This window comes from Protopterus annectens, chromosome 10.part0 (genome assembly GCF_019279795.1).
Source record: "Protopterus annectens isolate FY-2018-M chromosome 10.part0, PAN1.0, whole genome shotgun sequence".
Classification (NCBI taxonomy): domain Eukaryota; kingdom Metazoa; phylum Chordata; order Ceratodontiformes; family Protopteridae; genus Protopterus; species Protopterus annectens.
In genome coordinates this window covers 1,648,973,047-1,649,045,135 of record NC_056744.1, presented here as the reverse complement: position 1 = coordinate 1,649,045,135, position 72,089 = coordinate 1,648,973,047, and the positions used below count along the sequence as shown (strand labels likewise).

At 38.4% G+C, this 72,089-nt stretch overlaps 1 protein-coding gene across 1 annotated transcript; it reads left to right on the top strand.

The window, feature by feature from the left end:
- Positions 1–21,466: 21,466 nt before the first annotated feature.
- Positions 21,467–60,699, top strand: LOC122813846 (gastrula zinc finger protein XlCGF26.1-like). The gene is made up of 4 exons (XM_044086382.1): positions 21,467–21,888; positions 27,925–28,051; positions 51,492–51,614; positions 59,350–60,699. The coding sequence occupies exons 1-4, from the start codon at positions 21,646–21,648 to the stop codon at positions 60,654–60,656; spliced, it is 1,800 nt and encodes a 599-aa protein (XP_043942317.1). The 5' UTR covers positions 21,467–21,645; the 3' UTR covers positions 60,657–60,699.
- Positions 60,700–72,089: the final 11,390 nt, after the last annotated feature.

Genomic DNA, 72,089 nt, shown 5'->3' with positions numbered 1-72,089 from the left:
GCAGTGAATTGTGAATGACATGGAAGGAAATTTGAGTTAATGAATGTCAGAGATATTTAAATCCCGATGCCCTGATATGCAGCAAATTTTTGATCTTTGGATCTGCAGTGGTACCTATAGATGGAGTTATGTATACCAGAAGGAGGGGAATCCAGGGGTATCCTTCTGAGGAAAGGGTGCTAAACCCTTTTGAGGAGAAGCTGCTAGCTTTATTCATGTCTGTGTGAAAGGGGAAGATATTTTGGTTTATCCTGATGTTAGGTCCATGTAAGTGCTGTTCATTTATTTTCCCCACTTCCATAAGGGACTACAGCATCCAAAAGTAAAGCAATATTACTTTTGACTTGAACTATGAAAAGCCTGCAGAGCAGGAAGCCGAGAAGTAAGTATATTTAGACTGCAGACTAAACTGTTCGTATGAAAACTGCAATTTTTCTCTTTTATGGGCTTTCTTTATTATTTATAAACACGATTTTCAAACAAGAAATATAGCTCTAGCGACTACTTTTTTTTACAAATTAAACAATATCTTACGTTGGTCTTTTCAGCTGGCAAAAACTGGAATTTATTTATATTACTTTCCCAAAAGCTGCCTGCTTTTCCCGAGCCCTGTTTCCCTACAGGACTCAGTCTGCAGAGTATCAAATTACAGATGATATCGGCACTGTGTTAAAGGGACAATCGTAGTGCTCTAATTTTGGTCCAAGCACTACTGTGTACTGGGAGGTGCACTGTTTCCATCTGCAACACCCACTGTGCTGAGTTATCATCTATCTACTCCATCCCCTATCATTTACTCTGAAGTATCCTTTTCCATCTATGTTTATGTTGCCTTTAGGAAATAGTTATTTCCAATTTGCTCCACAAATTCTGCTTTGCAATTTTTAGTAACAGTTGTCATTTAAAAATTACATTATTTGAAATGTAAAGAGGTATGCATAACAGAAGTGAGTGCTGATGATAACTATGTAACCTTGGGCACTGTGGTATAAGATGTTTTAGTCTGTTTTTTGTTTAACAGCACTGGTGAATTGTTTTCAGCACAAATCTGAAGATTCATCCTCTGCATAAGAACTTTGAACAGCTCATTAGAGAAAAGAGACACCGTTATGTTTCTGAGATGTACTTTAGGTTATATTGTGGTGAATTAATCCCCGAGATGCACAATTGCAAACCCATCCCACTGCCATCCCATGTATACATTTATCACTCCCGCGTATTTGAAGATAGAACTAGGGCAGCACCATTTTGTACCATACAGGCATACCTCTCAATCCCTTAGAACAGAAATTTTGGACAAAGACAAACATAATGGTAGGATCATGGCCCAAAATCAGGAACAGATTTTAAATATTGCTTTATTAACGTAAGAACGTTGCTAAAATAACTATGTTTGCATTACTTTGCAATTTCTGAAAGATATGAAGTCTGAAACTCAAATATCTATGATTATTTGGTGATTTCAGTCCTCAATGATTTGCAGGAAAACTGCACATTTTATGAGAAAAAAAATAAGAGGCAAAAATCTTGACATTCTGCAAAATTCTGTGCAGCTGAGAGAGATGCATACATGACGCTTTTTGTAAAGGGAGGGCTGCCACCCCCTTAACACCATGCTGTGTACAATTTCAAATATTGCATGCAAAGCAGAAACAAAACATTTTTATAAATGCAGTTTTTATGGAGGTTTGGAGTAATATGCTTTAACAAAAAACAGAAATGTGATAATTAACATGTATACATGCTGTGTTTATTTGTGTAGCATTTTTTATGTGTGCATTATGTTACTTAACAGCATTATTATTATTTTATTTTGTAAATAATTTTTCCTCCTTTAACTTTTCTGTAGCAGACAATGTCAGTACAGCTTTTATATGTTGTCTGTCAAGCAAAACATGTTCTCTCCAGTATGTCAGTTACCTTGGGAATGCCCAAATGTATGCAAGCTTGAATAGGGATCAATACACTACAATATAAACATAGTTTATGTCCTGTATGTACGGTATGTGTGGTGCTACGGTAGCGTTGTCGCCTCACAATAAGACGTTATCCTGTTCGATTCTCAGCTAGAGTGTCTTCTGTGTGGAGACATGCGTGAATGGGCATACCTTCATTGAAGGTTGTGCATCAGGGCCGGCACCTCGGCACGTAAAAATCTACTGCCAATCATTAGCAGACCAGAATTCCACTGTGGCGTCCCCTCACTGGGAAAAGCCACAAGACACAACATGTCCGGTAAGTATTTTTCAATGAAACCCAGACACTCAAACCTAGTCAAGCAGGCAATCAGTAATCTATTCATTTGTTGATTTATTTATTTTTTCTAAAAACCCACCCAACACAGACACAGGTATATTTCCATGCAGCAATCCCTAAAACAGTATAAGCAGTATAAACAACTCCAAATTTTTTTTTGATAACCTGTTCAAATGGATGGTTCAATTGCTTATATAAACCTCCCAAATATAAACAAAACGATTCAACTTTTACAAAAATGACGAGGGTCACAATTATCCTTATTCAGGTCCCAATGCATTCTTGAATACTGCCACTATTTTTGTCCCTAGTCTCTCTTTAGGAGAAAAAAAAAACATGATATCTGTGAGTAGTCCAAGATACCAGAATAATACATTTCACTGCCCTCTCAGTGAAATAATTCTTTCTTGTTAACACCTCCACCCTCAAATGCATGTTATATATCATCAGACTGTGTCCAGTTATTCTCATACGTACTTTTTATATGCTGCCTATTTCTATTATTTAGCTTTCATTAAGTTATTAGGTAATGTGTCCTACCCTCTCAACCGCCTCCATCAGTACTATACATATTAACTAATTTTAGACTATAGTCTACCTTTATTTTGATTTCTCATACAAGCTATGCATTGTTATTTTCCTCCTATATCATGACTACACATTATTCATTTATAATATTAAGAAGATGCTTGCAAAAGAGCACACATTACTGGAATGGGGTGTGATGGGGTCTGCGGTGATGATACTTGCCTACTCTTGATATACTAAAGACACTAGCAGATGCATAGCTAGGACAGGACGAAGGGGTGGCTGTCCTTGGTATAAGGTGATTAGCAGATGTCAGTGCAGTATTGGCATTCAGAAAGGAATGCTAGTACTGTGTTTCCAGTCAAGGATGAAGTGCTAAAAAGCTTTGTGTGTGGTGTCCTAACTGCAGCAAGCTGCTGTTACATTTGTAGCAAGCGGTTAGCTAATGTTTTCGGTCAGAAGAGTTTTTTGTTCGTTTTATTCTCAATGTAAAGAGGACATTCCTCAACTTCAAAAGGGCATTTTTTTGGTCCTCAACTAAGAGTTGAGGAAGGAGTCAGTTAATGTAGCTAAGATTCTGGACATGACAGTGACTATTTCCAGTCAAACCAATGCAGTAAAAGCAGTTGAGTGGTAAAATCAGTACAATCAGTAACCAATCACTCCTATAACATGTTTCTACTTAATGACATCCTGCTTTGGCTTGTGTTTGTGTGAAAGTACCTGGATTTTAATCTGAGGTAAAACTACTAAGTTGTACTTTTGGATGAATATCTGATGTATGTCCTAATTTGCCTTTTTTTTTTATCTAAGTGGTCTTTCTTTAATAGGTATGACAAGTTTCTCAATGTAGGCTTATGTTCAGTGACAGTGAAATTGTATGTTAGCAATGGTTTTAACTCTTGAGTGTTGCTAAAATTTTGATTTATTACTTGATAGAAATTTTTACTCAAGTGAAACAGTATTAGGTAGGGATGCATAGCTGACTGTGTACAGTCAAAGCAGTGCGTGTGTGAGTTGGTATGTATACGTATATATGCAAGAGGGTGTCAGTGATACCACGACACATGGGCTGATAAGGAGAACACTAATGTAGGCAGGTCTCAGAGCTCAATTGAGAGCCAATAATGTGTTTTTCTGTGCAGATTTACCATGACTCTGAAATGAAGATTCTGCCTGTTGCAGTAATTGATCAACCCATATCAGTTAGCATGGGTGGAGAAAATGTCTCTGAATCTGTCATAGACTGAACATATGCCTGTCCAGACAACAAGAGGTTACATTGAGCAATGAAACAACAAACACGAGCACTACAGTTTCAGCTATCAATTAATGATCCAGTCATGAGTGTCCACCACCCTGGCAGTGCACATGATGTATGCATGACAGTTACAAGTTGCCTATTATAACTGTGTTGTGGGTGAGCACTTATGTACATGTTGGTGGAGTTTTCCATCTTTTATTTGGTTTATTTTCATTTCAGTAATGTTTGTAATACATTGAAAATATGCATATTATAATTTAAAGGTTGCACACTTTCAGAAAGAAGGACCTACTTAATTGGATGACCAGTTGCACTTGCTTGATGAAGCCCACCACTAATCAGAGGCTTGGTGTGTCATGTGTGCCCCAAGTTGTAGGAATACCTATTTACTACTACAACCTGTACCAGATCTGCCCCTCTGCCCCCCAGCATGTGCACACCCATCCTTCCTGCAAATTCTATTAAGCTCCTGAGCTACTAATCATACTTGGGTCACATGAGCCATAATCTGGGCTTTATCCCTCTGTGCCAGCAGAGGTATCTGTGATATACCAACTTTGAGCAGCAGTACTGTCTCCAGTCTGCACACATGAAAGTACACAACACTTGAATGCATTTAGTGCAAGTTCATCAGTCTGGAAAGCATTCATTTGTAATGCTCTGAGTAACCTTCCCACAACAGCAGCAGAACTATTGGGCTACAGGCATGAGATAGCATTGATGCATTCATCTCCTTGTAACCTATGTAAATAGTCTCTCCCTCGGGTCCACAGTTCTTCTGCAGCTCTGCACAGTTAGATATTCTACATACAGTGCTCTGATTAGTGACACTGACAGGGAGAAGGTCTTATTTTCAGCAGCAGTGTTCACCGTTAGTAGGCAGTTTGAGTACGTTGTGGGTTTTGATCAGCCAGTTCATGTTTTAATATAGTGGGATCACACCATGGAAAATAATGAAAAATACAAGAAAGACATGCCCTGCATGTTTATTTCCTTCTAGTTTTAGACTGTCATTGCCAGCTGAAGATCTGAATTTCAGATGGAGAACTACCCAAGACATCAAGAGGTGAGTTTCTTGCAGGAGTTCACACTAATAACAAAACCAGTGGAGTTAAATCCTTTTCATAAAGACACCTTGACACTGTCAATGCCACCTGTCTCTCTGAATTTTATTTTACCTTATTGGGTTCATAATATCATAGAATCATAGAAAATGTAAGGTAACTGGGCCCTGTGGATATTTTCACCTTGCCAATACCTACCCTAAGGACTAACAGGCCAGTTATGCCAGGGGTGAGTTTGTGGATACCCATTTAGTTATCCAACTCCTTTTTATAGGAAGAAAGTCTATTGCGTTGCTTAATTTGGAGTGAAAGCTTGTCCCAAAGAAGGGGTGGGCTACATATGATGAATCTGTCTCTCCACCATGTTTTGTTTAACTGCTGAAGCAGGTCAAAATCCATGGTTCTATAGTTAGGCTGCTCAATTTGTGGAGATATAAGAGGTCTTGTACTACTGGATCCCTGGTGGCCCAAAAGGCAAGGCACAGATCACTCCTAAGGAGTCTGTAGTGCACTTAATACAGGGCAGTGCTTCCAGCCTCTTTTGGCATCTCCTGTCTTTTAAGCCTGTGATCTTTTTAGTTAGGAACTTTCCAAATCTTTATAGCTGCCTGATCTAACTAGTAACTAGAGAGCAGTGGATTTAATGATAGGTCTGATCAATGTGGAGTACAACAGGATAAGAACTTCTTTGGATCGAGGTGAAATACCCCTTGCAATCAGCTGCATAAGGTAAAAGGATTTCCTGACCACTGTAGTAATATTTATTTTTTATTTATTTTATTTAACAGTTGTTAACTGGGAAAGTCCGACTTGGAACAAAGGCAATTTTCAGCAAAGACCCAGGGAGAAATGCTCCAGGCACATGTCTTTGTAATGTGGGAGGAAACCAGAGCACCCGGAGGAAACCCACACGAACGCATGGAGGACATGCAGACTCTGCAGAGAAGGCACTCCAGCCGAAAATCAAAACTGAGAACCTCTTGCTGTGAGGCGACAATGCTACAGCTGCACCACTTGTGCCATCCTACATGATGGTTAAAGGCAAAGGAATTATCTACCCATGTTCCAAGGACTCCCATAACACTTTCATTCGGAATATTCGTTCTGGAATGGGAACGAAAGTGCTCAATACTTGTATTAAAAATTGTAAACTTTTAACTGGCGTCCTGATGTCTTTCTTGATGGTGTTTGGCTTATCACCCACACACCGCTTGGCTGATGTCTCTTGTGATTTTCTGTACAGTTGTTGGGTTATTTGTTCTTGCCGCAAGGTTTCGTATTGTTTTTGGTAGTATGCTATAAGATGGTTTGAGGGATTGTTTGCCCAGTGCGACAATAATGCAATTTTATAGAGTTTTAACCCATTTTTTTTTTTGAGAAACAGTTCTTAATGTGTGAGTTCAAGTTGGCACATCTGTGTCTTGATGGAAATTTGAGGATCACACCTAGTTTACAGACAGCTGCAACTTGGCTACACAGAGATCCCCATTTGTAATTTGGAAATCTGTAGCGTAGATACAAAATAGTACGGGGCCAGCATGGAGCTCTGAGCAACAGCACTAGTCACCTTCATATCCTTTGCATACACACCTGACATTCTCAGCATGCAGGTTCTAGCCTTCATTTATTTTATTTTTTATTTATTTACAGTTTGATTACCAGGGAAGTCCACTGGGCCCAGAGAGCCCGTTTTCAGTGGAGGCCCTGGGAGAAATGCTCCATGAAACAGATAGATAGCAGTCCAATAAAAGTACAAGTACAAACACATATCAAATAATACAAAGCGTGAGCAATATTGCCCATAGTGGAAAAATATTGCGCAGATACATTTTAACAAATTCACACAGTTAAAGTCAAAAGCTATTTACAGAGTGTGAGAGATCATATGGGAATTAGCTATAGAAGGTTATAGCCAGCTATGAGGTGCTTAGGAACTCAGGCGGATATCCAACCAGGGCTTTTGTTAAAGAGTTCTAGGTAGGGACAATGCAGCTACATTTCCATTTGGAGGAGAGGTAGGTGTAAAGCTGAGTTTTGAAGTTGCTTGTGTTTGACATTGTCCGTGGTGTGGAAGGGAGAGAGTTCCATTTCTTACCTAAGGAGAAGGAGAGGAGTAGTTGTCCAGCATGACGTTTAGGTTTGTGGACAGTAATTACGTTTTGGTGTTCAGATCTGAGTGTTCTATTTGGAGTGTAAGGGGGAAGGATGTTAGAGCGGTGCATTTGGTTGGATTAAATATTAGTCTATGTGCTGTAGTGAGCTGGAGGAAGTCCAGGTATTTGTGAATTCTAACCACTTGAGGGATTGGAGGGTAACACAGTGATGAGTGGAATGTTTGGCTTTGGTGGCAAATTTAGAAATTTTGTTATAACGGCTTTCAGGTTTGGAAGTGATGGAAGAGGATAGGTTAGGTAGTAGCGGGGCGCCATACAGAAGGGAGGGAAGGAGGTAAGAGGAGGCCAGAGTATGCCTGGTAGTAGTAGAGAGGAAGTGGTTGTTCCTATATAGCATACCTAGTTTTTGGTGGATTTTCTTTATATTTTGCTGAATATGGATGTCGAACTTGAGGTGTTCATCTATAGTTACACCGAGTAGTTTGGCAAAGGGAACAGCTTTGATAGGAGAGTTGCTTTGACTACGGACTTGGAAGGAGTTTTTATCAAAAGAGAAAGATTTTGAGGGTGTGAATAGTAGTATTTTAGATTTGTTAGCATTGAGAGGAAGGTGATTTTGGTGCATCCAGATCTCAGTAGTTAGGAAGGCAGTATGAGTTTTAGATAGGAGTTCAGTGAGGTTAGAGGCAGAGGAGACAAGTGTAGAGTCACCTGCATATTGGATGACTTTGGCATTAAGAATAGCATAGTGAAAGTTACTGCTAAAGATATTAAACAGCACTGGTCCGAGGATGGACCCCTGTGGTACTCCAGTAGGGGTGGGTAAGAAAGGTGAGGTGCCTTTTTTCCATTTCACAGCCTGAGATCTATCTGACAGATAGCTTGAGAACCAGGAAAGAGTGTTTTGGGAGAGATTTAGATTTGAGAGGTGACTTAGAAGGTGCTTATGGGAAACTATTGAATGCTTTAGAGAGATCTAGGAACACGGTGGATAATAAGTTCCCAGAATCTCAGGCTTGATTGACAGTTTCTAAGAATTAGAGTAGAGCTTTTATGGTGCTATGTCCTGGTTGGAAGCCATGTTGGGTAGGGGTAAGAAGTTGGCTTTTAGTCAGAAAAGGCAGAAGTTGGAGGTGGATGCATTTTTCCTAGGATTTTGGAGATTGGAGAGAGAAGAGCTATAGGGTAGAAGTTTGAAATGTTAGTGTTTTGCCTCCCTTGTGGAAAGGAAGAATAAAGACATGTAACCATATCTTGATCGGTTTGGACCATATTTAGCTGCAGCTGCTGCTTATATTAAAATCTGGCACGGTATGTTTTCAAATACTTTAACTAGGTTGAGGCATGCTATGTGAACTGTCCACTGCTTGTGTTACTCTCTCAAAGAAGTTTTACCAGATATTTACCTTATAAGAGTTTTGATGTCATAATTAATTAGGTCAGTTATGACACATTCCATGGCTTTGCAGATCAGATTCTTCAAAATAATGGACATGTTGTCTCTGGGGTCAGTGGTGCGTCCACCCTTGTGAAGTAGCTTGACAACAGCTGTGCATCATACCTTTGAGACAAAACTAGTGGCTAAACTCTGGCCAAATAGCTGTAGGAGCAGGTCCACTACTGTGTGTTTTGCACTGTTTAACAGACAGATGAGTATATTATTATGTCCTATGAAGGATATATTTTTTGTTTTTGGATAGTACCTTTATCATATGTTCTTTAGTTGTGATGGGGGAGGGTATGAGATTTTCTAGGATACACAGGGCATTGTGCAGCTGGATTGGGGGTAAAATTTGCACAGAATTTGTTAGCTAGTAAGCTGGAAATGTCCACTTGAAAGTACTTTGTAGTGCTGCTTTGAACAGGTTCCACACAATGTTGGAAGTTATTCCTTTGTGTCTTAATGTAACTAAAGATGGATTTGCAATTGTCATTAGCTTCTGTCTATGTCTAAATCCTTGGGATGCCTTCATTTTCCCAACAGCGTTTTTCAGTTCCCTCAATAACTTATTAATGTTGACCTTGATTTGGGGACGTTTTGTTTTATTATACAGTTTAAGAAGCTCTTCTCCTTTTTCTTTTGTTGTATTTTTATTTATACAGGTGGACTACCAGACTGGTTTACTGTTAAACTTCTCATTATGTTTGGATCTGGTGAGGACTGCCAAGTCAATGCATTTATCCATGAGAGCATAGAATTTGCTTGTGTAACTACATGTGTCTTGTGTCAATGTTATGAGTAATACAGTTAAACTCAAATTTTGTGACTTCATCATAGAACTGAAGAAGACTTGTACATTTGAAGTCTTTGGATATTGTGATATTTACATCTGATATTTTTGGGAATTTGAAGGAAAATGTTAACAGTTTGTGAATGGATCAAACTATGGAGGGAAGTGATTATAGATACTGATGCCATATTTGAAAGGACCAGGTCAAGAATATTTTGTCCCTTTGTAGGTTCTTAGGTAGTTTGGTCTAGGTATTTTTTGTTTACGAAATCAAGGAATTATTTGACGTAACCTACAGTTAAGGTACATGTATCAAAGTTTATAGTCAAAGTCTCCTAGGATAATGGAACTCCTGTTAATTGGAAGTACATCTGGTGTATTTAGGAACCTAACATGGTTTTTTGGGAATACACATGAGATCCTGCAATATGCTGTGATCTAACATTTGGTTCTATTTAGCGTGATGTGGATCTCAGTCAGTAGTTCTATTTCTGGGTCTCTGAGGATCAGTCTCAAGGTAATGTGGTCTCTAACAAGTATGGGTTTTCCACCACAGTAACTATCATACCTAAAGGCATGATAGACAGAGAACTAGAGTGAAGAAGAAGTGCTTTCTGCATTTTAAACCAAACTTCTGTAATAACACATATGTGCTCCCAACTGCTAGGACCTCAAGATCAGACATTCAGCAGAGCCACTTCGATGGGTTCTAGTGCTTGACGTAAGGTTGGGTGATTGAGTAGCTGGACTATGTCTAAAAAGTACCATGAGGCCAACAAGAGTAAAAGCTACTATGCAGAAGCCCTGGAAAGAGAGGGGCAAGTTATCCCTGACAAAGCAAGTACGACAGTCTAGCACCTCCTCCCATGCTGATACATGCTGGATCCCCCTAGAATGACTTCAATTACATATCCAGTTCTTAAACCAATTATCATTTCCCTGTATTGTAGCAGAATTCATGGAGAAGGAAGAATTCTGCTCAAAATCAGTATCTTACCTGCATTTGTGACATGCATGGAAAGCTCTGTCTTGTTTCTCTGCATATCACTTGGTGTTTTATGTGCCAGGTTGTTTACACTCACTTGGATCACCACTGTGTCATAATCATATTTGTTTGGCTTAAGGGTCTTTAGGGCTGTAGATATGTCAGAGATCTTGGCTCCTGAAAGATGATTCATGGTCATCTTGTCTTTGTTCAGTCTCGTGACAGTGGAGTCAGTGTGTCTGACAATTGAGTCACCTTGCTGCTGTTAGAAGGACGTACAAGTCCGGTAGAATTGGAGGATTTAATACCTGGTGATCTTTAACTGTGATAGTGCTAATAGATGTTGTATTGTTTAATTTACACTGACCTATGTTTTTTATGGGTCTTGGAAGCTTTGACAGAGACTTTTTTTTTTTTACAGCATCAGCATACGACAGTTTGCCTGTGTGTTTGTGTAGAATGGTGTGGTAGTACATTTTGCTCCCAGGTTGTATTTGTGTGTGAGAGGGAAAACTCCAATTTAGCTACATACTTGCACTGCTGTCATGCAGATAGTGACGAGTGGCCAACAGGCAGTTGTTACATGGCCTGAGTAAAACAAGTGCTATGACACTGGCAAATGATGGTGGACAAGCTGGCTGGCTTTCCATTTTAGTCCAAGAAACAAGTAAAAAAAATTAAATATTTGATTTTTAAGAAAAATATTTAAATATTTAGTAATTTGATGGAATAATATATTTCTGATATTACGGGAATGTGACTTAAACGAGTTATAAATAGGGGAACCATATCAGTAGTGTAAAATGGATAAAAGTACTAAAGATATGATGAAAAAATACAGCTTACAGTTATCTAAGATAATACTGGGTAGGAATCTAATTTAATAAACACTGTGGGAATACAGCTTCAGTCTTTTATTGAATATGAGAATGACTGACTTGGGTTGTTTGCAGAAAATTTGAAACTGTGAGTCTGCTTCTGTCTAGTACAAGTTTGGAAGGTCCAGTACTATGTGGAATGGAACTCAGCTCTGTTTATCCAAACAGAGGTAATGAAAGAACCAATAGAAAATTAGCTAGAGCTTCAGGTAATAATACCTACTTTAATAATATAGTACTAATTAATTCTCTGCCACAGAACTACCACCACTGGCTCTGGGAAACAAATACTTGACCGAAACTATAACACCAAATCAGATATCAGAAACACTTTACCAATGCAGTAACAGCCAGACAGCTGTATAACCACAACAAAACCAGTTATTTATGAGGGAGGGGAATGAAGCTGGTAATAGGCTGCATCAATCCCTTGGAGGAAGGAGCCGTGTGTGGTGCACCAAGCCACAGATTGGTGTTAGGTTGAGGAGGCTAAATGATTTACTACTGTATTGTATTCCTGAGAAGAAGTATAGCTAAGATGGGGTGAAAAGGGCAGCCTCCGCAGGTGCAAGGTGTTGGCATTTCAGTGCAGATTGTTGTTGTCTTTTAGCTTTTCCTGGTTAGGGGTCACCACAGCAGAACTCTGGTCCGCTAATGATTGGCAGTAGATTTTCACGAATGCCGAAGTGCCAGCTCGACGTTCAACCGTCAACGAAGGCATGCCCATTTACGCATGTCTTTCGAACGCCCACCCAACAGCGGGGAGGACATGCAGACTCCACACAGAAGGCACTCCCCGCACTCCAGTTGAGAATCGAACGGGAGAACCTCTTGCTGTGAGGCAAAAATGGTACCGCTGCACCACTGTGGAAGTCATGTATGGAAGTAAATTTTGAGACTGCTGCACTGCTTGTAGCAAGCCGCAAGTATTTTGCTACATAAAACTGGGAACACTTTTTTTTTTTTTGCTCAACTTGGTCCAGAGTTGAGAGGTAGCACAGCACAGAGGACTTGGCATTCCTTAAGAGAGAGCTGAGAATGGACCTTTTTTTTTTAACTCACCAATTATGACTGTATCTGAGGAAACCAAAAAGTTGTTTGCTGCCAATCAGGATGCTTCCAGTGTAACTCGGCACAGAGGAAATACTGAAGTATGGATGTATTCATGTTACTGAGTTACACATAAGACTAAGGCAATATTCACAGGTTCAAGCGGTTTACTATTGAAATGTCGAACGGCACTACGTCGACTGTACTATAGTCGAACACGGAAGTTGTAATGTCGACGTCAGAAAAACAATCTAGGAATGGTTTTAACATGGGTCGAGGCAGGTGTTCAGTATTATTCAGATCTACAAACATCTCCCCTACCTCGACCCATGTTAAAACACAGTCCTAGATTGTTTTTTTGTCGTCGACATTATTATTTTCGAACTTCCGTGTTCAGCTATAGTTCAGTCGATGTAATGCCGTTCGACATATTAATAGTAAACCGGTTCAAGCACTAGGTCTCTGAGTGGAAGTCTGGATAATTTGCTCTACTGTCTAACATCACTTGTCATTTGTATATTTTCTCTGCTTCTACCGCCTTCTCTGTGTCCTTGGTGGGAATTCTAAATCATCTGTTTCACCGTTTTTGACTGGATACATAGACAATAAAATGTTTTTCTACTGAAAGATTTCTACCAAGTTTTGGCATGAATGTCCCAAAGTTCAGTCCTTGGCCACATTTTTTCCCCCCATTGTTTTCAGTGATGCAAGGAAACAGTGCATCATTTGTTCTTGGATCCTTAAGCACATAGGTTTGCCATATAAGGCCTTATGCTGTTATTTAAAACACTTAACAAGAACTGGAAAACAGATTTGCTACCCTGGAAACATAGTGCACACATAGCAAGCTGATGCTAAATGCCACCAAAAGCAAGACTGTTCAGTTTAGAGAAAAGAAAAACACACGTCAGTCATAAAACTGATGGCTGTCTGGCTGAACCACTGGCCAGCCATATCATTGCTGTGGTGTATAAGATATACAGGAAGCATTGATTGTTTTAAGGATTCAGAGATATTCTATTCCTCAGGCCAGTATCCACAGTCCTGACATTACTACTAATTCATGCAGTGGATGTTCTCACCTTCCTACTTCATTTTACCTTCCACCATTCCTAAGGAAAATGTTATTGAACAGCATGTTTGTCCCTGTCCGAACTAAATTGTCTCTCACTGTTGTGGTTTGTGTTCCACTCCAGAATTTTAACAAGTTGAGTGGTATGCTCAGGACTGACCTTAGGTCAGTTGGCCCCCTAATGCACACAACCTCACACAAACACACACATATCACCCAGCACCCCCCATCCTGGCCTGCTCACATCATCTAGATTACTTTTTCCTTCCTTTTTCTCACAGTTTGCCTTACTCTTATTTGTTATGCATTTATTCTAGACATTTTAGCACTACACAACAGTCATTTATAGTTGATCTATTACAGTTACTTGCTACAGTGCGCTTTTATCAGGTATAAGGTTCCCTGCAGAAATATTGCTTCTGACATATGATTTTCACATGCGCAGCGTATGCTGAAGTACTAGGATATGGGAGGTGTATACTTCCGCAGTGGTGCAGCGGTAGTGTTGTTGCCTCACAGCAAGGGGTTATCCCATTCGATTCTCAGCTGGAGTGCGGGGAGTGCCTTCTGTGTGGTGTCTGCATGCCCTCCCCGCAGTTTGGTGGGCATTTGAAAGACATGCATAAAAAGGTGCGCCTTCGTTGAAGGTTGAACTTCGAGCTGGCACCTCGGCGTTCGTGAAAATCAACTGCCAATCATTAGTGGACCGGAGTTTCGCTGTGGCGACCCCTAACCAGGAAAAGCCGAAAGACAACAACATGGAGTAAAGTTATTCCACCATCTTTCAGGCTGTGTATAACAGGTATCACTTATAGTAGGGAGACGGCTAGTGAGGGCAAGCTGATAACAAGAACCACAACTGTGCACTTTTAAAGTGACCTTTGCACAGATTCCTGCAGTCTTTATGGAACTGTGTACATTAAGAGGGAAATCAGAGTTAAGAAAAATAATAACAAAAGAAAAACTTTCAAAAGCTATAAATAAAAATTTGTATTTATTAATACAACCGATTCATGAAATACATTACATAGATGAAGAAACTTTGGGCCACCTAAATAAAGAAGTGACAAAGGAAATGCAAAAACATAAAGAGGAAACCTAGAGATTTCTGACGCATGGGAAAGAAAAAGAGATCTGGTATGGTGTAATATTTATGCAAAGGAGAAAGACAGGCTAATCAATACAAAAACGCTGATCCAACGATATTTGAAGAAAACCACAGTCAAAGCATCTGGATATGGAAAATTTCGCAATACAAAAAAAAAAAAGAAGAAGAAAATTTAGGAAGAGCATAGAAAAACAGGATTACTAAAGTAGAAGTTAAATAGAAACTGAAGTTATGGATTGTTTGCGAAGTGAAAGATTTAGTTTGGTGACTCAGATACAGGCAATGTCACAGCATGAAGGAATAATGGGTTCCCAGATTAAGGAGCAGCAGGTGGAGCAGGGAGCATCTGAAGAAGAGCTGCCCCATGGAAATGTTCTGGAGTTTTCTGTAGGAGACAGATACAAAAGTACAGCTGAAGTTGCACAGCAAGGAAAACATCAGGAAACTGGGGCAATTCTGATGCAGGTAATTTTGTGGAGTGATGGGCTAATGGGTTCCCCTATGAAGTAGCAGCAGACGAAACAATACATCTGAACAGAATATGTCACAAGAGGATCTTCTGAAACTTTCTCTAGAAAACTCACTCTCTCACCCACACCTCTGTTTCAGAAAATGTATGCTAACACAAATCCTAATAATTAAGAAAATGTGTTCCTACTTTGAGCGAATACAATTGGTATTATCTGAGATAAAAACTTAACGTCCATTCTCCTTGTAAACAGACTATTCCAGTAAAAAAGTCAGCATAGCTTGTAAAATATATGCAATATGCAAAGTACACTTTTTGGAGTTGCCTTGATGAAACATTTGCGATGGGATGAATCCAAAAACATTTATACTGTCACTTCCCAGCTGCCTTTAACACATGCATTTAATTCTACAGCAACCAACTCTTGAATAAATAGGTCCCAGTATCAGAAAAAACTGTCTCCGTTTTAATTTCAGACAGAAATCAGCTACTATCAAAGTTTCATTCTGAGTCTAGCCAAAGAATGTAATAAATATCAAGTCATAAGATATAGTTAATCAGCACAGAACAATTTTATTACAAGGAATGGCTGTGCAGCATTTCAAACACGGTCAGTAGGGAGAACACAGACAGTCTTGATCATTTTTAAAGGGAGTAACGTAAATGTTTCTCCAAACAAGTTATATAAATCATGCATGAAAACCAATACTACCTTCCCTGGACATACTAACATGCCAGTGTTTTTTGAACCCAATATAAAATAAATAGGTTCAAGCATGAAAATTGCACACCTGCCCAGAATACTGGAGGTGATCCAAGATTAAAAGCTATAATGTTATACTTATCCGAGAAGAAAGCTCATGCTGTATGGCATTTTAATCGATGAAAAGATCAAATACCAAGATACAGATGGATCCAAGCTCTTAACACCAGGGAAGACATTTTTTCAGTTAATCTTGTGATTTCATTTGCAAGTGTTTTTTTTTTATGTTTCCCTTAGTCAAGTTTATAAGAACAATATTTAAATTCTGTCCTTATTTTTGGTCGTCTGTAACCAATTATTTGCGGCTCTGTCCAGATTTCTTGTGGTGAGAGGTTGAGAGGTATAAGGTATACAAACCTCTTCTAACTAATGCTGCTGCCAGGGATCACTCTCACTCTTCATTCACACACACACACACACACACACACACACACACACACACACACACACACATAGTATCTTCTGCTTTCATGCACACATTCACTCACACACGCAGACAGAAACACACACACACACACACACACACACACACACACACATAGTATCTTCTGCTTTCATGCACACATTCACTCACACACGCAGACAGAAACACACACACACACACATAGTATCTTCTGCTTTCATGCACACATTCACTCATGCATGCAGACATAAACACACACACACACACAATCTCTTCTGCTTTCATGCACACATTCACTTACACACACAGACAGAAACACACACACTTTTTTCAGTTTCCTTTAATTTTATTTTACACTCGCTAAACAGCAAAAGTGCTGCATAGTGAGTGTTAAATAATGGCTCAATCAATCTCACTATTCACTCTCTCTCATACACACATGCAGTGCCCTGTTTTCACACACACATAATGGCTCGATCGCTCTCACTAGTCACTCTGTAATACACACATAGTGTCTTCTGTTTTCGCATACACACACTGGCTCGATCAGTCTCAGTATTCACTTTCTCTCATACACACACATTCTGCTTTCATGCACGCATTCAGTCACACACGCAGAAACATAAACACACTCATACACATACATACATACACACACACACATACACTTTACAGCAGCCTGTCAGACACGCTCCCAGTGACAGTGCGCAGCACGGAGTGACTTGAGGCTTTAAGAGTTTTTTTAAACCAAATTGGAATTACAAACTGACAAAAGCATCATTCATACCTACTAGTGCTACTGTTGTTACATCTCTCGCCTCTTAACAGCTGTGTCAGCATCTGTATGGCATTTCAAACAGGGCGCCAGCGAGAGGCAGCAGACAGTGGCTGTGCTAGGCAACTGAGATAGGAATTGCGAGCCCTCGGAGTATCAGGGATCTGAAAAGGTTTACTAATATTTTAAAAAATCTTGTGGCACACCTGTCAACCACTTGCGGTACACCAGTTGAAAATCGCTGCCCTAGATGACATAACACTGTCTGAGGTACCTTTAGCTGCTGTCATGCCCATAAGCAAGTGAGTCAGATGAAATAGGTTCATAGGTAGGTACTAGGCTATCTGCCCGAGGGCATTTATAAGCCTAGCCAGTGTGTGTTGGCTTTCGCTGCCCCATTGATTAATTAACTGAGCCTCTGTCAAGCAGAGCCAATGAAGTGATCCCAAGGGTGTACTTTCTGTTACCCATCCACTCGTCAAGACTTCTCTTGAAGAGTGTTAGTGAGGGGCTCTGCCTAATGTAGTTAGGAATTTTGTTCCAAAGCATGGGGAATCTCTGTGACAGGAATCTATCCCTCTAGCATGTTCTATGTATTGTTGTGGCGAGGTTTAGCTCACTAGAGCGCGTGGCTCGCAGTGACTTGGATTTCTTTAGGTGGAGCATGTCCATCATCTCTCACAATTAACATCAGAGACATGCAAGGTCTTATCTGCCCAGCAGATATGCTGTGACACAGATCAGGTCCAGTATACTATCACTGAGAGTCAAGTACAGGTGGTTATAGTGCTACAGGGTGTGTGTGAAGAAATTCACTAGTAAATAAGAGTGGTCGGGGCCAAAGACAATGCCATGATGATTCTTAGGTCTAGAATGGTTGCATCCATGTCAGCCTGTATCTGCATACTAGTGAGGACTTACCCGACACACACTGGGGACAGTAATGCATATGAATGAGGAAGTTTCTGCATACATGGTCGATATGTAGACCAGGCATTAGATATGTCTCAGCAAAGTGCTGCAGTTGAGCATGTAAATTCCCCCAAGAAGAAGGTAGTTAGGCCTTGTCAGACTTCCACATTACATAATAGAACCTCTCAGTCAAGGTTTTGGTCTTTCAGCACTATTAGGTCAATATCAAGAGTTTTCCTGCATCCAGTACATCTCATCATCACAGCAATTCAACATCAAGCTCATATGCTAGCTTTGCTCTTGATGTCTGGATTCGTGCCCAACACAATCTTTGGGAGACACTGCATATGGCACCTTTCGAATGTAACTCAAGTTTTGAACTGCAGTAACAGAATTTACTCACCATGAAAGCAATTTAAAAAATGGTATAGGTGACATCGCATCACATTTGTTTCCAGACATGAAATGCTGTTCACATATTCCTTGCTTCTGAAAAATGACAGAGGAAAAAAAAAAGATAGCTGCACAAATGACACATTTCATGATGGAAAACAAACTATATTTCCTTTACTAAGTAAATGTAGCTCCAGTAACGCATCAGTTAATTACTCAGACTACAGCCCTGCACTTTTCTCATAACAGCTGCTACTTTACAGTTCCTACAAGATCTGCCAGTATAAGTAGCACTTGTGCCACTGGCTAGTGACCACCATGAAAGTGATGATGGCTATTACCATTTGAGCCCCGTATGATATGAGGAGAAATATCTGATGTACAACGTGAGATGACCACGTACCATTTAGCATTTCCCATAAGTAACACTGCTTGCACCAGCTATTACCTTTGTAACTTTACACCACCAGATAGTGAATGTCGTGGCCCATAGTTGTGGACTTGATGCTGCCACTTTGCCCGCACAGTTGTGTATTGTGCACAAGCCTACTGGAGGGGTTGCTGGGCTGTCACTGGCAGCTGACACTATAGCTATTGTCACTAGTGGGACAAACAGTACAGAGATCTGCATGGCCACTTTAGGTTACTGGCTGTGGCAGTTGTAGTGATGCATGATTATTTTATCAGAATGCAGTAGGCTGTAAATGTTGTGCATACAGTACCAGGCTCATACTGAAGTGCCCCCAACCCATCTAGGTAACTGAAACAGGCTTTGAGCAGGCCATCCATTTGTTCAGTAGCTATTCCTTTCTGGAACAGTGTGGTGTTAAAGCACTCATCAGCAGTTCCTTGGGGGTTATTGAGTAGTGTCATTAGTGTAAGTCTGCGTGAGTACCCTGCAGCTTATGGAAAACAAGAGGGAGAACACATTACAAAAAATGAGTCACTAATATGTATAATACTATATAGATATTTAAAGAAATAGCTATGCTTAATAACGTTACAGTACTCTGTACTTAGCAGCTCGGTGACCATGGTGAGTCCTACCACGGAAGAAGTGGCAGTGTAATGTGGCAAATGTGAGAATCATGGGGACCAGTAGGATGCTGGGCTGATACATTTCTAATGCACCCCCTACATCACACACTATCTGACAGATGATGGAGTGGTAGCCCTTCCTGTTGTTGCACCTCTTCTTACATGGTGCATATGGGGCCTTAAAGCAACATGGGTTCAGTTTACAACACCAGGTAAGTCAGGTGAATATGCCATTCCATAGAAGGCTTGCATGCTACTGGATCTGTCCTTTGGTGACACTGGCAAATAGATATGCTCATCCATATGTGCCAAGAGTATATATTATGTGGAGGAACTACTCCAGTATCCCACAGAAGCAGCCTGTGAGATACTCAAAGTATCCCCAGTCTGTCTCTGAAAGGTCCCCATGGCAGGTATAGTGAAGACTATACATAACTCAATATCCACATGCACAGGAAGCGCACACATTCCCCAGTTCCCATTTGTGAGCCATACTAGCTCACACAAGCTCTTATTTTATCCCCGTCCACTCCAAACCTATCTAATAACCCCTGGTCAGCAAACTTCAGCTAAGGTATTCTATGCCTATGACTTTGTCTCCTAGACCAATGCGTGCCACTCAGTGCACTGGGTTACAGTATGGCAGAGACAAACAACTCAAAGATCGAAACAGCAAAGTTTCCAGCAAAACTAACCATCTTCACTGATTGCTAAGTGATTGGAAAACTGGCTGAACTGGTTTTCATACCCAATCAAAAACAATGAATCACAAATGGTTGGAATAGAGCCTCATTTCCATACATAATTTTCAGTTTTTCTCTAATTTCTCATTTGCATCGACCTCCAAAATCAGTTTTGAACTGCTGCACTTAAGCTGCAGTTTATGTCTCTAAATTATGCCATGTTTCCACTTGTATCTGACCAGCAGACATACCCACTGCACCTAAGAGCAACAACTGTGAATTCTACACCGAGTATTTGATATTAGAAGTTGAGAAGTAAGCAACACACTGGTCTGTAGGTCTTGTGGATTTCCATAACATATGACGGCGGCTGCTGTGACCTCAGCATACTTTTGTGGCATACATTACTAATGTGTTATTCACTTGACAACATTTTGGTGTTAAGCTGAGGAAGGGGGGGGGGTCATCATCTGCTGGGGAAATAGTGATACAAAATTAAAGTTTAACCTAATAGGCAAACATTCTCAAAATGTATGTGTACACAACAGAATATGAGTTATGACTCCATAAAAGTAAACTGCAACAGAAGTACATGCTCAGTATTTATATGTACACCAGTAGCATATGCAGTAATTTAATAATAAGCATATTTTGTATGTTTAGTACTTTTTTGTGCATTATTTGTTTAGTACATTATGCGGTATTAAATAATAGCAGTCATTAATTAGGTTTATACTGTCCAATTGCAGCCTTTTGTTACACTTAAAGTTTCAGGTTATCTTTTCTAACAGGAGCCCTAGCCATACCTTTCATCCTCTGAGCACAAGAAATCTGGACAAAGCCTAAAATAATGGGGGGGGGGGGACAAAGGACCGAAAAGAGGGACAGATTTTAAGTATTGCTCTTATAAATCTAGAAAGTTACTAGCTGGATCTGTGTTAACATGCATTTTTTTAAAGGATATGAAGTCTGAAACTTAAATCTGTTATTATTTAGTGACTTAAGTGTTCAGTGATTTGCCTGAAAATCACAATTTTTTTGAGGAACAGACCAAAACTATGAGACTAAAATCTGGACATTCTGTGAAAATCTGAACAGTTAAGAGGTATGTTGTATAATCCTATACTGTGAAAAAACAAAATGCTGAGTGCACATTTTTTTTATAACAGACCTTTCTTATCAGTGCCTCAGATGAGAACACATGGTGGGAGTATACAAAAGAAATACGACAAAAAGTTTGACATTATGCTGCACTAGAGTTGATTTGTTTACATATACTTCAGTTTCATGAACATGTCTATTTTAACTGATTTCTAACTGAACATTTGATGGGAATTTCTGCAATAGGTATCTGAATTATACTGTTTTAAATGGGCCAGGTATTATGTATGGGATAATTTCTAACATGTCAGAATATTGCCCCTTTAAACAGAGGTGGTCCTTCACATATTTTACTTCCTGTACTTTGAAAAAGCAACTGAAAAGGCCTGCAGTTCTGCAGTAGACAGAGGCTAATAATTGCACATATGCATAGTGGATTATTTCTTTGTTTTGCTTGAAAATCTAGTTATTCTGGATTGTGGGCTTTAGTACTGTGAAAACAGGATGTGATCCAAAAGAACCAAACCCTCCTGAGTGTAGACAGAACTGCCTCTTAATATGGTTCGGAGATCCCAGAGACTGAAACTGAGACAAACAAAGCAGGAAACTGACAGCAGAGAAAAAACAGTGACAAAAACTGTGTGTGTTACAAATGGGAGAACAGAACAGTGTTGTGAGGAGCACAGACAGAAAATGGATTTGTTCTGCCAAGAGGACAAGACTTTTATCTGTTTCCTGTGTGTCCCCAGACATTCCAGCCACAGTTTTGTGTTTCTGCACGAGGCAGCATGTGTGTATAAGGTAAGGGATGCTGTCTAATAACTCACATTAACACCCTTCCTCTATCAGATGTGCTAAATGTTCAGCTTTGGAGGTATTAAAAAAAATAGGAATTATAGTACAAACTGTCTGGCAGCTAAAAGGTTTATGCCTTTATATGCAGGTATAATATTTCCAAATGGTAAGAAAATATGTGTGTGTATGCTCATATATATACAAATTGAAAGCACATTTGGTTTAATCATATTTCAAAGAAAATTGTAGAGGGCTACATGCAGTCTCTTCTAGTGTAGTTTAGTATCTTAGGATCATAAGAATAACAAAGCAAATTAGTCTAGAACACAGATTTGCACCTTGCCAATGCCTACCTTCATGTTGTACCCCTGTCTCTAGTGATTCACTCTGTGTTGTGTTTTCTGTTTCCTTCTTGGTTCTTTGTGGTATTAGTATAGTTAAGTAAGAGGATGGGGAGTTGGGGATTACAGGGGGCTTGCCTCTTGCAAAAAATAAATCAAATTGAAGGAATATTTGTTTAATTTCATTGACTAATTTCTTGATGACACAATTCATCAAGTAGTAAGATGACCAAAGACCACTTTTGTCAAAGTGGTAAATGTGGAGTGTAAGGTCATCGCTCTTGGTTAGTAATGCCAAAACTTTCATGGCATTAGGGTTGAATGTTTGTATGCACATTTTTGCAGGTTAGGGAAACAGTAAAGTCTTGGGAAGGAAACAGATGTGTTTAGTGTGTGTGTGTGTGTGTGTGTGTGTGTGCGCGTGCGCACGCACTCTGTTGTCTTGTTTAGCGATACTGTCTGTGTGTGTGTATGTATGTGCTTTTGTCTTGTTTATTGGTACTGCTAGGGTAAGCTTGTTTAGTATTTTAATGTGTAGGGTTGGGACTACAGGTAGGGGTGGGAGTAGGGCTAAAGGTAGGGGTAGAACTAGGGATAGGGGTGGGAATAGGGGTAGGATTAGAGGTAGGGGTACAGGTAGGAGTAGGGGTGGCATAGGGGTAGGGGTATGGTTAGCAAACATGAGTAACATAGCACAGGGAGCAAAGCCACAATACTAACAGGAAACAATTTGTGTGACCAAATAAATTGTACCCATGGATCACAAAACACTTTCCCGAATAGCAGCACTGCACTAGACAAAAGGACAACCTACTCAGACACAACAAACATGCACAATACTAAATCTATCCCAGCACCCTGTCTACGCTCTAATCCTAACCCACACCCACTCACAGAGACAGTGTCCTCTTTGGATCTGGAAGACATCTCCTTGGCAATAAGCTGTGCTAAGTGGAATGACTTCCTGTCATTGTGCGATGATCCAAGGTGAGGCAATTATCAACCCAAGTACGAAGGTCTTTACTAATATCTTCATTGTGGAGTGTGATGTCATCTTTGTCATATAATGGGGAGGAGGGATGATTTAACAAATACAACTATATTATACTTCTTAGCATTTAATTTAAGCACTTTGTTTGCACAGCAGAGCAAGTTCTTATTGCAGGGCTTGGGTGTCAGAGAGTGACTCTGCAATGACTTCAAGTTTGCAGTCATCTGCAAACTTGGTTAGCCAGATGTCTTAAGTTTGTGGTTTGGAGGTTGGAAAGGTAAATGCCAGACTAAAGGGGCTCCGGCGCAAAGCCTCACAGAACATGACTGGTTACCTTCATACTCTTTGAGGCACTGCACTGTTATGGGTTCAGTCTTTTAGCCAGTTTGCTATCCCTCTTACCACATAAGGATCTATTTGTAATGCATTTAACTTTACCCTTAACAAAGCCAAACTAATGTCAGTCTTGGTAGATGAGATTTGTAATGTCATAGGTAATTGGCTCAGTTATAATGTGTTCCATGGCTTTGCATATGAGCTTCATTAAGTTGATGGGTCTGTAATTCCTGGGGGAAGTGAAGGGTCCACCATTGTGGAATGGCATTACCATTGCTATGCTTCAGACTTCAGCGATAAAGCCTGGGGTAAACCCTGGTTAAACACTTTAAGGAGTGGCTGTACAAGGGCCTGCTTGGTACTGCTTTTTAAACAGCTGGATGTATGATCAGGGACCATGGTAGAAGTATTGTAATCTTGGACAGCACTTTTAGGACACGATCTTGTTGTCTGGATGGATGTCTTTGATTATGCTGGAATAAGTGACTCTTGAAACTTAATCACAGGATTTAATGAGGTTTGTACATTGAAATCTTTGAATTCTGTGATACTGGTTTCTTCAAGTTTAGAGGTTTTAATAGACAAGGTCACTATTTTATGATCTAACTTAACCTGGGAAGGCTATATCGTAGTTATATCCCAGGCACACTGTGACACTGCCATTTAGCATTTGGTAAATATTCTTCCTCTACAGAATATATACTAAACAGCCTTAGCAGATGGTTTTCAGTTGAACTACCACAAGGCATTCTATAGCTATGTCAAGAATCTAAATGGCAATGCTCAGATCTGCTCTGAGCTACAACAGAATGGTATTAAATATACTGATCCCATGGACATTGCCAATATCCTGGCAGATCAATTCAGTGCCAACTTCAGCCCCCTCTCACCCCCTAAAGGGCCCATCTCAATACTGAAAGATTGCCAAATTCTGGTAATCCCAGCCACACAGGTAAAAACTGCACACTCCAAAGCTAAGAATACAGCATCCATGGGATCAGATGACATCCCGGGCTGTGTACTACAAAATGAACTGGCACCTCACCTAAGTGTCATGTTTAATCATAGTCTCACCTCAGGCTTCGTGCCCACTGAGTGGCGCACAGCTGTAGTTATCCCACTCCACAAGGGGGGATCCACCTTGGATCCTGGGAACTACTGTCCCATCAGTCTGACGAGCCTAATCTGCAAGGCCATGGAATATATTATCATGGAACTTATGAACAAAGACATTGGCAACCTTCACACATTGGACCCCACCCAGTTTGGGTTCGTGAAGGGCCGATCGTGTTTCCTGAACCTGATTGACTTCTTCGAATCAGTCTCCAGAGCTGTGATCTGGACCTCACCAAGGCCTTCAACACCATCCCCCACTCTTTAATCATAGATAAACTTACTAAGCTGGGCATAAATCCCTATGTCACTTGATGGGTTGCCAACTGGCTTACTGACAGAATCCACACTGTAAAAGTAGCCGACTCCAAATCCAGCTCCAGACAAGTGGAGTACCTCAGGGTTCAGTCCTGGGACTGCTCTTGTTTGGCCTAGATGCCAACACTAAGGGACTCTGGCTAACAAAGTTCGCAGATGGAGCCATGGGCTCAAGCTCAATGCCAAGAAGTTTGTAGTTATCCCCTTTGGGATAAAACCATGTACCCGTGAATTACCACATAGGTGGATGTACACTGAACACCGAAAGTGTGATAAGAGACTTAGGAACACAGGTGGACAGTCGTCTCACCTTCGATAACCACATCACCACAACAGTCTCAGGAAATCCTTCTATGTGGCACACCTCATCACTAAGGGCTTTTCATCCAGAAAAAAAGAGGTCATTGTCCCACTGTACTCATCCCTCATTAGACCCATCATAGAGTACAATGCCCCATTTAGTATGTACCTCACAAGACATCTGCAACAACTGGAAAGGCCGCAGAAACACCTCACTTAAAGAATCACAGGCCTAAAGCAGATGCCCTATGTTGACCGACTAAAAAAACTCCAGCTATACTCTGTCGCATATTGTCTACTTAGAGGCGATCTCTGCTTAACATACAAGGCCATGTCAAACCCAGAGCTGTTGGACATGCTACACTTAAAGAAATCCCAATCCATCATAGCCACATGCTCCAGGGACCTGAACCTTATCACAATGAACAAAACATGCTGGAGGGATAGGTTCCTGACCCAGAGACTGCCCATACTCTGGAATAGACTGCCCATACATGTCCAGCAGAGCGCCTCCTTGGCCCTCTTCAGAAGGAACCTTGACGACTGGATGGGAGATAAGAAATTTACCCCGGGGGTCACGTCAGTTGCCCTGCTAGACAGGGGTCCAAGGAAGTAAATATTGTGGGAAGAAATAGCCAGGGAATTGTTATGGCTAGGCTTGTATAGGCCCTAGGGCCGATAGCCTAGTACCAACCTATGAACTATCTCCATAGCTAACTACTGAACTAAAAAAAGCTTTGCTGTCAAGGATAGGATATGGAAAAATTCAAAAATTGAAATCTGAAACTGCTGGGGAACAATAATGATCAAAGCAAAAGTCAATTTCCTAAATCTAAGGCAAGCTTCATGACTTGAAATTTTTAAACACAGTGCCATAATTATTAGTGTAGTGTCATTTGTGACATATAGCAGCTGATTAAGTTAGCAATGCCATACGAAGAGTGTGATGAATGTAGCAACCACCCTGGGCACCCCATCTTGTAGGGGTGCTGAAACAATGTATATAAAAAAAAAAACAAACAAAAAAATTGACATCTTAAAAAGGGTCTATATTAAAAGACCAAAGAGGTGTTACAGCGAACACCTCTTGGTCGATAGTAATGAGCAAATGCACTAAAGTGCGAATGCTCAAAACAGTGGTTTCTTTCCCTGGGAAAGAAACCGCTAGCACAAACACACACTTTAAAACATAACGTGGGAGGCTTGCCCCCCCCCCCTCACATCCCCTAACTAAATATACCAACTCTGAGATCGCACTACAGTGAGGAAAGGGGCAAACACACGTGGATGCCCAAGAGATTTCTTTCCCAGGGAATGAAATCGCTATTTTGAGCATTCGCGGTTTAGTACGTTCGCCCATTATGTGTCGACCAAGAGGTGTTCGCTGAAACACCTCTTCGGTCTTTTAATATAGACCCCTTAAAAGCTGTCTTTAAATCATTTAGATTGCCATATAGTTACTCACTAAAGAGAGATACATTGTTTGCCTAGCAGTACTAATTAAAAAAAAAGGACCAATGGGCTGTTAGTTTTTAAGCTGTTTGTTACATTGTTTAGCTTTGAACAGGGGGATAAGTAGTCCTACTGCTTTCAAAAGTCTTTTAAACTGGGAACTCGCTTGTTTCCCCGAGAGGTTTTCTTCCAACTCCTCAGATGAGTATTACACATAAAGACATGTAGCCACTCTGTTTCCATACAACCTCATACACAAGCATATATGCACAATCTGAAGCACTGATCCACAACCCTTGCTATATAATAGCTTGAGGTATCTCTATGCAGATCGACTTTTTCTGTCTTTGAGATTAAGAATTTGACATTTGTATACATATGCTTGCTGCCTTCTGGGGATGTCCCCAGTGCAGCAGGCCTGCTGCTTATTTCCTTGCTTCTACGGCACAGATCAGAGTCGCTCTACACTGAAACTGAATAGATCTTGTTAAGGCATTTAACTTTACAACTCTGCCACAGCTACACAGTGGTACTGACATAACACATTAAGAAGCAGAGGTGTGATTGGCAGCAGCCCTGTGTAACATTTAATTGGAGCCTGGAGGGCAAGCAAGATTGTCATGATGTTGAAATGATGTATATCTGTTGTTAATGTAAAAAGAGGCAACAAATTAGGCATTTATGGCAGTTCCTGTCTTTTAAAAAAAATTTTAAATTCTTGAGTTGTTTTTAAACAATTAAATTTGCAGTATTTTATAAACAGCAGGGAGCAGTTAAAGGATTGACTGCTAAGGGTGCTGCGTTGCCTTGCTACAGTTCTGCTGGAAAGTATTTGTTCCTCTAATCTGTGCTGTTAAGCCACACCTGACTCGTAGTGTTCCCATGAACAACCATTATCTGTAATTAGTTTGTTCTAAATACCAAGAAAGCAACATATTGTTACGACTTGTGCATTTCATATGTATTTATAAGTATACAGAGCTACATAATAGTATTGTCTACTAGACATGTACTGTATTACCCAATGTTTGATATTATTCTGTTGTTTAAAAAGGCTGAGTCTTTAATGGGGCTGTTACAGTCCACTCAATCTACTAGTAAAATGACAAAAATATTGATGGCTTCTACTGAAAACTGCATATTTTATGTTAAATTAAATAAAAAATAATGCATGCTGTGTGTCCTTTTCAGTTACCAGAAACCTTTGATGATGTTGCTATCACTTTTTCCAAAGAAGAGTGGAAGATCTTAACAAAACAAGATAAAGAGCTTTACAGGGAAGTTATGGTGCAGAACTATGAAACATTGGTTTCATTAGGTAAGTACAGTCCAGTTTTTGGAAGTTGGATCATTTTTCTGAAAGTTATAAGTGTAATATGAAAATGATCTGATAGGATACTTCAGAAGTGTGTACTGCAGTTGGTAGGGGCAAGGTATGTCTTCCTTTTTTAATATCAAATTTTATTGCTATGTCTGACATCTCTCTCCCCTGTCTTCCTTTTTTAATTTCAAATGGTACTGACATAGCTGACCTATTTCTCTCTCTGTCTTCCCCTTTTCTCCCCTCTCCTCTCTCTCTCCCCACAACTCTCGTCCCCATGTTCCCTCTCCTGTTTCTCCCTCTTTCCTCTCTCCTATCCCTCTCCCCTCATCTCCTGCCTCTCCCCTCCTTTCCTCTCTCCCCCTCCTTTCCTCTCTCCCCTCCTTTCCACTCTCTCCTCCTATCCTCTCTCTCCCCCTATCCTCTCTCTCCCTCTATTATCTCCCCTCCTGTCCTCTCTTTCTGTCTTCCCCTCCTATCCTCTCTCTGCCTCCTACCCTGTCTCCTCCTCTCCTCTCTCTCTCACTTTCTCCCTCTCTCCTCTCCTCTCTCACTTTCTCCCTCTCTCCTCTTCCTCTCCCCACTCGCTATCTCACTCCTCCTCTCCTCTGATCTCTGTCCCACATCTCTCTCCTCTCTCTCCACCTATCACCTCTCCCTCTCTCTCCTCTCTTTATGTGTCACGCACGCTGTGGGTTACTATCTCTCTCTTTGTCATGCATGCTCTGTCTCATGTTGTTGTATTCTGTCTCTTGCTCTCTCTTTCTCTGTCACTCTCACTCTGTGTGTACCACTTGCTCTTGGTCTGTGTGGCACATACTCTGTATGACGTGCTCAATTTCTCTCTGTATGGCATGTGGGCAGTGTCTGTGTGTCGTGCGTGTATTGCATGTGCTTTCTCTCTGTCTGCAGCATGTGTGCTCTCTGGGTGCATGTGTCACGTATGCAGTGTGTGTGTGTGTGTGTGTGTGTGTGTGTGTGTGTGTGTGTGTGTGTGTGTGTGTGTGTGTGTGTGTGTGTGTGTGTGTGTGTGTGTGTGTGTGTGTGTGTGTGTGTGTGTGTGTGTGTGTGTGTGACAGAGTGTATGTGTGTGTGTGTGAGAGAGTGTGTGTGTGTGTATTTGAGTGAGTGAGTGTGTGTATTTGAGTGAGTGTGTGTGTGTGTGTGTGTGTGTGGTGTGTGCTCTTTCTGTGTGACCCATCCTGTGTTGCTCTCGCACTTGCTCTCTCACTCTTTGTCACTTTCTCTCACTGTCTTGCTCTCTCTCTCTGTGTTCTCTCTCTATTTCTCTCTGTGTCACACTTTCACTCTGTGTCTCTCTCTGTCTCTCACTGTCTCATGTTGCACACTCTGTGTCACATTATTTATTTATTTATTTATATTTATTGACATTTGTTAACCGGGTTTGTCCAACTGGGCTTGTGGCCCATTTTCAGTGGAGACCCGAGTAGAAAAGCTCCAGTAATACATTTTAAAACAAGTACAATTTTAAACAATATTGCTATAACAGAAGTTATAGCAAAATGATTCACATATGTTGGGATACATGCATAAAGTTAAAGTTGCATTAAAAAGAAGCTAAGTAACAATTTTACATTGATATAGTTCAATAGCTCAACAATGAACATTTTTTGTTTGTATAAAATTGTGCAAATGCATAGTAGACACATTGGAGAGAGAGGTGTAATGAGGTACTAAGTATGGTCCTTTTGAGGGTACATAAAGGGAAGGAAGACTAGGCAGGGTCATGGCAAGGGCAGGTTCTGGAATTGAGAAAATAAGCTTTTAGTTCATTTTTAAAGTGTGAGGTGTGGGAGATTGAACGTAAGTCAAGGGGAAGTTTGTTCCAAGCATGGGCAAGGGAGTGTTTGTAGAGTAGTTTGCCTACTGACCTTTTTGGGTGGTAGATATCAAGTAATTGTTGGTTAGAAGTACGGAGGGTCCGGGATGGGATGTAGATGGAGACTAAGGAAGATAGAGATGGACAGAAGGAGGGTTTATAGAGAATAGAGTGTAGCATATGAAACTGATAGCAGAAACTGGGGAAGTTCAAGCCATTGAAGAGAGTGTAAAGAAATGCAGTGGTGTGAGTTGCATGGGGAGTTAGTAATGCATCTGGCTATTTTATGGTAAGTCTGTTGCAGTTTGTTTAGAGTGGAGGCCTGGATATTGGTAAGAACTGGGGTGGCGTATAAGAGGGAGGGGAGGAGGAGTGCCTGGCCCAGGGTAAGTCTAGATTCAGGGGTTAGGAATTTTTTGTTGCGATATAGCAGACCTAGTTTCTGGTTGTTTTTTTTTTTTTTTTATACATTGGAGTATGCGTAGGTTGAACTTGAGTTTGTCATCGATAATGACCCCTAGGAGTTTTGTGTGGGTGTCAGGTTGGATATTTGTATTGTTAGAAGAAGTAATAAAAAAAGAGGTTTTGTGATGAGAAAGAGAACGGGGAAGGAAAAGTAGAAGTTTGGTCTTTTTGGGATTTAGGATCAACAGTTTGTGAGAGAGCCATTGTTCAGTGGATAGTAGGGCCTGTTGGTCAGGGAGTGTAGTTCAGGAATGTTATTTGAGATGGATATAAGTGTGGAGTCATCGGCATACTGAATAAGGGAGGATTCTTTGCATGAGGTGTAAAGATCATTGGTGAAGATGTTAAACAAAAGGGGTCCCAAGATGGAGCCTTGGGGAACACCAGGAGATGGGAAGGAAAGGTGGAGGATGAGAGCCATTTGACAGATTGTTCCCTGCCAGATAGGTAACTATTAAACCAGGCAAGTGCGGAGGGGAATAGGTAGAGATTTGCGAGTTTGGATAGTAGTAGAGGATGACAGACAGTATCGAAGGCTTTGGAGAGATCTAGGAAGAGACAGGAAATGAGTTTATTATTGTCTAGGGCCTCTGCAATGATATGAGTGAAGGAGAGGAGGGCAGTGGTGGTGCTGTGGTGAGGACGAAATCCATGTTGGGTAGGGGTAAGTAAGTGGTGTGTGAGGAGGTGATTGAGAAGCTGTGAGTGAATACATTTTTCTAATATCTTGGAGAGGGGGGACAGAATGGCAATGGGTCAGTAGTTTGAGGGGTCAGTGTAGTTTCCAACTTTATGAAGAGGGATAGTGAAGAAAGATTTCCAAAGGGTGGGCACAGTTGATCCCAGAATAGATCGATTAATTAGTACAGATACAGGATAGGCAATTGAGTCTGCAGCAAGTTTGAGGAATGTAGGAGATAGATTGTCAGTGGAAGGAGAGCAAGGTTTTAGCTTGAGTAGTAGAGATTTGATGTAAGTAATGGGAACTGGCTCAAAAGAAAACAAAGTTGTGTTAGTGACACAACTTTGCTCTGTCACTCCCTCTCACTTGCTCTCTGCATTGTGCTCACTCTCTGTGTGTTTTGCACTGTCGCTGTCTCTCGTGCTTGTTCTGTTTGTGTTGCATGCTCACTTTCTCTGTCGAGTGCTCTCTCTATGTCATTTTAGCTGTCGCTCTCTGTGTCGAGCACACTCTCTCTGCATGTCATGTGCGAGCTCTCACTCTCTGTGTCACACTAACTCCCTTCTCTCTACACCTCCTCTCCCCTTCTCTCTCTCTCTGTATGTTGCTCTGTGTTTCTGTGGGTGTTTGTGTGTCACTCTGTGTGTGTGTGTGTGTTGCTGTCTCTCTCTCTTAATGTGTGTGTGCCTCTCTCTCTCTGCGTATGTGTCATGCTGTGTTTGTGTGTTGCTCTCTCTCATATGTGTGTATGTGTGTGTGTCACTCTCTCTGAGCAGTTTTGAAAAAGTCCTGTCTTAGAACGAAAGCACTAAACTGCTACTTGCACTGCTGTACTTTGTTTTGCAAAAATAAATGGTTACATCTTATGCCTGAATGGAGTATTTGCTGATTTCCACCAAAGGCAGAGGTGTTTCTAAAATGTCGCTGTGTGTGTGTGTGTGTGTGTGTGTGTGTGTGTGTGTGTGTGTGTGTGTGTGTGTGTGTGTGTGTGTGTGTGTGTGTGTGTGTGTGTGTGTGTGTGTGTGTGTGTGTGTGTATGTGTTGCTCTGTGTGTGTGTGTGTCGTGTGCTCTGTGTATGTGTGGAGCGCTCTGTGTATATGTGGCACGCTCTGTGTGTGTCGCTCTCTGCATGTGTGTGTCACACTCTGTGTGTATGTCAGTCTGAGTGGCGTACTTCCTGTGTGTGTGTGGGGTGCATCCTCTATGTGTGTGTCTCTCGCTTTCTCTCTCTCTCATGTTCTCTCGGCCTCTTGGTGTCTTTCCCTCTCTCACTCTGCATTATACTCTATGTCACATGCGCTCTCTCTCTCTCATACCATTCTCTCTCACATTGTCTTTGTCGCATACTCTGTGTTACAAGCACATGTTCTGTGTTGCTTATGCTCTCTCTCTCTCTCTCTGTCACACATGCACACCCTCTCTCTCTTTGTGTCATGCTCTCTGTCTATCACATGTGCTCTCTCTCTCTCTCTGTCACACTCTCACTTAGCCGCTGTCTCTCTGTGTCATGCTATCTAATCTCTGTCTCTCTGTCGCACTGTCTCTGACTGTCATGCTCGCTGTCTCTGTCGCACTTGCTCTGTCATGCACTCAGTGTTACTCATTCTGTCTGTCATGTACTCTCTCTGTGTCATGCACTCTCTCTATGTGCCGTGCTTGCTCTCTTTCCCTGTGTGCCATGCCTTCTCGCTCTCTCTCTCTCTGTGCCACACTTGTTCTCTCTCTCTGTGCCATGCTTGCTATCTCTGTGCCACACTCTCTCTGTGCCGTGCTTGCTCTCTCCATCTCTGTCATCCTCTCTCTCTGTGTCACCTGCTCTCTCTGAGTGTCATTTGCACAGTGTCTGTGTCACCCTTGCCCTTCATTTGACATTGCTCTCATTCTCTTTTTCTCTGTGTCGCTCGCTCTCTTGCTCTCGGTGTCTCTCACTCTCCATTGCACTCTCTCTCTGTCACATGAGCTCTTGCTCTCTCTGTGTCACACTTGAGCGCTCCCTCTGTGTCACACTTGCTGTGTGTCAGTCTTACTCTCTCGTTTTCTGTGTCGCTCACTCTCTTGTTCTCAGTGATCTTGCTGTCAGTGTCTCTTGCTCTCCATTGCTCTCTGTCTCTGTCACACGAGCTCTTTCCCTGTGTCACTTGCTCTATTTCTCGCTCTCTCTTTCTGTCCTGCTGTCTCTCACTCTCTGTGTCACTCCCTCTCTCTCAATGTCTCCGTCTGTCTCTCTCTCTGGCATGCTCACTCTCTCTCTCTTGAGCTCAGTCCGTCACTCATTCTCTTTGTGTCATGCACTCTGTCTCTGCGTGTGTCACACAGTACCTCTTTGTATCACACACTCTCTCTTTCTCTGTGTCTCTCTCTCTCTCTCTGTGTCACTCTCTCTTTCTCTCTCTCTGTGTCACTCTCTCTCTGTCACTCTCTCTCTCTCTGTGTCACTCTCTCTCTCTCTGTGTCACTCTCTCTCTCTGTCACTCTCTCTTTCTCTGTGTCACTCTCTCTCTCTCTCTCTCTCTCTCTCTCTCTCTCTCTGTCACTCTCTTTCTCTCTGTGTCACTCTCTCTTTCTCTCTCTCTGTCACTCTCTCTCTCTCTCTCTGTGTCACTCTCTCTCTCTGTGTCACTCTCTCTCTCTCTCTCTGTGTCACTCTCTCTCTCTCTCTGTGTCACTCTCTTTCTCTGTGTCACTCTCTCTCCCTCTCTGTGTCACTCTCTCTCTCTGTGTCACTCTCTCTCTCTCTCTCTCTCTCTGTGTCACTCTCTCTTTCTCTCTCTTGTGTCACTCTCTTTCTCTCTCTCGTGTCACTCTCACTTTCTCTCTCTCGTGTCACTCTCTCTTTCTCTCTCTCGTGTCTCTCTCTCTCTCTCGTGTCTCTCTCTCTCTCTCTCGTGTCTCTCTCTCTCTCTCTCTGTGTCACTCTCTCTCTCTGTGTCACTCTCTCTCTCTCTCTCTGTGTCACTCTCTCTCTCTCTGTGTCACTCTCTCTCTCTCTCTCTGTGTCACTCTCTCTCTCTCTGTGTCACTCTCTCTCTCTGTGTCACTCTCTCTGTCTCTCTCTCTCTCTCTGTGTCACTCTCTCTCTCTCTCTGTGTCACTCTCTCTCTCTGTGTCACTCTCTCTCTCTGTGTCACTCTCTCTGTCTCTCTCTCTCTGTGTCACTCTCTCTCTCTCTGTGTCACTCTCTCTGTCTCTCTCTCTGTCACTCTCTCTCTCTCTCTGTGTCACTCTCTCTCTCTCTCTGTGTCACTCTCTCTCTCTCTCTGTCACTCTGTCTCTCTCTCTCTGTGCCACGCTGTCTCTCTCTCTCTGTCTCTCTCTCTCTCTGTGTCACTCTCTCTGTGTCACTCTCTCTCTCTCTGTGTCACTCTCTCTCTCTCTCTCTCTCTCTCTCTGTCTGTGTCACTCTCTCTGTCTCTCTCTGTCACTCTCTCTCTCTCTCTGTCACTCTGTCTCTCTCTCTGTGCCACTCTCTCTCTCTCTGTGTCACTCTCTCTCTCTCTGTGTCACTCTCTCTCTCTCTCTCTGTCACTCTCTCTCTCTCTCTGTGTCACTCTCTCTCTCTCTGTGTCACTCTCTCTCTCTCTGTGTCACTCTCTCTCTCTGTGTCACTCTCTCTCTCTGTGTCACTCTCTCTCTGTCCCTCCCTCTTCTCTCTGTCTCTGGTGCTTCCTTGAGCTATGTGTCTACATGATTCTTCTTCCTCTTCTCTTGTTGTTTATAAGTGGTCTGACTTGCATATGTAAAACCGTCTGGCATTTTCTGCTTTATCGTTCTATTACTGTGGTATTTAAGACCTTTTCTTTTCACTTTTAAACTTCTGTTTGACAGCTTTGCACAAAATTTCTTTTTGCATTAAGCAGCCAATCCTTAAGTAGTGTAGTCCCTGATAATGTGGTAATATCACCCTTTCTCTTCTGTATCCTAATAAGTACATATTGTAATGTGGTAGTCTCGCCTTCCAAAGTGGTAGTCCATTAATTTATATTTGAAATGTACTGTTTGTTGACAAAGTATGACATGTTTTACATATAAATCCCAATTCGCATATGAGAGAAAAGGTTTGTCTACATTAAATGACTTTCTTAGAATCACACAATATGAAAGTGAAGAATATAAAAAACAATGTCTAAAAAATCATCAAACTTTCAACCTTTTTTTCTGAAATATTAATCTACATTGTCATATGTATTTCTGATCTTTCTCTAGGTGTCCGTATAATTCAGACAACAGGTTGGGCTTCTGTACTACATTTATAGCTACAGCATTGCACCGTTTGTGTTGAGTGCTGCCTGTGTTGGCCTACAATGTATAACTAACCCCCTGCTACAGTTCAGAACTGCTGATACTGATGTTGTTCTTTTTTTCTTCTCTGTTTGTATAGAAGTACATGATAGAGAAAATGTGTGGACTGGAGGGATGGAAATGTTTGTTAATACTAAATATGTCAGAAGGAAGCAGGCAGCATGTTAAAAATGTAATAAATGTTAATGCAATACTGGGGCCAAGCAAATGCCTCTTTTATTTATTGTATTTATTTATTATATGGAGATGAAAGGTGTTTACTATATGGTGTGAAAAAGAAGATGCAGATGATGTAGAGAGAATGGACATGCACAAATGTGAACCAAGACGCAGTAATGCAGTGCCCAAGGGCATCTTTGGTTTGATTTTCCTAATTTATAGGATTAAGGAATAAGTGAAGAAAATACCGAAAACAATGCAAAGAAGATGAGATAGAAATGTTATTGTAGAAAATATAGAAGATAAACATTGAGTGGAAATGGGGTTAAACTTTGGGCAAAATATGTTAGTCATGTAGAGAATAGCTATGAACTGTACATAATTGTTGGAGAAGGGGAATTCAACACTGGAAAAGAGCAAAGTAGTAAAAAGTCAATAGGCGGAAGGGTAAGAAAAGGTAAATAAACATAAAAGTAGATAAAAGGAAACAAAGAGGAAATGAATGATGTAAAGTTACTAAATGCTAAAGTGAACAGTTTTAGAAATGTCATCAGGGAGCTAATAGTAACTGAATATTGCAAGGAGATGAAACCAGAAGTTACTTGTTACTTTGTTTATTAGATACAAGATGTACCAACGAGAAAGAGATAGCACTGATACCTTTTCCGGAAACAAGATTATATGGGCTGTAGGAAATGAAAATTATTTAGGTTTAGGGATTTTAATAAGAATTTAAAAAAATAAACGTTAGCTGCTACAATAATTATACCAGACAGGACAGTGATAAGTGATATAAGAAAAGGAGAAAGATGTTTAAGGTTATGCTTGCACAAATAAGACAGGGACAGTATGCCTGAGGTCTTAAAATATGTTTTGTTTACTATGTTTATTATTATGATAAGACACTTTAATTGTAATTTAATGAAGGAGAATGAGAAAGTAACATGATGTGGAAATATTGAAATAAGTTTTAAAATATAGAGGACTACATGTGAGAATGAACATATCAGAGATGGTTGTTCAAAATACATATAGATTATGTAATGTGTGCTAATGAAATGGAAGAAATAGGAAGAGGTGTAGAAATTTCTGACTTTACTGATTACCAACAGAGTGGAGAATAAAGAAATAAAAGAAGAAAAGGAATAAAAACTTAACTGATGAAGGTAGTAAGACAGAAGAAATGAAGCTGGAGTATAAGAAATTATGAGAGAACGTGTCAGTGAGGGAATTTTACGAAAAGTTGGTCTTCTTGGTGGGTAGTGTTTAAGGAAAAGTATAAGAAAGTATTTTAATGGCAGCAAATAGAATATAAAAGAAAATGGTATATAAAGAAATAATGGAAGAGCTTTAAGTAGAAATTGAGTTGTTTGTCTTTCGGCTTTTCCCAGTAAGGGGTTGCCACAGCAGAACTCTGGTCCGCTAATGATTGGCAGTAGATTTTTTTACAAAATGCCGAGGTGCCAGCTCGACGCCCAACCTTCAACGAAGGCGCCCATTTACGCACGCATGTCTTTCGAACGCTACCCAACCGCGGGGAGGACATGCAGACTCCACACAGGAGGCACTCCCAAGCCCAGCCGAGAATCAAACGGGAGAACCTCTTGCTGTGTGGTAACAACGCTACCACCGTACCACCGCGGCATTAAGAAAAAAGGAAAGAAAGAGAAACAGAGAGATGTATGACAAAACAGAGAAAGTTGAAATATATTAATTATGCAAATATTTTTATTAAAAGGTAAAAACTTGGAAGTGTCACCTTATTTAGTAAACAAAGAATGGATAAGGAAAACATTGAAAAATAGGAATGGTATGTTAAGTAGAACTGGAAAATATTGCTATGGAAGAAATGCTGAAGTAATAAAAAGGAGAAAAGAGTCAGCACCTGTATTGGCTGGACTAAGTTATGAATTTTACAAATGAATGGAGATGGAAGGAAAGACAGTTTTCTGCAAAGTTTTAAAATGTAAGTGGGAAAAGATGAAAGGAAAGACCTTAGAAATTGGAGATCCATAACTTTAGGCAATACTGATTATAAAATATTTACGAGAGTAATACTTCAGCACTTTTTGTATCTATGTTTGCATGGTGCCTTTGTTGTAAAAGGGAGAGATGTAAAGGAAATTAGTATAATTTTGATAGAAAATGAGAATATTAGTTATGGATGATGGCAGTTTATGTGCTTATGCAAAAAGTAAGACAAGAAAATGCTTACTTGAAAATTTAAAAAGATAGTTTTGCCTCACATGGCCATAATCATACTTGGGTGACTTTAATTGTAATTTAAGAAATGTTAGAGGGAAAATAAATCAAGATATTCATATTTAAGGACAAATGATAAAAACTGGAAATTATGCACTTAGGAAAAAATGAATGTCTACATATGAAAGAGGGAAATTCAGAAGATTTGGAAGAAATTAGAGAGAAAATGTATGAGGTACATTTTTACTGATCATTGTGCTATTAAATCACAGACAGATTAATAATATAGAAGATTGTGTTATAGATATAAAGGGTAACAAAAGACTTAAGTTAAATGGGAAAAGAGGATTTTTATAAAAAAGAAATGGAAAATTATGGCAAGATAATGCTTCAATTGTATATGCCAGTTGAGCTTTGGTAGGTTATGTTTTAGAAAAAATACATACGATTAGAAAAATATTTTGGAAAAAGAAAACTTGATTTAATACTTAAGCATGATGAACACATTTTGATGAGACTGCTAAAATAATTAAAGGGAAGAAAATATTTCAGGGAATATGAAAAATGTGTTTTATGTACATATAATGAAAATACTTATATAAGTTAAAAAGGATGAGGGAGAATGCTGTGCATCAACACAAAAGAGGGAATGGAGGTTTACAATATGAAGAATATGTCTGAAATTGAAAAATATATTCTAGATTTTTATAATGATGAGAATACATGAGAAGGAGAATTTTTAATGTTAAAAAAATAGACAACAATTTTTTTAAAATTATTGGTGAAAATATATTGATTTCAGGGAATTTAAAGACATGTTAAGGGAGGTGGTTAATTGAGTTTTCCTGTTTTACAAGGGGATGAAAGATAAAAAATGATTACCGTTGATGTTATGAATTCTTGGCTTGAAAAGGTATTTATGTAAAAAGGGTATGTGAAGGAATTATAACATTTCTGTTAAAAAGGGTGATAGAAGTGACATTAAGAATTAGAGACCTCAACACATTTTTTTATAAAACACTGCTGAAGTGACACCTTGACCCCATGTGCAAAATAGGAAAAAGGGGTTGAGGATGGATTGATTACAAAAAAGACTGATAAATATTGTATTTATAGATTTGAAAGCAAATGTATGAAAGACTATTATTGTGAAGTAGCTAAGTATAATGAATGAGGGAAGTAAAAGTAAGTTAGTGACTTGTGATGTAGAAAACACATGATCATGTAAAACATTTAAGGAATGTTACAAATTTTATATAATCCATACTAAATCAAAATTTCTAAGAGTTGTATAAACTGTATATAATAATTCCTATATTAAGTTGGTGTTTTTTTAGCAAAGGGGTTCAAAGTAAAAGAAGAGGAAAACAAGCCTGTCCCTTAACTGGGACTCTGTTTGCATAGGTGATGAATGAAATGATTTTGGAAGTTAAGGAGAATGTCAAAGAAGGAATAGTTTGATTTTAAATGAAGGTGAAATTCCATTGTTGGCATGCTCTGATAATTTAATCACAATAGTGAATGGCAAAGGTTGGATCAGAGAAGCTATTTTTGAAACTGAAAATTATATGAGTAAAGCAAGATTAAAATTTTAATAGGAACAAATTTAAAGGGCTTGGTGAAATTGTTAAAATTTCTGGGATCTATTTTTCCCAAGCAAACTTTTAGGAATCAAATTATTTCAGAACGGTAAAATTATGTAACAATGGAAAGCAATACTGGAAGAAGTGAAAAATATGACAAATATGTGGAAACCTTGTAAACTGTCATTTTAAAATGGATCATTTGATGCTTATATCCTGGGAGACTTAGATGTCTACTACAGGTGCTGTGTTGCTAGTAGTTTGCAACATACCTGCTTACTGCCACTTGTTCCAAAAAGCAAGTGCTTGAACTCCCCCATAGCTTGATCTCCCATTTCCTACATGGCCCCTGAACACCTGATCATACATCTCAACTGTGCAGATTTTCACATAATATCCAGATTTTTGCCTCATATTTTTGGTGTGTTCCTCCTAAAATCTGTACCTTTCTGGCAAAAAGCTGAGGATTGAAGTAATTAAATAATGACACACATTTGAGTTTGACTCCACATCCTTCAGAAAATTCATCCTAATGCAGAACCTATTATTCTATCAACTTTCTAAGTTTGTAAGAGCAATATTTAAAATGTGTCCCTATTTGGCTTTGTCCAGATTCTTTGCTCTAAGAGGTTGAGAGGTATGCACCTGATCCTGTAGAAATACATACTACTACTAGAACCTAAAGCCTAACTCTAAACTCACCCAGTTCCAGAACCTGATTTCTTGCTCCCTTACCCTAAACCTCCATTCCCATTTCCTAACCCAATGTCCGTGTTAGCGCCCTAAACCTAAAACTCACTTTCTGCTACATAAACATAAAATCTCCTCTCACTCCCTCCCAATGGCTGCTTGCCCAAACTTGTGTTAATTTATTAATAGTGGCCCAAATGAGCTGCCAAGAGCTAGAGTCTTAACTTTGAGACAGTGGGTTTTGAGTGCTTGGGACTTGGGCACCAATAGAACACCCTAAATTGGGTTACATAAGAAGTGTATTTACATTTCCTATTAATTTGGAATGGGAATTTCTTTTTCATTTTATATTGGGATCAAGGCTGAATCCTGTTTAAAAGGGGTATATTATAAATACATGATGGTAGTTTAGGTTTGATAAATCCAGTAGTGTTCCTTCCATCAATTCAATTATATTGGTTGTTGATGAAAATGAATTGTATATAGAAAGATTGTTTTGAGGTGATTTTGTGAGGAAATATCCGGGAAATGAATAATAAAAAAATGCATAAAGGTAAATGATATTATGAGACTTTAAAAGATAGAATGTGAAATGGAATGAAAGAAAAAAGCAGGAAAAATGTAAAAATGATGGGAAATGAATTATATTTTATGGAGTCTTATGCTGAAGAAATGACCACATAGACCAGCTGTAAAACCTAAGCAAATTCCTTTTTGAATATACCTCACAAGACATTTGCAGCAGCTGGAAAGGCCACAGAAGTACCCCACATAGAGGATTACTGACCTCAAACAGATGCCCTACACTGACAGTCTCAAAAAAACCCAGCTTTACTCCGTAGCATATCGCCTACTCCGAGGTGATCTCTGCCTAACATATAAAGCTATGTCAAACCCAGAGCTATTGGACATGCTACACCTAAAGAAATAACTCCAACGAAAAACACTTTAAACGCCAAAATATTTAATAAGGATAGGCTGGCTGAATCATGTGATTTTATTGGTGTCCCTACTTAAATGTTGATGAGATTCATTAAATCTTTTGGCGTTTAAAGTGTTTTTCATTGGAGTTATTTTGCACAGTCTCACAAGGAGTCTAACACCTAAAGAAATCCCAATCCCTCTGAGCTACACACTCTAGGGACCTAAACTTTGTCACCACAATAAAACGGACATGCTGGAGGGATATATTCCTGTCCCAGAGACTTCCACATTTATATTACGCTGTTGAAAACTCAAACTGTTGACAGCGTAATAATCGACACAAAAATGTCAAAACACCCAAACATCGAACACACACACAAAAAAAAAAAAAACACCCAAACACAACACAAATTTCTCTATGCAGGGGGGCAAGCCCCCCTGCACCCCCACACCCCCCACTACTTAAATATACCAACTCTGAGATCGCATTACATTGCAGTAAATGGAAATCTCCCCTTACCGAGATTTCCATTTACACTCGCGATGACTTTCGCTTTTGACATTTTGGTGCCGATAATATCCGCTTCGATATTGTCGGCCTTCGACAGGGAGAAATAGACCCAGACATCCCATACTCTGGAACAAGCTACCCATCTATGTCGAGCAAAGTTCCTCATTAGCACTCTTCAATAAAAATCTTGATGAGTGGATGGGAAATAGGAAATACACTCTGGGGATTATTTCTGTGGCTCTGCTCGACAGTGGCACAGGAAAATAACTTTCTTGGGTGGGATAAGCCAGGGAAGCTTGTTGGATAGGCTTACTTAGGCCCTTCGTGTGATAGCCTAGTACCTACCTATGAACCAATGAATCAAATGAAAGACACAATGAAATATATGTGTAATTTAAAATAATTGCTGGAAAACTTTTTAATCAATGTATCTATGAGAAATATGTGAAAAAATAAAAAAAACTTTTTTTTTAATTTGAATAAAGCCATGATTGTGTCTGTACTGTAGTTTAATAGGAAAGAAGGAAACAAACACACTGCAAATATATTTTAATAAGTTCAGATTGAAGTGTATAGCATATGAAATTTTAAGAATTATTGTTTAATCAAGTTTGGAAGGAACAACATGTTATGAATAAAATGGCTGGGAAGTAAATGATAGGGAAGTTAATATGTTTTGTTAAAATATAAATTAAAAAGTGAAATGTGTATTTTCATAAAAGATAATTTTTTGTATTGGAATATTTATGATCTGTATAAAAAGGCACCTACTCTATATTGATGACAGCCATGGGATATTTTACATCTACCTGAGTGCCTACCAACTCAGGCAAATGAGCCCTCAGTTTAGCTTCTCAATCAAAGGATGACAAACTCAGTAGTATAGCGCCCCATTGTGCTGCACTGTATGTATGCATGTGTCAGTATTGGAAAATTACTCCACCTACCTGGTGTGGAATTAGAACCCACAGCCATATGTACCAAAGGTTAGTGAGCTACCTATTGAGCTTCTGAGGCTGCTCTAAGGTGGGCATTGGGTTCCTCCCAGTGAGTTATCAATTAAGTGTTAGGTGTTTGGAAAGATAAACTCAGACCTCTTGGTAAATTTTGTTTGTTTGTTGAAGTAGAGACCACAGTGTCAAGTGTACCGGAGACAAAGTAGTTGTGTTATTAGTATAGGTGTACCATTTGGTGTAGATAGTGCTCAGAGATGAAGACCAAGGCATATCATGCTGACATAGTTTTATAAATTAGTTAATTGGCTGTTCTATTGGTTTTTACTTTTTGGAAGCTGTGTTGTCATTAGAATTTGTCTGTGGAATGAGCTTGCAGGTTCTTGTAGGTATCAACTTTTGTTTTGTGGAAGTTGTATTGTCATTAGAAATATGTTGATCAAAAGCTTGAAGAGAATGTTTCAAATAATTTTTGAACAGTTTCCTGTTGTTTCCACAATACATTTTGAATAGGGTTTAACTCTTACAAGGTAAGATACACAAGGAACTGTTCACTTTTACACTGATCTTCTTTTGAAGCACTCCAGCATCAAGGTAAGTTTAAATGTGCATGTTTTATCTGCCAACACTAAAACACAAAATACCTTATTTTGTACTGAAAACTCTGCATTTTTAAATTATTTTGTATACATAAATCTTCATTTAAAAGCTATTTGAAGTGCAGCAGTTATCAGGGAGAACATCCAAGCTTAGCTGGATTTGTGAACATAAACTGGCACTCTGAATGCCTTTACTAAAAAAATGACTCAATATAATAGAGTTAAGAGCAGAAATTATTAATATCAAATTAGAAATTAATTCTTTGAAGGCAGTGCATCTTTTCTAAAGGTATGCTGATATTTCTCAAGTATATAAGAACACAACATACTTTCAAAAGCACTCTAAATTTCTTTAAATTTAGAAAATGGAAGAAAAATATGACTTACTGATTGAAACAAAAGCATAAAGCCATTGTAGCTTTTCTTCAGATACATTTGTTTCAAAATATGAATGTAAAAAATATCAACATCTTTATTTCCTATTATCACTTCAAAACAGTAGTGTTAGAACAAGGAAAATAATTTAGTAACTTAAGAAAAGCACTCTGCACCAAAATCTAAGGAGAGTGTTTATATTTTATGAGTTTTAAAACAACCACAAAAACACGTGATTCTGTATTTCTGCAGTACAGAAAAACACAAATGTCAGTACCTTATATAGAGTACCCAGTAGAAAAAGCACATTTAATGCTAAATCTTACTGTCTTCGAAGAACCTTTCTACAATACCAGAGCAACACCTTTCTCATTCTCTGCCTAGAGAGGGAAAGACAACATAAAGATATCTCCAGTTTAACAAACAAGTGACTGACTCCTATCAAGGTCTTTATTAGAAAACTAAAATTCTTTCTGAGATGGACCTTACTGTAGCTTGCCTTCAGTTTCTGTAATAAATAGAAAACAACTTTAGATTAGCAACAAAGAAATGCAACATTCTGCTGAACCGTGCTTTCAAGAATATATCCATTCATAAGACAACAGGCATGACACAGAAGTGGATGTAATGAAAAAGCACAAGAGTTGCCTTCCCCAGCAATTTTTTGAACAATGCAATAATTGTTTCATGTGGTTTTATAGTTAATTTCTGGTGTGATAATATTTTATTTGCAACAGTACTTGTGACAGCCCCTCACATTGCACCAGAATGTGAAACTTATTGGACTACTTGATTTTATCAGTGAATGAGCACTGTGGAGCCTGATTTCACCAATCTGCCATATTACTTATGTGACTTCCATAATGGTAATGCTGCAGCACCTTATAGGCACCTCTGCAGCCCTTGCTGTGGGATTTCTGTGCCCATAAAGCACAGAATCTCTAGGGTTACATCAATTCTTAAAAAAAAAAAAAAAAAAAAAAAGACAGTAACTTAGTATGCTTTTCCTCACAGTTGGCTTGACCTTAGAGGTAATTTATTTAGAGAGGAAGAGTGTGGGAGAAAAGCCTCTGAGTGGTGTTGGAGTGCAGAACCCTATAAAATATTTGAAAAAAAACTTCGGCAAATTTAATTCATTGCCCTGGTCTACCAAGCAGCAGTAATTTGTAGACAGTGGGTGGTAAATTTAACTTCAGTAGGCCAAATTAGACCCAGGTTAAATTTTTCTAATACTCCACATGATCAGTTGGACACCAATTCACTGTTTAACTTTTACAAAATATTTACTCATTTCGGAAAATACATGGAATAACAGCAGAGGTTATGTTTAAATATATGACTATACAGTTATGAATAACATTTTTCAGTAAGTTATGACAGATCATAGATTGTTGTACAGGTATTGAGTGACAGTGGATACATATTACCCATTATTTACACTGGTGCATTAGGATTACAGTAAGTTAAATTAGTAAATTAATCACATGCTTGACTTAGTCCTCCTTGAGAGTGGAGGTTCACTGTAGAGTGGGAGCTGGCATGGAGTAATTATTGCAAAACTCAACTGCCTTGAATATTCTTATAACTCCTTATTTATTGCAAGCATGAGTCTGCTCTGTGGGACTGAATCTCCAGGCAAAGAAATGCCAGATGGGAAGGTCAGCATTCTGTTACCATTGTCTGGACTGTGGCAAAATTTGGATGCTTCTGTCCATACAGAAACTATTCAAGTATATTCTATCCCTCTTACCAGCAACCAGGTAGGGAAATTCATTGGGCCAGAGTGGTATAAAGGACATTTGTACTTTATTGTAATACTGTAACCTTTCCTCTTATAGATCTCACCCAAAAGAATCAACTAAATAAGGTTATTTGGCCAACGGCTTTCAAGTAGGCCGGCCAAAAGTTCAAGGAGGCCTTGAGTGGATCCCATGAATTAACTAGTCTTCATTACAGCCAAATGTTTCTTGTATGGATAGCTGCTTCAGATTACAGTTTGGGATCTGTACTTACCCAGGTCTCTACAGTGGATGGGGGCATCCTATAGTGCATCTCAGTTGCAAATTTTAAAGGTTCAACCTTACCACTGTGGTAGAAATTTCACAGTGGTAACAGACAACAGTCCTTTAAATTATGGGCACAACAGTAAGCATACTTAAATGGAGCCTGGGATTACAGTCCTAAGATATGACCATCCTGCACAGGAGCAGTGCCAGACTTGCCAAAAGCAGGTAGTATGTCAGGCAGGATATTTGGTAGTATAATTAAATGAATGTGCCTTAAAACCAAGTTGTGTTTATATGGGTTCCCGAATAAAATAGCTTTATTTCTAGGGGATGTGAAAACTTTATTAGACTTGTTTTTTTTTCAGTACAAAATGCAGCAAAGTTGCAAATATGAAACGCTGTGTAATAATGAAGTTGCATTTTCAGTGAAGATACAACTTTGCTTTTTTCAGTAAAGGTATGAAATGTGATAATATGAAATGTAAGCTGTACAGAACAAGCCACCTTTTGCTGTAGAAATTCAACAGTACTTTGAAAAGTGGAAATGTTACACAGACAGACACACACCAATGCACATGCACACACATATCCTAGCAGAATCTTGTGCTCCTTAAATTGTTACTTTCTGTGAAAGGCCACATCTTCTTATTCAAAAGTTAGAACTTTGCAAATGGGTAAATTATATGGACTTACAGGACAAGGTTGACCAAGTAGGGTGTGAAGGAAAAATGGGAATTTGCCTAAAAAGGATTAACTGAGTACTTCCCAGTACTGATGCATTCCAGGATAGCTTCTAAAGTGACTATTTAAAAAAACAGCTCAAAAGTTATTCTAGTGCTTTCTTTGCATGTCCTTTATTGTTGGAGTGTTTGATGGGTTTTTAGCAAGTCTAGGGGCAGTGAAGAACATCTTATATGCACTGCAGATGAGAAGAGAGAGAGACCCTGCTGCTCAGAGTTAGTGAATTAATGCCTATAAATGTTGCCTATTTGCCTTTTGCCACTACTAAATGGCAACAGAAGTTATTGGTAGGTAGATCATAAAAGTTATTTTAATTTAGTGGTAAAATCTTGTAGTTGTTAGTTTTCAACAAATGGCATAAGACAGTTTATATCATATACATTTTTTTTTCTGTGCAAATGAGTATTTGTTTATATATTTTATTTTCAAACTGTACTAAGTAAAGAAATTCATTATTATATCTTAAAAGGATGTGACTGGTAATTATTGATGTTAAGAATAATTGCACAAAAAACAATGAATCATAACTACTGCCATCCTCATTTTGGGGATAGAGACTGCTTACGGACTGCTGTTATAAATTAAAGTATGGCCATTTCATTTTATGTGTGCACAGTAATTGTGAGCTTGGTGTGTCAAACTAGTCTAGCTGGTGGCAGCAAATTAATTTTAAAGTAGATAGAAGAAGTAGCACTGAAACAAGTACACTGGCTCTTCCTGTAATACACTGAGAATGCTGAGTCATTTTTAAATACAAGATATAGTTACTTTTGGTAAGGTAACATTAATGAAACATAGTGGGCTTAGAATGATGGGTTCCTTGGAAGCCCAGTGTTCATGTATTTGCTCTTCTGATGTTCATAATGAATTTTGTTTGGGTGCAATTGTTGTTGTTGATATAGCTCAAGGAAGTAGTGCTGATTTTAGAAGCATAGGAGCACTTCATGTACATTATCTGAAAGTGGTAAAATGTAGGACTATCCTTGACAAACTAAGTTCACACAGCTTAAATTAACTTTATTTACTAAAATAATTAAATTTGGGGACTGTAGAGAGGCACTGTAAAAATCCTTACAGGGGAAACCTGAAATACACACAAGCTATTAAAGCTACAGTAAAATTAAAAAAAAAAAAAAAGCTTTAACTTTAAGACTTCCTAAAACTGTCATTGTCTCTAATTAAGATATCTTTCAAACAAATTAATAAACCCTAAAGTTTTCAGGCAAGATAATTTATTTTAATAAACCACTTCCTCAAGTTTTATCGACATAATTTATATTTACAAATAATCTGTAGATTTTCTTCCTATTCTTTCTCATGCAACAGAACTGGCCCAGTGACAAAAACTAAGAAATATTTTTTGTATGCCAGCATTTTGTTACTTATTCTGAGATACAGTATCAAGTCTGTTACGTACCAGCCAGCTAGCTGCGTATAAAATCATTTTTAAGGTCTTATTCATAAAATAGTTCCAAAAAAGGTTACTACAACAACAGGTTTGCATCAACATGCATTTTCTGAACAATAAGCATGAGTCTCTAATGTAATTATTGATTGATTGCAGTCTTCAGTGATTTAAACGAAAATAAAAAAAAATATGAGGCAAAATCAGGGCCAGTGGAGAGATGTGCTTCATACCTTCCAGTTTTATTAAGAGAAGAATACATTATTGTTGCTTTCAACATTTGTTAGGCAGCTGTATTTTTAGAAAGATATGGGGATTTGATAAAAACAGTATCTTCTGTACTTTATTTAATTTGGGCTTGTTTTTTTTTACTATGGAAATGTTTGAAAAATAAGCCATGAATGTTCTACTTGTTAGCTTACTAATTTTGTGAACACAGATGTGATATAATACCTTTTACTGGACCAACCTAGAGTTTGCAATTGATTGAGCCTTTGAGTTGGCATGAGCCCTCCATTGGGAGTTATTAAATTACTGATGTTAAATACAGTGTTTAAATATCCCCTTGTGCCTAGAAAGGGAATACACTTCATGTAGTTCCAATTGGCTAAAAAAGAAGTCTTGAAAAATGCTAGTGTGGGGAAAAACTGCAGCTTGAACTACACAAACAGACTACATGTGTGTGTGTGGGGAGAGAGAGAGAGAAACTAGAATAGGGTCATAAAATGCTATTAAAATTTGGCATTTTACATTAGAGTTACTGTTCACTTAGCAGAGAAGAAGACACTCAGTGTGACTGCTCTGACATTTAGTGAGGCAAAAAATTTCAAAACAAAAGACATACAGGGAATTTAGTTAAATACAGAGAAGAAACATAAGAAGTTATAATTCATAAGTCGTTAGTCTACCGAAAGAGTTTTTCTTGAATTTACTTTTATAGTTGCTCCTTGTTGGTATGTATTCCTAAATTCAGAAGTTAAGATCACAGAGAAGTGGTAACTGCAGTGAGCAACCCTGTGAGTAAATACAGCCTAGGTGATCAGAGTCCTCTAGGTACAAATAGAGTAAAGGAGTGGCTTACTTGTTAATAAAGGCTACAGGTGACCATGATGGATGGGTTGGGGGTGTAGTGTCCAGCCAAATTGGTGCCACCTGGTCCCCTTTTGGATACTGGGATCTCCCTCTTACTTTAAGATGGTTGAGAGGGGCTGAAGGCTGCATGGATGGCCCCTTGGTTCATCAAAGAATCTTTAAAAAAATTGAACTGGTTGTTTCCAGTTGTAGAATCCTCTCTCACTCCCAGTGAGAAAACTCCTCGACTCTTCTGTACTTCCCTTTTTCATTTTAAACTTCCCTCCCCTGCAATTACTCCATAAATGATATTTCTGTTAACCTACCTGATTACTTACCTCTCTTCTCTCATTTTCACAGGGTCGTACTCCTTAACTCTGTAAATGCTTTCTGAGGCTCTTAACTCTTTCTGGTGCTTGTACAATAATTACATACATCCCATGTTTAATCTCCATGCTTCTTTCTGTTAAACCTTATTTCCTACAGTGCCTAGCATTTACCTACAAACACTAATTACATTTGCACTTATTTTTTGCTGGTTGCCTACTGTTTAGATTACACTAAGGTTTAGAATTTGTGGTTTTAAATGTGTCATCCTGATTTTTTTTTCACATGATCATAGCAGTTGCTAGGCAAATTCTGCCTTGCCAGTACCCACACGTAGACCTTACTACTCTTCTCAAGGAGGGCCATGAGAGTCACAGTGGAGTGTATTTATGAATGCCCATCCTGTTGTCCAGCCCCTTTTTAAAAGGGGACAGTGTATGTCACTGCTTAACTTGGAGTGGGAGCTTGTTCCAGAGAAAGAGTGGGTGCTGCCTGACAAATATGTCCATTCTCCCTGCCACATGTGTTTGTTGGAGTTAATTTAGATTTCTGACCCTACTGTTAGCTGGACTTTTTGATTTATTGAAGTATAAGAGCTCTTGACTACTTGATTCCTTATATCTCTGTAAGTATGGTGCAAATCACTCCTAAGAAGTCTATATGAAACTGAGTACTAGGACAAAGCCTCCAGTCTTTCTTGATAGTTCAGGTCTTTTAAGTTCCTGATCATGTTAGATACAAACCTATGGGGTCTTTCCAGTTGCTTGACATGCTTAGTAAAATACATCCCTAATCAGTGTTGAGCCCAAGGAAATTATTTATTTTTATCTGGAAGGAATACCTTTTACTATAAACCATAAAAGTTAAAAGGATTTGCTAATCACTATTACAACATGATGGTCAGTCTTATTGGAGATATCCACCAAAGTACCCAGGTCTGTTAAAATATTTTCATTTTGTGTGCTCTTTAGGCTATAAGCAGGAGCTAGGGGATGCTTACCAAATGCTACAGTGTTGCACTTTTTGACACTGAACTTGACCCTAGTTTTAGTACACCAGCTACTGACAGGTGCAAACCCCTGCTGGAGTGCATGTATGTCAGAGAAGAACTTGATGTTGATTCCTAAATTAAAATGATATGTGATCTTTAACCAGAATTCCTTGTTTTATAAGTAGAGACAAGAGAAGGAGATTAAAAAAAAAAAAAAAAAAAAACAGCAGAGACCCCGATCCTTGCAGAACTCCACTGGCCATCTTCATACTCTTAGAATATGTTTTAGCATGAGAATCCTCTCTCTGTAGTTGGCCATACAGCTTAATAGGTACAAGTCAGTTTGGACTTCCTCTAGCTTATTATATTCACATCTGGTTTGGTATTGAATTTCTTGACAAGGTCAATGCATAATATGTGGACAACTTCTCCAGAGTCTACAGCCTGAGTAACTCTTTCAAAGAAGTTCACAAGATTCATTAAGCAGGAACTGCCTTTGACAAAGCCAAACTGCTGGGGGTCAAATCTGATAAGGTTTTTGATATTATAGTTTATTAGGTCATTTACAATATGTTCCATGGCTTTGGATATAAAACTTACTAATCTGATAGGTCTATAATTCCCAGGATGTGAGGTGGGGCCACCTCTGTGGAGTGACATCACAACAGGTGTGCTCCACTCCTGTGGGACACAGACATTGGATAGAATCCAGATGAACGATCTAATCACTGGGCCTGCCAACTTAATATTATTAATTAGGCAACATGTTATGTAGTCTGGCCCCATGGATGAGGTATTGTTTGTTTTGGAGAGTACCTTCACTACAGACTCTCTCATTATGATTGATGGGTTGATTCAATTAGGGTAAGTGGGGTTAGAATGGATGTCTTTGGGCACTAAATTTGTTTGCCAGTATGTTAGCAATATCCACTAGATTTCAGAAGTTAGTACCACTATGAATAAGCTCAGAGCAAAGTCTGATGTTATTTCTAATTTTCCTGACATAACTAAAGAAAGACTTGTGGTTGCGTTTTTTCTTCTGTGGATAGTCTGAGTTCATGGGAAGCTTTTGTTTTTCATATGTCCTTTTTTAGGGTCTTATGTAGCTGTTTGGTGGTGGTGCTGCGGTAGCGTTGTCGCCTCACAGTAAGACTCTGTCCGGTTCGATTCTCAGCTAGAGCGTCTTCTGCATGGAGACATGCGTGAAGGGGTGTACCTTCGTTGAAGGTTGTGCGTCAGGCCTGGCAAGCCGGTATGTAAAAATCAACTGCCAATCATTAGCAGACTGGAGTTCCGCTGTGGTGACCCCTAACCGGGAAAAGCCGAAAGACACAAACAAATGTAGCTACTTGATGTTCTGCATGAAATGTGGATTATTTATGTAATAAAGTTTAAGAGTTTCTTCCATTTATTACATATTTTATTAATGCTTGAGGACAACCTCACTGGTTTGATTTTAAACTTTCCCGTTTGCTTGGATTTAGTTTACCGTATTGTATCAGTCTATGGAGCTTTTTTATCTTTTAGCATCCATTGAAAATTGGCCTTTTCATAGTGGGTATCTTGGATAATTAAACAGAATAAAAATGTGTTGTTTTTATCTTTATGTGCAGGTTACAAAATACCCAAAAAGAAATTATTGCTGCTATTCAAAGCAGACAATGAACTGGCAAGTACTGATATGGAGGGTAAAAATACTACAAAACAGAAAGATAACTTTGACAATAACCATAACGGTAAGTACACAGTTTTGTTGATATACCTTCTGAATTATTTTTTTTCCTAGTGATTTTAATAATTTTTAGGAAAACTAGAGAAAATATACAGAGCTCAATGGATTAAGGGTTGTGATACTACTACATAATAATAATAATTTATGTAGTTAAAAAGCAGTATGTAATACTCAGTGGGCTTTTTTTGTTTAAATAAAGATGTTTTTCACATTGACTGTGGCACTAAACTGGGAGAGTGTGGTCTTGTAGACGATGTGGCTGTTATAGACAGAACCACTTTTTGTTTTAGTTTTTGTGTACAATTTGGTAAAAGTTCATAATTTGAACTTGCACATCTGTAAAACAATGATTTCCATGGACTGTATCATGATATGTGGGATTGCTTACTTATAAAAGTTTGCATATTATCCAAACACTTATTTTCTCTTTATGACTCTGCAGTTCCTTCTGTTCTTGTTTCTCTGAGATTCCCCTTATTCTGCAATCCTTTAACCATTGTTACCCCTCTAAATATTATTTCTTAACCATGTATCTTTCTCATTTATTTCTACCCATTTATAAACTCCATTTTCATTTTATCCCACTCATTAGTTATCATTTCTGAAGAAATTTCTATCTTCTCTAAAAACTCTTGAATACTTTCCCACTACCTATTTCTTATTCCTCTCTTTTTAACAGGTAGGTGGGAAAGCACCAATGTCTCATTTTTACTTTATTACCTTGTATTTTTATCTTCTTATTTATCGGGGCATGACCTGAATGAGTTATTGGATAGGTACTGAAGCTTTCAATTAAATGCACATGTTCCTGTGAAATATAATTTCCATAAGTTTAGCTTAGTTATTGTATTTTGTGGAATAACATGTAAATTATTTTGTGGAATAACATGTAAATTATTTCCTGAATTCACATCTTGCATACCAAAGGTATTAATACATTTCTTCAGAAATCTACCCTTTTTTGTTATAGTTTCCCTTCCAGGTCCTGCTGATAAGATCCTCACTATTGCAAATCAAGTTCCAGTTCCAACCTATGACTAATATTCCCTGCTGAAAGCTGATTATTTCTCCCAAACATTTCTTAAGCTCCATAATACCAGTTTTTTTGTTGGAATATAAATTCATGCTAGCATAGTAGCCCCCTGCTATCAAACATCTACCATTATTGTCTTTACCTCTTACATCAGTATTGCAGCCCCTATGGCAGTCAGTTTTATTACTCCTCTTTTCCCTTTTCCCTGATATTTTGCTGAATATCCACCTTGAAATCTTTTTGTCAAATGCTCATTACATTTTGAATGTATTTCCTGCAGAATTGTTGTTTATACTGTATTTCTTAATATAATTCAAAATTCTTTCATGTTTGCTATATCTGTAAGGCCATTTATGTCCCAAGATAATATGGATAGTGCAGCCATTGTGTTAAAATGTTATTCTTCCCAGCAAATATACATAACAGTTTTTAAATGTGAATTTCTAACTTTTGTCGCATGCACACACTGTTTGACAGGCTGATGTTTTATATAGTTGATTCTTCTCATCTACAATTGAACATATGCCACATTTCTCAAGACTTTTTGTTTTAATGAAAAACCCTCAAAAAAATAAATGCATTTTCAGAACACCCCCATCTCCTGCTAACTTAGAACAATCAAATGACACCTCCACTCCTCAAAGCAACTCTATATAAACACAGCCAAGTCTGCTTGCTATACAATAAAGGGAATATTGGGAAACCCTCTTGGAGTATAGGGAACTCATATGGCAACTCAGGTTAGATGTATGTGGCCATATGGGGATGAATGATTACCTTTCTATAAATCCAGCATTAAAACTTTTTGCAAACAATCCTAAAAGGAATAATATATGACCCCGGGCACCCTAGCACTAATATAAAATTCATCAAATCAAAAACTTATGAATACATATAAAAAACATTAATATACAAAAATATATATTAAAATATACATATATATATATATATATAAGTACAACAATATTAATTCATTGTAAATATTAGTGTATTACCTTTAGTGTTTATATTATATTTTATTTTATATTTATTACACATACAGAACCTAACCCTTCTCTTATACATGTATTCTCACACATTTTTTATACTCATTGCACATAGTTTATTTTTAATTGTAAATATTAAATATTTAGAAAGTCAACATAATTATTTATTTATATATTCAATATTTAATATTTATTTTTAATAAGGGTTGATTTAATGGTGTATTAATTAAGTATTAATACGCATTTTAACATACCAGCAGAGTATATTTCATTTTATTTCATTCTATTGGTAGTTGTTACTATGTTTTGGCATACTGTGTATTTATAGTTTTAAGCAAAGAACAGGAAGGGATGTATTTTTAGGTTTTGTCCTGTATTTACTCTCACACTTCATATATAAACCTACAGTCATACAATTTATGCTAACATTTTTATTATATAGCAGTTGTTTTTAGTGGAAGTTTTTGTAAGCATTTTATACTGGTCATGATGTTCATTTACATTTTATTAACTTACCAATTTATAAATTAGCTAAAACAATTTATCAATTAACTCATTACCCAGGTACTATATAAGGTAGTTCTTTATGGGCACAATTTGATTCTGAAGAAGTCTAAATGTTTATAGACGAAAGCGCGCTCAATCCTTGTGTATGCTGTATTGTTTTATGGAGTTTTCGATGTCCGTACAATAAAATTTCTTTTTTGGTGATACGTGACTTCCTTGGATTTTTTGGAGCAGTTTGGACTGTATATTGCCATTTTTGAAGAGTCTACAGGAGGGTTCCCTTTATTGTATAGAAAGCAGACTTGGCTGTGTTTATATAGAGTAACTTAGAACAATCCCAGACTATATACATCTTCAATAAATTACATTTAACCCTCCAAATAAAACAATTGCCCCAAATTGACAATTGCACTCACAGGCATTACCTAACCTAAAATTAAGATTACCTATGTTAAAACACATGTTACAGCATGTTACAGCATGTGTTCCCATTTACACTGAATGGTGTCTGTTCTTTTCTTATTTCTATTCACCTCCTAGGGGAAAAACAGTTTGTATGCTTTCAGAAATCGTTATCTTTTAGCCCTAAGAAAAGGTGCATTTGGGTATCTTTAAATAAAACTAAAGTGTACACTGTTCTATCAAGTGCACCAAAGTATTCAGGCTGATAGGGAGGCTGACCTCACTTATTCACTTTCCATTATTTACAACTGAACTGATTGCCACTGTACATTTAAATTTGGTATTTCCCTCAGCAAAGAATGCTCAGGACTGTGAAGATTAGTTGCTTATACATGCAGACAGCTTGTCTCCATGTAAAAGTAGTCTGCAGTGAGGAAAAAAAACAGGTACCAACTAAGACTGTAGCTTTTGTTTTACTTTTATCTTTTATTTCCTTCAAAGAAAATTACTTGTCAATTCTGTTTATTTGTGCCTTAGTTCATTTGTAATGTATATTATCTTTTAAAAATGTATCTACTAAAATATCTTTATTTAAATTATTTTTATTATTTATCTCTTTGTTTCCTAAAACGCTCCAGTATGTCCTTTAAGTCTGTCACCTACTTCTTAGTGTTACCAGATTTATATGCAATTTCCTTAATATAATTTAATTTATTTCTTTGATCTAATAGGTAATCTGTGTAAACTCTTAGGATTAATTGAATAACTTTGAAGTTTTAATTTTTTCTAAATTATGGTTTAGATGCTATTATATCAGAATTGTATAATGTATTACCTAATACTGCAATAATTATATCATTAAAAGATTTTAGAGAAATTAAAACTACATTCATTGCTCTACCATCTTGGGGATTTTCTTTTGTATCACATATAGTTAAACAAGATAAGGATCCTACAATGTGTTCCTCATATCATCGTCTATTGCTTTTAAGGGTTGATTATACGATGTTTAAGTCTATATTAACAAATCAAATTAATTTAATATTGGGAAAATAGTAAATAATTATCAGACTGGATTTATTTAAAATAGGCGAGTCCACTCATTACCTTAATAGATGTTGCCAATAAAAACTAAAAACAATTTTTTAACAGAATTTATAAATGTAATTACTAAACTTTATAATAATTCTTGAAATGTCGAAATATGTTCTCTTCTTTCTAGTTCTTTTATAATTCTGAAAGGTACAAAGCAGGGATGTCCATTGTCACCTTTTCTGTTTGCTTTAGTTATAGAACCTTTGGCAAATTATATTAGCTTGAATAAAAATATTAAGTGCATTTCAATAGATAATGATTACATTTCAAAAATTCAGGTTTTTGCTGATGATATTTTGCTCATAATTGGTGATATTGAAACATCATTAATATATATAGTTGATTCCATAACAGTTACAAAAAATGGAAAAATAAAACTACAAAATTACTTATTGAATGTATAAATTTAGCAAAAATTGTTTGTAAGAATGAGTTGCTGGCTGTTAAGATGGGAACATCAAATATTACACATCTTTATAAATCTTGGCTTAAACTTACAGATTTGCTTGAAAAATATTAATGGCTTAAAATGTTCTATACGATATTCATGTTACTGGCTCTTGTAAATAGTTATATGATTGTTAAGTTTTCTTCTTTCTCTGTTATTGTTAACATTTTAATAAAATGTATTTTTATAACAAAATGGGTAACATCTCTGCAGATGCATGAAAATATCTTTGTAAATTTCACTTAGAATACAATGAACAGCTGCTTTCAGCTGCAGACTTTTTTACTCCCACTGAGATCATTTGCAAATGGAAAAAAGCTAATATCTTTGCAGGTGTAAGAAGCTTAGCAGTTTCATGGCTTTCATTATTTGTATTATTTTTCAAGCTTACTCACAAAAAGTGCTTGTTTGTAGCTTAAGCAAAAGGCTTTAACCTAGACATTCACTCTTGTACAAATAAGAGAAATTATCATAATTCTACCTGTAGTACAATTAATGTCTTTACACTTCATCCCCCACACCAGCAGCCCAAGATAACAGCATATTAACTTAACGTTGGTTCTGTATAGTCTTTATTCTCTTGTCATAGGCTTTATAGTATATTTCTTACAACTAAAAACTGTGTCTTACTTTCTTTTATATCTTTAACACATACATCAGTCACTGAAAATTCTCCCCTTATTTAAAATACCCGATACACATTATATAAAAACGCTTTACAATATGACATGCCATTTCTATCAAAGAATATTTTATACAAATAATTTTTTACTTATTTACTTTTTTTCTTTTATTGCCCTTCTTAACTTTAATGATGTAAAGTGGTGTATATGCTCTATACAGTAAGTTTAATAAAGTCAGAAAAAGTCCAATCTTTCTCAGCCACTTTTTCTTGCAAAGCTATATTTCACAAATGTGGCTGATGCTTTATAATCTCAAATATATTCACTCATTTCAGAGTTGCTGGTCTTTATATAGTTTATCTCCATTTCCCAATACCAGATTCTGGATCAAGTCCAAGATACTCCTGATTCTTCTAGCCAACTCCTGTGCTTTTTTTCTGTCTCTCAAGCATTTTCCTTTGGGACACTGGGAAAGTCTCTCTATGAGCTTCTTTGTCAGATGAATGAGAAGCAGAGTCTCCTCCTGTTTGTTGGCTCACTTTTTATTGGATAAACTTTATTTCTTCCGTAACTTGTTTTGCATCCAAAAATATCTTTGATCTTTCAAGAAAAAATATTCTGAAGGCAGCTGGATACAGCTTGAATCTCACAACTACCTCTCTTCATTCCCCAATTACTGGGATACATTTGCTCCTCTTCTGCCTGGTGTACAGTGAATAATCCTTTTCCATAAACACCCTGACATCTCCACTTTTTAATACCTTTCCCTTCTTCCACAGTTTTTTTTTAAGGATCAACTCTTTCTGCTAGTATGATTGCATCCTTACTAATGTATGTCTTGGCTGCTTTCTTGTGGTCAGGTTTGGAGCAAATACTTAATGTGCCTTTTCAATTAACAAACCATTCTGTGGAGTACCAGGCCAGTTTGTTTATTTGTGCTTTCATAAAATTAATAAAGTCTGTTTCTTCTAAATTTTCAGATACAGCAGAAAATGTCAGGTTTTCTCTGCATTCTGTGTCTTACCCTACCATTTTTTTAAATGGCTCTTCTTAAGAAGCCTCGTACTTGGCTAGGCTTTTCTTAATTTTACAATCTGATTTTTGCAGTTTTGTAAGTTAATATAAAAAGCTGCTTAGAGCTTCTTGTGTTTTTCCACCCTTTTGTTATTTGAGTTGATATTGTTTCATTTGTACCATCTTTGAATGCATTTGATTGATTTTTCCTCTAAATTACCAGAATCCATATCTTGTACCAAAACTGAAGCTTAAACTGCTTTTTCTGAACAGGAAACTTCAACTTTTCTGGCTGTTTGTTTTTCTGGTTCTTTGAATCTCTTCTTTGCTGGCATACAGGCAATGTCTTTACTAGCTAGTAAGTGAATTTTACCCAAAGTGACAATTTCAGTGGCAGTTACATCTCAGTTAATGCTTTCACACTAGGAAAGCTGAAACAGCCATCTTAGAAGGCCTTGTATATCTTAAGGTTCTAAGTGACTTCATATTTATCAGATTAGTCCTACTAAAGTAAAGAGAGGAGTGTGTAGAAAATGTTGTAGTTAGAGGGGTCAGTGTATGCAGAATGAAGCTGGCTAAGCATTTCTAGTGGTGATAATAATTTGGGAAAGACATTTAAGCTCCAAAAACAAGACTATGACAGAGTATAGACAATTTGTTGTATAGTTATTTAAAGAGGTTATGTACTAATAGTTACTGAGGAAGAATAAAGTAGTAAAGAGAAAAGAAAGAAGAAGCAACTGAGACCAAACTCTGTAACATTTGTCTCAAATTTGTTATAATGGTAAATATTTGAAATTAGCTGTGAAAGAAGAAAACAGAGAGGAGTGAACAGGAAGAATGGAGATGATCATTCGGCCACATGGCATTATGACAACATGGTAAGAGATTACTGAAGCTTTTGGTTGTTTATTCCTGATGGAATAGATATGTGACTGAATTCCACGAGACTACATATCATAAAAGCCAGTTATTTGGCAAAAAGTAAATCTAAAACAAATTATAAAATAAGCAGCCTAAGTCCACAAATTCATGAAAAACATGCAGTTATTGTTCAGTAATCAGGCAAATGTACCACCCTATAAAAAAAAAGTATTTTTATGTAAGATTTATGCCACCCTGCAGACCCATTCCTCTTTACTGCTGTCACTTGGAAGTCATTGCACATCAAAAAAGACTGACTTCTAACATCCCTCCTATTTCTCTGAGAGGCTGCAGCCTTAGACACTTGAGTGGAGCCATGCAGTTTGAACAAAAAATGTTCTTATACTGGGAGCAAATGACAGAACACATGCACAGAAATACCTGGTTGAACATTTCAGACAGTTCTGTGCTATTTGGTAGAGGAGAACTGATTGAAACACAGACTAAACAGCTCCTTACTTAGACCAAGTTCTGATAAATGGTAAGTTAGGATAGCTTAGATGTGTTTTAAAATACTGTTTTGGAAAGAAAGCATTCAAAGAACATTTTAAGTGACTGAACAGGTACATGCAAGCTCTTGTGATGAAAATATCTGACATTTGTTTGTAAATGTAATAATCTGTCTTGGGTCTGAGAAGCATGTACATGCTTTCGTGATGAGAATATCTTGGATCAGTTTTGTAAATGTAATAATTAATCTGTTTTAGGTCTCAGAAGCCCAGAATGCAGCATGAATTCCTGTCAACAACCATCATTTCGGACACCCATGTTCTGCCATCTATCAGAGAACTTGCAACAGTGTGCTCAGTCTGCGAAGGGCGATGACAAGACTTTTCTCATTCCTGCATCAGATCTTCACTCAGGATATAACTGCGACAAGACCTCTGAATGTGACAGCGGGAGACCGCAGCTACATCACCTAGCTGAGATTGTGCAGCAGCGTGCTAAGCCTTTAAAGGGCCAAGACAAGACATGTATCACTTCTATACCACAGATTCACTCAGGGCAGAACTCCACAAGCTCTAAATGTCAGAGAGGTCACACAGAAAAGAAACCATATAAATGTGCTGACTGCAGTAAGTGTTTCAAACATCCTAGTGATCTTAGGCTTCACTACACTATACACACAGGAGAGAAACCTTATAAATGTGCTGAATGCAGTAAGTGTTTCAGAGAGAAAAGGGGACTAAAATACCACGAGTATTCTCACACAGGGAATAAACCATACAAATGTTCTAAGTGCAATAAGTCTTATCCAGATATGAAAGGCCTAAAATCCCATCAGAGTATTCACACTGGCAACAAGCCATTTAAATGTACTGAATGCAGTAAGTGTTTCTCGCAGCAAAGTAATCTTCGGCGCCACAAGGCCATTCATACCAGAGAGAAACCACATAAATGTGCTGAATGTGGTAAGTGTTTCACATATCATAGTAATCTTAGGCTTCACTGCACCATTCACGCGGGTGAGAAACCATATAGATGTGCAGAATGCAGTAAGTGTTTTAAAAATAAGAAAGGACTAAAATCCCATGAGAACTCTCACACAGGGAATAAACCATATAAATGTGCCAAATGCAGTAAGTGTTTTAGAACTAAGAGAGGAGTAAAATACCATGAGAATTCACACACAGGGAACAAACCATATAAATGTACCGAATGCAGTAAGTGTTTCACAAATCCTCGTAGTCTGCAACTGCACCATGCCACTCATAGTGGAGGGAAACCACATAAGTGTGCTGAATGTGGTAAAACCTTCATCCATCTTATTAGTCTTCAACGCCATGTTTTTATTCATTCCGGAGAGAAACCATATAAATGTACAGAATGTAGTAAGTCTTTTACACAGAAGCAGGGCCTAAAATACCATTTAATCAGTCATACAGGAGAGAAACCATACAAATGTACTGAATGCAGTAAGTGTTTTATACATAAGAAAAGCCTAAAATACCATCAGCTGTCCCACAAGGGGTCTAACTGGAGTGAAGATAAGTCAGCAAGCAAAGGAGAGTAGTTTTGCTGAAATTGAATTCATCCCAGGTCTTGGTGAGCACCTTCACGAGGTGGACCTTGTTTTTCACGAAATCGCACCAAGATGACACTGATATATAGACTGTATTTTATATAGCATATATCATGGACAGAAGTAGGTCAAAAATTAAAAAAAACTGCTGGATGCACAAGACCCAGGATAACAAAGTGACCAATCCTGGTAGGAACACTGACCCCAGGACGGGAAACAATTACAGTGTAGAATGCTCAAAGTACGAAAAACATTCCTACAATGGGGCCAGGCCAGACCCAGGAGGAAGATGCCCCCCCCCCCCCCCCCCCAGAGAAGGAAGGAGCATTCCACATAAAAATCACAAAAACTGACAGGCCAAAGAAAGCCATAAAGATGACAGAGTGGACTATTGAAGATAAGAAAGAAATTATGTATTGTTGCTATTATGCAGAAAGCCCAGAATTTCCAGACACAAGATATGCAAAAAGATTAAGAGATAAATTAGAAGAAAGAAAAATATTTCTACAAGAAAAGCTGTCAGAAGCTTTACATAAAAATGTGTGTTCATTAACACAACAAATTTGTGAAAAACATTATATAAACCAAAAAACTTTGATATGTTTTAAAAAAAGAAGCATCCGAGGAAGTGTGAAAATACAAACAACAAAACCTAGAGATTTTTGATAAGTATATGGGAAAAATTTGATATGATGCAATATTTATGCAAAGTCGAAAGCCAAATTAATCCGTACAAACAAAGGCAGTCCCAAATATATTCAAAGAGAAATATAGGCAAAGGCATCCATATATGGAAAATTTCACAATAAAGAATAATATCACAAAGAGGGAATTTAGAAAAGAAGATTAGTAAAGTAGAAGTAAAAAAAAAAAAAATAGAAGTTGAAGTTATGAAATGCCTGTGAAGTGAAGGATTTGGTGTAGAACATTTAACACAGGTTACATCACAGTGTGATGGAATGAGTCCCCACAGTAAGAAACAGGGAGATCTGGACCCATCTGGAGAAGAAATATGGACATGGGAAAGAAAGAGAGCTAATATGATGTAATATTTTTGCAAAGGAGAAAGCAAAACTAATCAATACAAAAAGAGCAGCACCGAAGATATTTGAAGAGAAATAAAGGCAAAGGAATCTAGACATGGAAAACTTTACAATACAAAAAATAAGAAGACAGAGGAAAAATAGAAAAGGAGGTTAGTAATGGAGAAGTTAAAGAGAAACTGAGGTTGCAGGGTACCTGTGAAGTGAAGGATTCGGTGTGGAAAATCAAACTCAGAAAGCACCACAGCAGGATAGAGTAATAGACATCCAATTTAAGGAAAAAACAGTGGAACAGGAAGCAACTGGTCATTTGCCATATGAAAATATTATGGAGCCTTCCACAGGAAACCAGTATAAACGTTCACTTGAAGCTGCACAGCAAGGGAAGGAACAGAAAACTGTAACAACTTGACACAGTCAATGATGGGGAGTGATAGGTTAGTAAGTTCCCATGTGACAGCGCAATGGATGACGCAGAATGAAATTGAAGAGAATGTGCCACAGAACTTTCTATAGCATGCCAGCGAAAATGGAGAACAAAAAATGTACCCTCAGTTTAGAAGAAAATGAGCAAAGAGAAGAGTTGCTTCAAGTACTAGAGGTAGACAGACATAATAAGATCAATGAAAGAAATAGACTGCAGAAGGTCAATAAAACCCAAAAAGTTAGAAGTTTGATAAAACAAATGAACACAGTAATTAGGACTGTCCATAGAGATCCATGTGATATAACAGAAGTAAACAGGCTATATTACTGTGCAGCTAAATTAATAACATATAAAATTCTACCACAAGAACACAGAGTAGTGAGGGAAAGGAAGTGGATAAATCAAATACCATCATGGAAGTATCAAATAGAGAAAATAATAAATTAATTAAGAAAAAGAAGTGTCACTGTTAGAAAAGTATAGAAAAGGGAACAGACTGACAAAAATACTCAAACATAGACATGATAAAAGCAATGTGCAGTATATAATGGATCAGGATTTATCATGCACTATCGCAAATAACAAACTAAAAATAACAGCACAAGCAAAAAAAACTTAGAAGATGCACAGATAAATATAAAGGAAAAGTACAAAATAAGCAATTAATTGATGACCCAAAAAAGTTTTGTTTTATAAAGAATTGGAAAACAATGTAAAATAAATTAAAAGACCACCAAAAAGGAATAGAGAGATACATTTTGGAAAAGTATTTATGAATATCTTGTGGAACATAACAAAGATGCTAAATGGATAGAAGAAGTAAAAGAAAGAATAAGAAGTTCAAAGGTGCAGGATATGTAGTAACAGCCAGAGAGATTGAAACAAAGTTATGAAAAGCCTCTAATTCAAAAACCCCAGGCCCAGATTCAATACCCAACTTCTGGTTAAAGGTATTAACATCTTTGCACGAAGATTTAGCCATTAGTAAGAACTATTTGTGTGTGTACCCTTAACAGACCTCAACCTGGCTAACAACAGGAAAAACATAGCTCCTACTTAAAAGAGAACCTGCAAGCTACCCTAAAAATTATACACCAATAACTTGCCTTCCAACTATGGATAAACTATACACTGGAATTGATACCGACAGAGTTTATTGTCATTTAAAATGAATCAAATTATTACAATAGAACAAAAGGGCAATAAAAGAAAGTCATATGCAGCAAAGGATCATTTGTTGTTAAAGTCATAGTGGAGAACTGTAAAAAGGGTGAGACTCTTAAGTATGACATGGATTGACTACAAAAAAGCATTTGACAGTATCCCCCTTTCATGGATAAAAGACTGCTTAAAAACATCACAGTGACCATGAAACTGTGGCAAACCACTCTGCAGTTAAGCCATGATAAACAATAAATTATTATTCCAGGGATAAAAATCCAAAGGGGGATATGCCAGGGTGACTCTCTGTCACCGTTGCTCTTTTGCCTTGTCCTTAGCCTATTAAGCTGTCTACTTAACAGACTAGGTCATGGCTATAATTAGGCTCTCAGAAAGCAACAAAGCATAAAGACTTCTCATCTTCTCTTTGTTGATGATTTAAAACTGTACAGTTCATCAGATGAGGAACTGAAAGCACAATTGCAAGTAGTCAAAACTTTTTCAGATAATATAAGAATGTCATTTGGTCTCGATAAATGTGCAAAATCAACCTTTAAAGCAGGAAAGCTGCAGCACCAAGAAAACATCAGTTTGGGACAAGAATGTGATATAAAAGAACTTGAGCAAGAGGGAGTGTATAAATATTTGGGAACTGATGAATGATCAACAATAAAACATGAACAAATGCAAATAAAACTTAGTAAGGACTATTTTAGAATACTTAAATTAATCCTGAAAACAGCGTTGACATCTAGGAACAAAATTCAAGCTATAAACCAATTTTCTCTTCCTGTCCTAACTTACAGTTTTGGAGTGCTGGATTGGCCCCAAAATGTGTTGGATAGATTGGATGGAAAACAAGAATCAGTGCATACCAAGATTATATATTCCCTGTTCCGAAGGTGGTATGGGCCTCCTTGAAATTGATTACATGTATAGATCTGCAGTTTTGAAACATGAGGAGAATAAATCTAAGATGACTTCCCTTAGTCTATAAAAACAAAAAAAGAGAGCCGTACGTTCACAAGTAACTAGAAAACAAGTCTTTTATTCCACAAAACATCAGTATGAAGCACTTTTCGTTAAGCTAGATAGCAAAACATCATCATATAAAAAACCTTGCTTATCTAATGTTGAAATATATATCATGTGACTACTTTGGGCATTAAAACACATTCATTAGCAAGTCATTGAATTTAAACATACAGTACATTGTTTTAAAAAACAAGAGACTTATAAAGTCAGATACTAGAACCAAAACTTAAAAGTCAGAAACTTAAAAAGTGCTTGACATTCCCAACAAAAGATATTTTTCTCTTTCATTTGTTTTTTAGATTTATTTGATATTTAAATTCATACTAAAACATATATATGTGTGTAGAAAGGAAATGTATTTAAAAAAAAATTATTTGTGTATATTATGTATATGAACTTTTATCTCATTAGGGCTTTCAGTTTTAAAATGCTTGTGATAGGGCAGAACTCATTCAAGCCTGGGTACTGACAGGCATTTAGTTTAAGTTGCCATAACAGTTCTGCTCTTTCAAGTAGTAAGGGCACTTGTCCACCTCTTATATCTGTCTGGACTTGGTCAATGAATTTAAACTTGAATTTGTGATCTGGAAAGTCAGTGCAATGTTTGGCTAGGGCATTGTTAAGTTTTTTCTTTCCTATATTGTAAATATGTTTGTAAACCCTCTCTTTAAACTTGCGGTCGGTTTTGCCGACATAAAATGCTGGACACAATTGGCATGATGCTAAGTAGACAATAGATTTAGAGTTACAGTTAAACCTTTGGTGTAACCAATAGGTCTTGTTTCTCCCATTAAATCTACATCCTGTTTCAATGTATTTACATTGGTTACATGCTTCGCACCTCAGCATCCCTGGGTTTCTAGTAGGAATTGGTCTAATTGATTCAAGAATGTTTTTAAGATTCCTACCTTTCTTGAAAGTCACCACGGGGTGGTCACCTAGTTTACTTCCCATATCTTGTTCTGCTATTAATAACACCCAATTTTTCTTAATGCTTATTAATTCACCTGAGTCATGACAGAATGTTGTTGTAAAACTCAGGATATATGATGTGACATGTCCAGTTAGATGTATGTTACTTACTGGGTGGGTATTCTGAAAAAACTATCTGTACCTACCTCACTACAGCCAGTGCCATCTAAACTTGGTTAGTAAATGCCCTGTTTCCTTTTATTACAGACTTCTAGGATCAGTTGAGATAGTAGTTTTGTTGGATACCCCCTATGTGTGAACATAGACCTAAGGGTCTCACACTCCTCTTCAAAATGAGAATCCTCGGTCACCATCCTTGCTGCCCGGACTAGTTGTCCTTTCACAACTGATTTCCTTTGGTGTTGGGGTGTGAACTGGTGTAATGCAGGAAAGAGTTTGAGTATGTGCTGTTCCTGTATATCCGGGCCCTATATCTCTGCTTATGTAGGTCTTTTGTTAACTCAGTGTCCAGGTAGGATATAGTAGTCTACCTGGAACATGCTGGTAAATTTAAGGAATGGTGTTGTACTATTAAAATAGTTACCTAAGTTTATGGCTGTGTTTCTATCCCCTTTGATCAACACACAAATGTCATCCAGAAAGCGTGTGTAAAAAGTCAACAGTGAGTTGACACTAGTATTGTCCAAAATGTTATGTTCCCAATGGGCCATCACCATGTTGGCGAAACCCGCCGCACATGGTGAGCCCATTGCTACTCCTGATTTCTGTAGGTAGTATTCATTATCAAATGTGATAAAGTTGTATGATAAGACTATTTCCAGTAGTTCTTCTATCAGCCTGATTTCTGATTCTGGTGCTTTTCTAGCTCTCATTATTTCAAGTACCCACTCTATTCCTGTGTCATGGGGGATTGATGTGTATAGGTCACACACATCAATTGTAAGGAAATTACAGTCACCCCTAAAACTTAAATTATTAATGTTTGATAGAAAAGACCATTAGTCTTTGCATAGTTGTGGTCCCTTCTTAGTCTAACAGAAGCATATTGGCGTCAAGTGGGAATGGAAATCAAACCAGAAGCAGATAAAAATCAGGCAGCAACTGAATGTGCCAAAAAAAAGAATATAAGGTGAAGGACCAGATGAAAAGGCAAGAAATGTGGAAAATTCATAAATATAGTTGCAAGTATATAAAACTCCTTCATGTTGATCAGGATCAAACACAGGAATGGTTAAGCAGGAGCAAATTCAAATCAAAAGATGAAAGGTTAATATTGGTGGCCCAAGATGGTGGGCTATGTACACGTTGGTTCACAAAGTCCGTTGAACATGTGGGAGAAACAGACAGGTTTTGTAAAACAGAATTGGAAACTGTCGCACACCTTGTTGCTGGTAGTGATATACTAATTGCAGAAGGACTATATACTGAAAGGCATAATAATGTGGCAAGACTGTTGCACTGGAGATTGTGGAAAAATTATAATACTGAAGTAGTTGAAAAACACTGGAAACATGAGCCACAAAGCATCATAGAAGATGAAGAAGTCTACATCACATGGGATCACCTATTACCAACAGGTAAAAAGATAGATGCGAGAAAACCAGATATAGTAGTCCATGAAAAGAAGACAAAAGTAGCATTGATCATTGAAATTGCTACACCTAGTGACTATAGTGCTTGGGTGCAGAGAGACACAAAGTCATAAAAGATCAGGATTTGCAGGCAGAAACAAGAGCAATGTGGAAGAAAGATACCCAGACAGTTCCAATAGTAGTAGGAGCAACGGGTCATATAAAAAAGAATCTACAGTTGTACTTAGATACTTTACTGATACATGTAGCACCATACGAATTGCAGGAGTCATTACTGGGCACATTGCAGGTGCTGTGAAGAGCAGTCCTGGCTGACATCAAAGATTAAAACAATACTAATTTCATGAACTTGGGGTCCGTTTCCATCATGGTATTAGAAACCCAAAAGATTTGGAGAAAGTAAAAAAGGAAATAAGGCAGGTGGGAATGTATAAATATTTGGGAATTGATGAAGGATCTTCAGTAAAACATGAACAAATGAGAATAACACTCCATAAGGAATACTTCAGGAGGCAAATTAATTTCTAAAACTACCTTGAACTTTAGGAATCAAGTCCAAACTATAAAACAGTTTGCTTTTCCTATTGTAACTAACAGTTTTGTGATGAGTGGCTGTCCACAAAAATTACTGGATCAAATGGACAGGAAAAGAAGAAAAAGTGCTTCACTCTTAACAAATGATCAAATAATATATAAAAATCAATGTATACCAAGACTATATATTCCTTGCTCTAAAGAAGGTAAGAGCTTCCTCAAAATTTATTACATATATATATATATATATATATATGTCTGCAACTGTGAAACTGCATACATGTCTACTGACCTCACCAAATCCAAACATACTGAAAGTTTTAAAACATTTGGAAAAGAAATCAAAAAAATGAAATCCTTGCTTAGTTTAGTAGAAGCATTTCCCTGTAAAGTGGGAACAGAAATTAATGCAAAAGTAAACAAAAGTTAGACATCAAATGAATGTACCAGAAAACAAAAGAAAGAACATAAGGAATAGGATCAAATAAGAAGGAAAGAAAAAGTACAGTTGTGTACACCTACCATAAATGTAGATGTTCGAGTGTCTTCACTGTTGCAGTCATAACTGTAGGGTGCTCCTGCCGGCAGGCAGCCCGAGGTCGGCCAGAATCCCAAAGTCTGGGTCCGGCGTCGGCTGTACAAGCTAGTACCCTGACGTCAGTACGCTCTGGTACATAGCCCTCAGCCGACACCATCTTCTCCAGCCTTTCTTGCCCTAGATGTGAGAAGTCCCCAATAAAACAAAAATGAATCCAACAAGGAAACACAAATACACCACAAAAGAGAAGAAAAAAAAAGAGAGGGGATAGGAGAGAGGGAAACACCGACTGCAACAGTGAAGACACTCGAACATCTACATTTATGGTAGGTGTACACAACTGTACTATGTTCTTCGTGTTTCACTGTTGCAGTCATAACTGTAGGGTGGAATCCCAAAGCAGTGAAAAAGGGGAGGAGGCTTTAGACAGAAGAAGGGGAGGCAAGAATACCCTGCAAAACAGCAGAGGCAAAGCCTGCCCTGGTCTTAGAATACAGTGGGAGATTGTAGTGCTTGGAAAAAGTATGCACAGAACTCCAAGTGGCAGCTTCCAAGATATCCTTGGTAGGAACTCCTCTGAGGAAAGCTGTAGAAGTGGCAGCTGCTCTAGTTGAATGACTTCTAATGGTACCTGGAAGCTGTTTCCCATGATGAGTGTAACAAAATCTGATTCCATAAGCAATCCATTTGGAAATAGTTTGTTTAGAAATAGGTTTTCCAAGAGAACTGGAGGCAAAAGAAACAAACAATTGATTAGACTTTCTGAACTCTTTAGTTTTGTCCAGGTAAAATCGTAACTGTCTGTGTACATCCAATGAATGCAAAATCCTTTCCCCTTTATTTTGAGGATTTGGAAAGAAAGTAAGAAGGTGAATTGTCTGATTTAAAGCCACTTTCGAAATCACCTTAGGCATGAAAGTAGGATTGGTCCTCAAGGATACTCTGTCCTGATGGAAAATAAGGTATGGTTCCACAGCCATGAGAGCTTGCAACTCTGAGACCCTTCTGGCAGAAGTCAATGCCAATAAAAGAACAGTCTTCCAAGATAAAAACTTAATATCTGAAGATGCAGCAGGCTCAAAAGGAGGCAAAGTACGTTTTTCTAAAACATAATTAAGATCCCAGGCAGGAACAGGAGGGGTCCTGGGAAGCCGCAAATTTGTAGCCCTTCTCAAGAATTGTCTCACCAAAGGATGAGAAAAAACAGGAGGATCAGAATTGAAATGAGCAGAAATAGCAGAAGCATGAATCTTAATGGAAGAAAAGGAAAGTCCTTTACATAAAAGATCCAAAAGGTAAAGCAAAATAGAAGAGAGAGATCAGGTACCAGAGGATCCGAGCCTCGGTCCTGCATCCAAATACAAAACCTCTTCCATTTGGAGGCATAGGATTTCCTAGTGCTGGGCCGTCTAGCTTCCAGAAGAACATCCAAAACTTGTTTGGGAAGACTAGAGGAAATCAAATTCCTTTGAAGAGCCAAGCTGCCAGGCAGAGGGTCTTGAGATTGGAATGTAGTAACTGGCCCTGATGCTGGGACAGAAGAGAAGGGTTCAGAGGGAGAATCCAAGGAGGCTCCAAGAACAGGTGCTTTAAAGTTGGATACCAAAACTGTCGAGGCCAATTTGGAGCAATCAAGATGAGGAACTTGGGCTTGTCCTGTTTTATCTTTAGTAATACCCGAGGTAGTAGAGGAAGAGGAGGGAAAGCATATCCTGAAAGGCTTCTCCAGCTGAAGGACAGGGCATCCACTTTCCAAGCTGTTTTGTGGAAGGACCTGGTGCAAAAGCGAGGCAGCTGATGATTGAGATGGGATGCAAACAGATCTATCTGGGGACATCCCCAAACTGCAGTAATCCTGTTGAATAAGTTGGTGTCTAGCATCCATTCGTGAGGATCTGAAATGTTTCTGCTCAGGCTGTCTGCTAAGAGATTCTGTTCCCCTGGAATGAATTGAGCCTGGAGATGTAGATTCAAATTTACAGCTGTGTCCCATAAAGCCATAGCTAGTCTGCAAAGGGGGTACGAATGAGAACCCCCCTGCTTGTTGATGTACCACATGACCGTGGTGTTGTCTGTGCGAATTAGCAGAGGCCCTGGTTGCAAAAGGTTCTTGAAGGCTAGAAGAGCATTTTGAACTGCCAACATTTCCTTCAGATTGATGTGCCAGTGAAGATGGTCCTTTGTCCAGGTTCCCTGCTAGCAATTGTCTAGAAAGTGTGCTCCCCAAGCATAATCCGAGGCGTCCGTGGTTAGGATTTGAGTAGGTTGAGGTAGACGAAAAGGCTTTCCTTCGTTTAAAGCACATACCCTGGACCACCAGAGGAACTCCCTCTGGAGGCAGGGGATCAGAGGAATCAGAATATCCAGATCATGGTAATGCTGTGACCATACACTTTTCAGATACCATTGAAGCTTTCTCATATGAAGCCTTGCGTTTGGAATCAACAGAATGCAGGAAGCCATGTAACCCAGAGTCTGCAGGAATTTCCTTGCAGTGAGCTGAGATAGAGTTGCCAAGGTGTTGAAAATAGAAGCCAGCTGTGTTTGTTTTTCTGGAGTGAGGAAGGCCCTTTGTAAGGTTGTATTTAAGAGGGCTCCCAAGAATACCATTTGTTGAGAAGGGATCAAATGTGACTTTTTTTGTGTTCACTGAGAATCCCAGTAGGAGGAGAAGACGTTGAACAAAGTCTAGATGTTGAAGTAGAAGATCTTTGCTGTCTGCCTGAATAAGGCAGTCTTCCAAATAGGGGTAAATCTGGATCCCCTGAAGTCTGCAATAAGCCACTACTGGTGCCAGGCACTTGGTAAAGACTCTGGGCGCAGTAGATAAACCAAAGGGCAGTACAGAGAATTGAAAGTGCCTCGAACCTGCCTTGAACCTGAGGAATTTCCTGCGTTCCTGCCTGATGGGAATGTGTAAGTAGGCTTCCTTTAAGTCCAATGTCACCATCCAGGCGTCCTGAGAGAGCATTGGAATTAGTTGCTGCAGAGTAAGCATCTTGAATTTTGGAATTTCCAAAAAGGTGTTTAACACAGAAAGGTCCAGAATAGGTCTCCATGAGTTTTGTTTTCTTGGAACCAGAAACAGTCTTGAATAAAACCCTTTCCCATCTCCGAGAGTGGAACAGGCTCTATGGCTCTCATGGCCAGAAGAGCATCCACTTGATTTAAGGCCTCTGACCATTGATGTTTTGGCAGATCTGGCCAACCGTGAGCCCTTGGCAAAGTATGAAAGTGGAATTTGTAACCTTTTAAAATCACGTCCAATACCCATCTGTCCTGGGTAATATGAGTCCAATTTCTGTAAAAAAAGAGACAGTTTTCCTCCGAGAGGGGCATCCAGGTGAAGAGGTCCTGTAGCCCAACCGAGAGAGTCATTGAGTTTGCTTTCTTTGAGATTGGGATCTGTCTTCTCCCCTTCTAGGTGAAGAAGCAGTCCATTGTCTAGATCTGTAAGAGGCCTGACCTTGACCACGACCTTTGGAGCATCTATATCTTCCCCTTTGAGGCCTGTCAGACGTGGGAAAGGACTAATTTTTAGAGGGCCAATTCCTGGAAAATCTAGGAGGCTGAACTTGCAAGAAATCTTTTACAGTCTGCACAGATTTTGCCTTTTCTTCCATCTTTTTAATAACTTCCTCAGCCTTAGATCCAAAAAGAACATTATGCTGAACAGGGGCATCTAATAACTTAGCCTTAACCTGTTCAGGTAAACTTTGTTCACGAAGCCAGGCATGTCTCCTGATAACAGTACCAGAGGCTGCAGCCCTGCACGAAGCATCCAAAGCATCAAAACCACAATGTAAACTATGTTTGTTCACTTGTTCAGTAGCATGCAAGACATCCTGAAGTTCCTTATCCTCTGCACATGCAGGAAGGGAAGCAAGCTTTTGCTTTAAAACAGACAAAAGAAATTGCTGATACTTAAACATATGAAACTGGCAATTTAAAGCCCTTACAGACAGGGTAGCAGAAGTATATACCTTTTTCCCCACCTGTCTAAAGCACGAGAATCCTTCTCAGAGGGAATAGGATTTTTAGAAGTAGCAACCTTAGCAGCCTTAGAGCCCTGAGAAATAGTTTCAGGATCCAGAAGGGTTCTTAAATAAGAATAAATGAGAGTCAGGAACCCTATAAAATCTATCAGGCTTAGAAGGAGCA

Excerpts from the sequence above, each read along its gene's own strand:
- LOC122813846 (XM_044086382.1), top strand. The coding sequence starts at position 21,646 with ATGGTTCGGAGATCCCAGAGACTGAAACTGAGACAAACAAAGCAGGAA. Across the intron at positions 21,889-27,924 it reads AGGCAGCATGTGTGTATAAG|TTACCAGAAACCTTTGATGA; the intron begins GTAAGGGATGCT and ends TGTCCTTTTCAG. Across the intron at positions 51,615-59,349 it reads CTTTGACAATAACCATAACG|GTCTCAGAAGCCCAGAATGC; the intron begins GTAAGTACACAG and ends AATCTGTTTTAG.